Source organism: Accipiter gentilis, chromosome 21 (assembly GCF_929443795.1).
Source record: "Accipiter gentilis chromosome 21, bAccGen1.1, whole genome shotgun sequence".
Classification (NCBI taxonomy): domain Eukaryota; kingdom Metazoa; phylum Chordata; class Aves; order Accipitriformes; family Accipitridae; genus Astur; species Astur gentilis.
This window is the reverse complement of record NC_064900.1, coordinates 12351449-12423537: the sequence shown is the minus strand read 5'-3', so window position 1 is coordinate 12423537 and position 72089 is coordinate 12351449. Positions and strand designations below refer to the sequence as shown.

The 72089-nt window shown below is 43.1% G+C and overlaps 1 protein-coding gene across 1 annotated transcript; it reads right to left on the bottom strand.

Annotated features, from left to right (window-relative positions):
* Nucleotides 1-46464: 46464 nt before the first annotated feature.
* Nucleotides 46465-70173, bottom strand: PLCXD2 (phosphatidylinositol specific phospholipase C X domain containing 2). Its single transcript, XM_049824288.1, has 4 exons — nt 70009-70173; nt 56311-56771; nt 54867-55108; nt 46465-52150 (listed from the first exon to the last, which is right to left on the bottom strand). The coding sequence occupies exons 1-4, from the start codon at nt 70145-70147 to the stop codon at nt 51988-51990; spliced, it is 1005 nt and encodes a 334-aa protein (XP_049680245.1). The 5' UTR covers nt 70148-70173; the 3' UTR covers nt 46465-51987.
* Between the last annotated feature and the right edge of the window lie 1916 nt (nt 70174-72089).

Sequence of the window (72089 nt, the reverse complement as noted above, 5' to 3'; positions counted from 1 at the left end):
TATTTCCATATATTAAATTAAGATGGATGCAACTGTTTTGGGTAAATGAAGACTTAAACTGGACTAAATCTCAAAATTAAAACCAAACATCAAACATTTTGAAAACATACCTAGTTCCTATAGGGACCTGCATAGCACATATCGTTTTGGTTACTGTATTTGACATTTTGGTCTGAGAGGGGGAGAAAAGCAAGTGAGAATACTCCATATCTCTTCTGCATGTGTACAAGAGAGCAGGGCACAGTGACTCTGCCAGAAGCATCCAGATATGGTGATATTAAACACACACAGCTGTTTCTGAAATTACAGAAGGTGTTTTTGCACGAGGGGGAAAAATCTTCCTGGCAATTCACCCCTAATTATTCATGGAAATGAAAACCACCAGCAGGACATGGGAGGAAAAAAAGCTCTGCATCTGAGCAGCGTAAGTCCCAGGAGCTGTATCTGTTCAGATGGTTGGGACCCAAAACTTGCTTCACCTCAATCACAGATTAGAGCTTTTGTCTTTCCCCAGCCACCAAAGAGACCAGTAAACCTTTAGCCTCTAGGCCGCATCATGGCCGAGGCTGCCGAGCCCCAAGGCAGCTTGCTGACAGGCTTTGGAAGTGCTTGGGAAGGACAGGACAGAGGTCCCACCTCTCTTCTCTGGCTCTGCAGAGGCCGGAAGACACAACACAATTGTGCTGTGAAGACAGAAAAATCATTTCTGGAAGATCACCCAGGAAACGCGTTTATGCGCACGCACGCTCAAGTACAAGGTGTGCACGCTATATTGAGCATATGTAACACCAGCAAAGTGCAAAAGTCTGGCTAAAGAATGTGGTAGGATAGAATGCTCAGTGCATTTTCATTTAGAGGTCTTCAGGGTGTTTGGTGCTTAGGATGTTGAAAATGCCTTAGATGTCTTTGCTATCCTCTCGTGGTACGTTATAAGAGATGCTAGATCGCCATGATTGCAACAGCCCGGCTGCGGCAAACAACAGTCTGTGGCTTGAATGGGTTGTACTATTTATCTTCAAGCTGTTATAGAGCATTGGGGAGTGTTTTGTGGCTTGTGGTACATGCAGAATGGGTGATTTGTAGACCTTTTGGGTCTAACCAGCTATTACCCCTGTGCTTGTGAGGCACTGGATTGGATGACTCTGGTGACTTATTCCACGTGTGGTATCTCACACTGCTCACTATTTTGTAAGAAGTAAATAATTGCCTTCATTGAATTCTCACTTTGAAAGTTGACTAAAAACTTCTCTATTACGCGTGAAAAGATTTTTGTGTACAAAAGTCCAGAGGTTGAACTCTGGGTAATGCATTCTGGAAAGCTCGGAAAAGCCAGTACTCTGGCCAATGCATGGCCAGAGAGCTAGCTGGGGTTCAGAAGAATGCAGCAGAATTATGTACAGCCTCGCTTTAGTTTTGCCTTAAGCCCATTCGCTTTGCATTTTCTGCAATGTAAGCATAAGAAGAATCTAAATCTACACTTGGTGATCATTCATGGGACTAATGAAAGTCAGATTCAGACAGTGCTTTAATAAAAGTCAGACTCAGTTGTACAGGAAATTACGTGGAGCCTGCAGACACTTTAAAAGCAGAGGAAGTATCCGTGGAAGACACTGTTTAGATGGTCTTGAACTTTGTCTCAGTTGCCGCCCAAACTCATAATGTTAGAAATCTCTTAAGGTCATGCATATAAATAGACTGTCAAAAGTCTTTTTCAAATAAAGACATAAGGGACAACCTTTCTGTCACAGCCAGACAACCCATTCAGATGCTAAATCTAGTCAACAAAGCAAATATTATGCAAAAAATCTGGTTTCCTCTAAGCAATGAGATAGGTGAATAATGAAGTAAAGGTCATTCAAGAGAGAGAATATGTGGGACACTAATAATCAAAAAGATGAGTAAAGGTTAACTGTGATCAAGCTGACCATGCAATAAAGAGAAAAGGCAAACCTCCAAAACCAAGCGCGAGTCTCACTTTGCCAAATTCAACTGTGTAGCAAGTAAATATTCCTCCATGTCAAGCTCCAGTAGAATCTACTTTAGGCCAGGTGGGACTGGTTTGTGTTCTAGCCTGACCTGGCCTTTTCCTTCTAATTGATGTTCATTTATATTTTCAACACTGAAATATGAAGCTACATTCTCTTATAAAAGATTCACTTGCTTAACTACAGCTAGAAGCAGAAATACCTGCTGCTTTGCCACTGCAATAATGAGATTCATCAGAGCATTACCACATTCTGAGCTGGTCAATACTTTTGCATGGACAGATGTTGGAACCTGGTACTGCATTTTTCTGACATAAAGCCTTCTGGTTTCAGAGCAACTCCTTAAACACAAGTTCTCACATATGAGTGAGAACTTCAGAGCATATAACACCTTGCTTGCTTGGAGGTGCAAGTTCCTGACTTCTGGAAACTCAGCTTTTATTCAGTCAGGCAGCAAGTATTTATTTTGCTGGTACTTTCTTGATGCCTTCTCTGCATGCTTCTCTGATGTCTTTCTGGTTTCTCTTCCACATGAACAATATTCAGCCACCTGCATGTTAACTCAGCCTGTTATCAAACCCTCCACCTACACAACACATTCTTAAACAGCTTTGTACGTACCCTCATTTTTGGGGTGGTGGCTCCTATTGTTTCAGCTATCTATTCCGTAAAGCTTAATTGCACTTTGCAGTTGACTCAAACAAAGGATGGTTGTTACACCCACTACCTTCAGCCAGACTTCACGCAACTGCCAGCGTCACAAGATGTGCATTTTTAGTACCCAGGCAAGCCATTGCATTTATGTCCCTCAGAACTACTCCACAGGACACTAACCACTGACAACAAGTTTTCTCAGACACACAAGTCTCTTCCCATATAACTTCTGGAGCTGCAGACTACCTTCCTCTATCTTCATACAGTAAAGAAGCCCTGTATTTAAATGCAGCAGCTCCCATTTCCTTGACAAAGGTAGAGTCTGAGTATTACAGGAAAAAGGCCTGTTCCACTCTTCCTCCTGCCCTTTAAATCACTCTCCTCTCCCCAGCTAATTCCCTTTTCCAATTAAATCTGCCAACGGACTGTTCTCTTTGCTGCTGCAAGAGCTGGATTTTCCCTTACTGTAGATTCATAGCTTTGTGAAAAACAACTCTACACGTTTCAAAACTAACCTGTATTGTCAGCTAGCCTCAATGTGGTAAGACACAGCGTAGCCAGAATATTTTTTGGGGAGGGGGACGGGGAGGGGGACGAGGGAAGGAATTTTTACCTTTCAGTCAAAGCTGGCATTTTTGACATTGAGTAGAAGCTGTTTTCATACTCTGGAGATCTCTTGACAGCGGGACACCCACGTTGAAGTTCCTGCTGTGCTCATCTGAGAAGGTCTGGAGTTAAAAACCTCTGCTCCAAGTCAGGCAGAACTACCACTTTAATGCATCCTGTGTCAGCTCACTGTCTGATACCACAAAACAAACCTTCACAAATTAAAACATCCCATTAGCATCCAAAAGCAGACATTAACACAACTGAATTAACAAGAAAAATATATACGTAAAAAAGAGTAACATTTCAAACGGTTCTCCTTTCACTCCAGCATGGAGCAAACAAATTTCAAACCTCCAATGCTGCTAAGGAGCAAGCATCGTACTCCAGCAGTAACAGAACTGCAGCACTGATAGCAACAGGGTCCAGGCAGAAACCTTTTAGGCTTCCACTGTTCGCACAGACTTTTGGATGTCGCTTCAGATATGAGCCTCCAGGGAACTGATTTATGCCAACTTGACACTCCCCAGGTTGTTCAGGCTTTTTTACCGCCTTTGCTTCCTGGGCAGAGGCCGACGGCTGATGGAACGAGGACCGCTGCCCCTTGCAGAGCTTCGCAAAGCGCAGGATGGTGCTGTGAGCACGGCAGCAAGCTCTCCTACCTGGGCCACGCGCCCTTGTAGTGCGGCTGATCCCCCACCGCGATCCTGCCCTTTGCAATCACCTGCTTGAGCACAGCTTCCGAATGCTCTCGCCTAGACCGGGCCAGGAACAATCCCCGTTTATCTAACGACACCATCCTGGCCTAGAACTGGGATGTCCTTTCTCTGACCCATTTGACACAGGAAATTTATCAGCTTTGGAGCTTTTCCACTTAAAACAGAGAGGCTCGCGTGAACACCGCTTGCCAAGACCTGCTCCACGGAGCACACAAAGGAGCACAGTGTCACGGAAATAAACAAGCCGCTTCCTTGCACAAGCTCGGTGGTATTCTTCAGCCTGGTGCTCATGCCCTGGCAGGAACCTCACCTGGCACCTATTTTTGTCAACCAACAGGTCATAACCCGGAGGCAACACACTGTTGAGAACAGACACAAACTTTTCACAGGAACAAAGAAAACTGAGTGCAAGGGAAGCTTTGGAAATCCCACGGAACTTTGATCTGATGAGTGATGAGCAGATTGCAAAAATGTTAAATACTTCTGGGAAGTACCAGGTCCCATAACTGCTCCATCCCAGGAAATTGCCTCATCACTAGGCAAAACAGTCGCGCTACCTCTTGCTTTTTTCTCTGTGGCTTGATGAGTCTTCCTTCCTTTCCTGGCCAGATCATGACTCCACATCCCTAGGTGAGGTGGAGAGCGTCTCTGTGCCAATTCCTTCACTGGATAAGCCAATTATCCTGCACGCGAGGTGTAAATTTGAGCTGCCTCAGGCAGGGGAGGAAGCTCATGCTGAATGGATAGCCCTGGCTTCTCGGATGAGAGGTGGGCACTGCCAGGACTCAGAAGACAACAGCAAATCCCCCGTGTAAAGAGACGACACAGGTGCCTAAGCCCAAGCCATGAATCCTGATTTCAAATAACCCCTTATTTCAAAGCTGTGAGCATGTACTCAGCCCGGGAGAGCAGAAGCATTTTTGACACCTTTTTATTCTTGTCAACAGCCTTTCCCTGTCCGTTTGCTCTCTCCAGTAGGCTATGAAGCCCCTTTTTGGGCACCTGGACCAGGACTGGGAATTGCAGTACAAGCCCTGGATTTGTAGAAGTTAGGCATGTTGGAATTCAGTGTTCCCATGCCTGAGCTGCTGTTGTCTGTAACAGCTTGCCTCCAGTGCATACCCACAAAGCATTCATACAGGTGACTGCCAGCTGGGAATTTTCTAACTTTCAAGTGCTCACTTCTCTTTTAACAAGATTTTAAAAACACACCTTGATATGTTTCTAAAGAAAGTTTAAAAAGGTATGGAAATGGTATCACACAGGAACTTCAGAACTTAGTATGGCCCTCTAATCCCTGGGGTTAATGGTAAAATATGCTTGTGAGCCAACCTCATAACCTTCCTTTAAGCATGAGGTACTAATACTTTCCTCTGAAAAAGTTCAAAAATTTGTATCACAAGCATATGCATTTCCCAACCCAAGTTAGGTAGCCTTGGGTGAAACAACCCATAAAATTCAGCGTGAGGCACGTGTCCATTTACCGAATAGTTCATCCGTGGCTTTTGAAATTCATAACATCCCAAACAATCAAAAGGAGCCCTTAACTTACATATTTTAAAGTAGCCCTGAATGCATATATATTTGTACCTCCTCTTTCTATAACAATATGGTGCTCCTCAAGGAACGGCTGCCAAAGCATGGGGCCCTGCTACACTTTAAAAATGGGCAGTCTAGAGGAGAGCAAGCTTTTGCCATTCAGTCACGCACAGGCTGGCAGAGGAGAGGAGGTCACAAAACCTGCTGCTCTACCTAGCTGGCTCGTCAACACATTGTCCCCATAATTAGCCGTGCCTTTTGCAACCTCTTATTAGGCCAGCTGGCCTAAGGAATATCAGCATCTCCTCAGAGCTGAAATGTGGAGAGTCCCAGTCAAGAAATGGTGCGAGCTCACCTTCACAGCGACCCGGTAATCCTTAGTGCAAGCGACCCAGGCTCCTTGAGTTTAATCGTCGCTTTCTGAAAGCTGGGGTCAGGACGCAGGACTTCATTGATGAAGACGTACTAAACCCTGTCCGGCTCAGAGCACACACACTGAGGCTGCTGGAAGGCAGAATAACCATACAGACGGAGCCAAGTCACACTGATATTGTATGGAGTCTATTTGGAGGCTTGGCCTCAATTAGCATATAAATGAAGTGATACCCGCAGTCGCAGCTTGCCAGAAAATGAGACTGAATAATCTCCCCAATTTGGCAGCTCTCTAGAGCATTTAGTTTGTGAATGAAGAGCCAGGAGCACTTTGAAGCCAAGCTGGGTCCACAGCTTACAGCCAATTGACTTTACATGGCAAAAACAGGTCTTGAGAAGTCATGAAGCAGACCAGCGCTTTTTCTGCTCTTAAACTAAGTTTCTATTATAGGAAAGTGACTTTAAGGATACTCATCACCCTTCCAGTACACCGATAGCATTTCACCTATTGCATCCACAGGCCCAGATGAGCTGTGGTACAGCCCGCCTGCTGCAGGCTTCTGGCCATTAACAGAGTGCTTGATTTTATTCCAAGCAGAGAAGGAACTGAAAGTTCACAGGAAAAATGATACAGAGGAGATGTGACCACGTAGCTGCTGAACTTAGACACAGACAGAAATTTTACTTTCAAATCTTTATTAGGGTAAAGAGTAAGGAGACAAAAATAGAAACAAAGACCTTCAAAACTGGCACACAAGAGCACAGAGGGAAGGGGTAGCTGTATTTATTTGTATAGCCTATGCAAGCCTTTTAAGGTATTTCAATTAAGACAGAGGGAAGAAGGCTTGTGTTTTTGTGCAAATGCCTTTCACATTCATTAGGGTTTAGTTTTCCTTCTTTAAATATTTTCAATTGTCAGGGGCTCAGCTCAGACGCAAAAGCGAGGAAATCTAAGCACAAAGGCATGCAGATTTTTCCAAGAGCAGTGCAGTCTTGCTCCTATAGCTGCATAGTCTGCTTTGGGGAGGATCGAATTTCTAGGGGAAAAAGCAAAACGAATTTAAACGTAGGTAAAATGCAGAAGGAAAATCAGTGCTGGGCAAGAATGGTCTTTTTTCTTCAGACATTTTAACCCTGGTTTAAACACATTGCTTTGAAAATAAATCCGTTCTCCATTTACATTAGCAACCACAGTCAAGCCTAGCCTGACCATACATGTAACTGTATCTGGTTTTCCATCCTGGGACAAATGCTTCTCTTCATTAAAAGGCTGGAGTTACAGGAAAAATTTACAGGTCTCTTACAATCCTCTCTGCATCCTTCAGCTAGCTTGCAGTTTCTTTCTGCACTGAATTTGTCCGTTCCCCTCGTTCTTAAGCTCCAGTTTAGTGCTTTCCTATGATGCTGTAACAGCTGCAATCTGGAACTGCACCGATGACTCATTTTTCGCAAATGCCCTGGGCCGCCTCCTCAGCCGGGGTGAGGTAGCTGCTGCGCTTCTGCACTCCTGCCCGTTTCACCTTGTAGGCATCTGAACACATGGGTTCCTGGAAAAATCCACAAAGTCACTACCTGGTCCTGGACTTGCTTTAGCAGTCAGGCAGATACGATCCCATCTACTGTTCGTAACTAGAAAGCTATGATCCGAATAACCATTTTTTTCTATGACATGAAATAGTCAAACAACGTTAATGAAAAGCAGGGATGACAGTCTGCTTGAGCAAGAGATGGGAATTTTAACAACTTGGATCAAAGAAATGTGTGACATCCAACCTGATTTGGTGCAAAAAATTGGATTAATGTCACAAGACAAGAAACACTGAAATATAAATACTCCTTGAAAAGTTCCCCCTTGCCCATTTCATTAATGTTACCCACCCTTTGGCAATGTGCTTTCCTGGTAAGCCATTTCTGGCACAGCTATTGTGTAAAGGGTGGTTTCTGATCTTGCACTCTGGAAAATACCCCATTCAAGTTTCAACAAGGGAGAAGTATTTCATTGAGGAATTAGCATTGTTTAACCCACCCTCACATGAAAAAGGAGCAAAGTGGTTCATCAAAAACAAATATAGCAAAATGAAATAATCCCATGACTCAGGGTTGAACCAGAGTTATGATGCAAATCTACTAGTGACTCCAACTCGCATCTGTTCAAATTAAAGGGCAAAACTGCTCTAATCTTGTTAGGTCTTGCATATTCTGACAACACCACCTGAACTGGAACAGCAACATAATTTTCCAGTCGTCTCCACACTTTGCTTTCTTGTGGTCAGAACCTATGAGTAGCTTGACAAAAAGAGAGGGCTGCTTCCCAAAATTTTTGCTGTGTAAATACATTACTTACTTGTGCTTCTAGGCACATAACATCACCTCCAGGATCACGAACCTTTTATGACCATGACCTATAGCTTGGAAATTACCGTTTATTATGAAATGAAGATGCTAGCTGTGTCCTGAACTCACCCACAAATGGTCCTGCACAGATTACGTCCCTAAATCTTGTCTCTGTCTCTCTTCCCCCGCCTCAAAACCCACAAAAAGCGAAGCACCATAGCTTAGTAGAGCAGGAATGACGATAATTACCCGGAGCTTTTGCTCGGCTTGTATCATCTCAGCCCTGCAAGGCCCCAGCTCTGCTGGCAGGTGAGGACCATTCAGGGGACCAGCTCTGTTTGGCTAAACCCTTCTGCACGCTCCTTAGCAAACTGGGACCACGCAACACAAGCATCATTGTATGGGCTTAAGCCGCTTGTCTCAAACGAGTTAAGTAATAAGCTACAAAGGAAATCTGGTACTGAGCTACCGATACTCTTTACGGGCTCCACTCCACTTCGCCACACGGGACGCAGCCTGGGGACACACGCTCCTCCTCGGCGTTACGCCACGGGCAGGTGCCACGCGCGCGTGTCTCGCCCGACGTGATTTCCGACCGCTGGCTCGCCCCAATTTTAATCGCTTCCTTTGCTGTCGGAGGGCAGGGAAGCAGCAGAGGCAAGCTGGCGGGACTCGCACCGCCTGCCCAGGGACCACCGTGCTCGTCGTCACCTTCCTCTGCTCCCCTCAACGGCTGCCAGAGCTGCGGCCAGCCCTGACGCCGGCCCCCGACTCCGGTGCGGCTTCCAGTTAAGAAATACGTGGTGAACGGTTTGCAAGCCTTCATGAAGCCCCGGCTATTTTTATGGAGGCTTCCTGTACCTATTGCTTGTAGAAGTGAGCATTAGGAAGGGTCAGGAACAAGGCTGATTTCTCACTCAAAAGGAACTCATGTGCAAAACAAAGATCTGGGAGACGCTAACAACCTTCTGTGAAGTTCAGGATAAACCACGGAGACCAGCTGCAAAATAACAGTTGGATTTCAGCTATAAACAGACTGAGTTTTACAGGGGGTTTACATATCTATTTCGGTGAAGTTATTTATTCTACAGGAAAAATGCTGTTTGTAAGGCCCCGGGAAGGCAGGGGGATGAGAAGAGAAAAGGAAGTCCTGCTTGTGTTGTTACAAGAAGCTTCACTTCTAGACTCGAAAAGGGACTCAAAAATAAACATTTCACAAAGCCACAAATTTGGAGAGTCTTCAAGAGAATCATGCCTTTTTTTTTTTTTTTTTTTTAAAAAAAAAGATCTCCCAGATCTTCCATCAGAATATTTAGAGCTACTTTCCTGCTTTTAAAAGCACACCCTGTTTTTTTTTTTTTTTTGTTGTTGTTGTTTCCTGGCTGGGGGTGGGCAAAAGAACCCCCACAGAGATACAGAAATTACAGCCCAAGGTAAATAAGTATAGTATGTGTTTTAGCATCTGCATGAGGCAGTGAGGTAAATGGAATGAAAGCTGGATTGAATATAAAGGAGGAGAAAGAGATAAACTGCCCAGGTCAAAGACTGTTTGAAGATTCAGAAAAAGACCCAAACCATGAAGACAGGAAAATCTACTGAAGCTGTAAATTCTGTGCAGCCTTAATACAAACTTTATATTTTAAATTAATTAATTTATTAGAGTAAGTTGCTCTGTAAGGGTAAAGTCCACACTGAAACAAGGGTGGCTCTAACCAAAGGAGGCTTCTAAGTGAAAACAAGTGATATCTGTCATCTTTCTCTAGTGTAAAACAAACACTAAACCATGCAATTTCTCATGCTATCCTATTTTGTGCCTCAGAGAAGTCCAGCATATTCCATAGCTAAAAATGAAAAGCAGGCTCTTTTGGTTTCTATAAAAACATTTCAAGTGAAAAACAAAAGATGAGGTATTTGGTTTTTATTCTCAGATTTCTCCAGAACACAAATGATGACAAAGTGGTCTGGAAACCTAATCATGAGTAACGGGCACCCAAACAGCACCAAGACAGGAAACATTTCCAGAAGCTCTCAAGCCTGCAGGACCCAGGGAAACCAGCACAGCTTCACTGAAAGGCCTTAGTCATTCCTTCTAAAGAGGAGTTCTGGGTCTCCAGGAGCCATAGATTGCAAGTCACTATGCCAGCCACTGATTTGTCAGTCACTTGGTTTCCTCTCCCACCATGACCCATTGCACAGACATTTGCCTTTTTTTTTTTTTTTAAACTTTTAATCAGATTCAACACTGACACAATAGCAGTGAGGTAATAGTAATGAAAAAAATAGGGCATCCTTTGCTCAACACATCCTAGGAAGGTGCTGTCACCTCAATCATTCAAAAAAGCCAGCCATCTATTCACAATGCGAGATGAACATGCCAAAAAATGTGCATTACCCCCTCTGAAAGTTCTTGTGAATCACCACCTTGTTAGGTGTTATAATATGTTGCCCCCAGGTGAAATTATACCAAAATTAAAACTATCAGCATGTCTTAAAGTTCACCCTACAAGATACCAGGCACTCTGCGCATCTTGCTGCAGATGGTTACTTGGGCCTTAATGGGAAAGACTAAGATGTATTTCTTCCACAGATCAGAGTTTTACAGCATAATTGTAGAATTTAATTTACAGTGTGCATATTTACAATTTTAGGTAGCATATTTCATCTTAAGATCCGACGACAGCCAGTGACCAGTACAAAGTCCTACCAGCTTTTTGCTTTCAGATTCCAATTTTAACAAATGCCCCATTATTTTTGCTGCAGAAAGCAGCAAGCAGAAGAGCCTCTGCCAAAGGCAGGAATGCTTATAGCAAACCAGGCTTACAGAAGTTCTCCACTTTGCACATTCCCAGATTCCACACCACAAGAAGAGGTCAAAACACAAAATCACAGCACTCTGATTTTGAAAGGAAGGTGTAATGAGCTTCACTGGCCAATAAAAACCCTTCTCTATCTTTTTCTTTCCTCAGTACTGTCATTTCTTCTGCACAATTAGATTATTTTTTCAGATGCTGAAGTAGGCTGTGATGCATTTTCTGCCTTCAAAGCGCCCATGCAGAGGAACACAACTGGGGGCCTGGTGAGCAGAGTCCTAAACCCTCTGCCTTGCAAGATAAGGTTTTATTGTTGAATTTGTCCCTTTGATTTGGGAGGTGGGCACGATTTTAGAGATAGGATTTGCAGTTAAAGAATTTGATATTGCTTCAACATGAACTAAACTAATGTTTAAAAATCTAATCTTGTGTCCTTTTTTCCTCTAATTGTTGATTTTATTCTCCCTTCTTATTAATCATGACTGAAGTTTTTTTCTTGTTCAATGTACAATAAATGCCATATATAAATTGCTTTACCCTGCTATTTCTGTCATTTCTATTGCACGCTATATTTAATAATTTAACCTTGGAGCATGCTCTGCACTCCTTCATGAAATTTGATGTACAAAGAAAGTTATTTTCTTACCCAGTATTACCAATAGAAATGAGTATTAATGTAATCTAGTGACGAATTTATTCGCGGAAGTATCACATGTTTGTGGGAACTGAAAGCACAAATTCAGATCAAATTTGATAAACCATTTTAGGCCAAATACAAAAGAGCACAAGGACCAACAAGTTAGTTCTGTGTGCTCCTCTCGATGCAGTCTGAATGCATGCTATTAGAAAGAAAAGCAAACCAGGGAAATTTTTTAGATTTACTTTCTAGAAGGCAAATCAATGACATTTTAACACTGCCTAGCTCATTCAGAGTCCATCAGAGTCACATTTCAGAAGGATGCAGTTCCATATTACTATCTCCAGCAGCAAACCTCTCTGACTTTTATTATCTTTAAGCAGGAACCATTTGGACAAACCAGCGTCGACACAAGTCACCCAAACAGCTGTGCTGCTTCTCAGAAAGGGGCAACCGACCAAGCAGGGGTTCTGCCACGAAGGACTGGCCCCAGAGAAACGTCATCATTGACAGGGTACCTTCAGTTTGCACGAGCTGACATCCCATATGGTTTAGGTGAATTTCAAATGTTATTTTTTATCTCAGCACATCAACTCAAGGTGTATCCTGCTGGGTCTGGGAAATTTAGTAAAGTGATATGCAATCAGGGACTTACTTGAAGCAAATAACTCCCATTTTCTAGGAACCATTGTAAGGATTACAATGGGAGAAACCTCCAGGATTTTACCTGTCTTGGTTTTTTGGTGGTTTTGTTGTTTGGGCTTGGTTTTGGTGGGGTTTTTTTGTGTAAAAGAAGAGCAGATTTTCTATTTGGTTTTAACTAGCAGGTTGTCTTTTCAGAGATTAATCCAAAATTAGACTTCACTATTACCATTTCAATTTTAAATCTTATTTCTCATTGGTTACTACTTCTAATACTCCATACCTGCAACTAGGCTGTTAAAACAAGTTTAATGAATCATATATTATACATCCACATATGTCCAAATAAGCAGCTTTTCTTTTCTTTCTTTCTCTTAAATATAGGTTTCCACTTATTGCTAAATTCCAAAAAATATTCTAGCAGGATGTAATCCGTATCAATGAAAACATGGCTTTATTTTCCATTAACAGACTGCTCTGTACCTTCTTTCAATTTGAAATGATGACCCAATAAACATACATTTTAAGGCTAATGTAAACCTTTTAAGAGCTTAATCTGAGGTGATTCATCCGAAAGAACTGGATTCTTTTATCAACGTTGCAGAAAGTACCTGAGCAATATTCAGCTCACTTGCCTGAACAGCAGTGTAAATATGGATTAGGTATTGATTTCAGAAGAATTATTATGGATGTGCACCAGTCTAAATAGGAAACTTAGACCTTATCATCAGCGTAATGGAAAATAGAATAATTCTCTATTGCTGCACAAAACGTTTTCTTTTTCCCGTTTAGTCTTTGGTAATTAACAAAATTTATTTTAGTTCATCCTGAATGTCTCGGTAGAAAGCCAAAAGCCTTTTCTCTGAACATCTTGTGCCCAAGTGTCACATCTGGAAAAGCTAATGTCTTAAAGTCTTGCTACACTTCACTTAGTTTCTGATTTGTGATATACGAGAAACAATCTATATTTGCAGGAGAACATTGCCAAAAGTCACCATTTAACCAAACTTCTAATTATGATACCCAAACCAAACAAGCAAAGGCCAGGATTTTCTCTGAATTCAGTCAGAGCAAACAAGCCTTTTAAGAAAGGCTGGGACTTTCTTTGCATTGTAAGAGTTAGAAGTATTATAATGCTCCCATTATGACGGTACACACAGCAGGAATAATGAAATTGAAAGACTGACAATTTCAATGTCAGTGGTGATGTCAACAGAATTATTCCCAGAAATTAAAAGATTAAGAATTCATTTTTAAATATTCCAGTCCATATTTTCTAAAGTAACTGTGAGCTTGGATCTCTCTGATTCTGCATATACAACACACAAAACAACTCAGAAGGCTTTGGTTTTCAGACAGCATTGAGGACTTTCCCTCTGAAAACCCAGATCCTACATGGTGTCTTTTAAGACGACACCACTGGGAAGATGACGCCAATAGTCACTTCAGAAAATCATGCCACGCAACTTCAGCCTGTGCCTTCAGCAGGGACTTTGTTGTGGATCACCCATGATCCACGTGGAGGTTTTGGTCACAATACTCAAAGCAAATTTTACACAACTGTCTCCGTTGCCAAGGGAAGGACAGGGTAGTTGCACCATCTCACTGAGGGACCTACCACAGGAGGTTACATTACAGGACCGGTCTCCTCATGTGCCTTCTTTCTTTCATCTTTCACATCAGGGATATATAAGCAAGTAGTGATACCAATAAGCCTTTGGAAAAAGGACAACAGAGTATCTGGGAGCCGTGTCACGAGAATCCTTTTCTCCTTCCGTCATGAGCTGCCAGCTAGCCGTCCAACCGCCCCATGCCAGTGGACAGGGGCAGCTCTGGTCCAAGGGAATTTTAATTCCCTGGGGTAGCAGCAGCATGAGGTGGCTGCCTCTGCACATCATTCATGGCACAGGTTGCCTGGGGCAGCAACGGCCTGAACCCTACGTGAGAGTGCTCACCCCGAGCCAGTACAAACCCCCTGACCGCCCATCACTTCTAGGATGTAGGGAATGGCCAAGTCCTTCACTGAAGCAATGCTCCTGCTCCAAGCTGTCTGCCCGAGGAAAGGCTTTCCCGGACTTGCCCCACTATTTAGGTGGGCTGAGTGCCCTTGGCACTCGCCTAGGTGATATAAGACCCCTGCAGACATCCAGCCCGAGTCCTGGATTTTTTGGCCAGCTGACACTCGCCTTCAGAGGCGTAGCCATTGACCTTCAGAGCATCCAACATGCACAGGGATTTGCTGGGTGTCTTGGCCTCTACCACCACCCCTCATGGCTGTTCTGCCTGCCCCTCCTTGCAGACAACTCTCGCACGCCCACGTCCTTCAAAGTGGCAGAGGGGCTGTAGAGAAACCGGGCACAGACACGGGTGTGCACATGCCTGTGATGTCTTCTCCCAGCCCCAGGCCATCCCTGCCCTGTAGGCCAGGGTGAGAAGGGGCCTTCAGCCACCTCCCTTTCTATTTCCCCTACGTACCAGGGCTGCCCGTGTTCACTGACACCAACCAGGAGTCCAAGTAATATGGTCAGATGTGTTGAAAAGATCAGCAATATCTTCTGGAGGTACAGAGAAGGAAAGGAAGTGGAATCAGAAGTTTCAAATTAAGAAGATAAATATATTAGAAGCATCAGTGTTTAAAGCTGGCCAAAATAATGAGATTCAAAACTGAAAACCAATCTTGTATAAGCTAAGAACTGTTCCTACACAAAAGTCATCTGTCAGCAGATATAGCCTAAGGAATGTTCCTCGCAGTTCAAACCTTAAAGTCGGCTGCAGGCTTTATGCAGGTGTATCTTAAGTTCTTATAAAATTGAAAAGACTGCTTTTCTGACTGACTGACTCTTTAATCATGACTTATACATATATTTTTTTAATGGATCAGAAGCAGCCATCCCTAGAGGCTGGGAGGCACTGGGCAGAGGTTCTGCTCACTTATGCTAGGGATCTCAACTTTTGATTTGTACCAGAGAAGCCCAAGCTAGACAGTGTGAGCAAGAAATAGTTCACAGTACCAGACCAAATTCAGCCATACTAAAGTCCGTCTTCACTCTTTTCTTTAGATTTTGCTTTATTAATGAAGAATGATGACAGATTAAACATCCTTCTCCAGTCTATTCACTCCCTGTGCCAGCTGCAGGGCTGTTTAAGCTCACAAACCAAATAGTCTTGGAAAACCATCTTCAAATACCATCTAACAACATAAAATAATCACGTACCTATGCCAAATGAGTCCGCAAATACACATAATCCTTTCCAAGCAGAAGTAATGGCTTGCCAGAGAAACAAACTCCGTTTTAGGTAAGTTTTACTGCTTCTTACAGACAGGCACGTATTATCAAAACTGACAACACTGGAAAGATTGAGACTGGTGTAATTACTTCTGGATACCAGTGACTCTGTGAGGGATGGAGGATTACTTTTTTCCCCAATGCTAATATTTTCTCCCTCACCCACATCATATACCCTCATGGAAATAATGCTATCGCCTATATATATATATATCCCTTTGCCTTATTTACCACCTGTGACTGCAGCAGTATTCAGCATGAGACTGCGGCACTTTAACCTGTGCGCTCAATGGATCATCAGAATATGTTTGCAAAACGATCCATTAAAACAAAGCATCACTTCACAAGATGAAGAATCACATGCTTAATTGCCCTCTCTGAACAAGCAGAGGTAATTGCAAAGTATCTTGTATTGATGACTCCTCTACACGTAGGCCCAAAAGGAAAAATGAGTCTGAGATGTATTCAGTAGGGGACTACAGAAAGCGGTGACTCTGCAATCAGAGCTGTTTTTCTTATATGAATAAAGATTACTCAACCAGCACTGACTGTTTAAGAAGTGAAAAAGAACTTGAAGGAGCAAATGAGCAATAAATTCAGCTGAATACTGTTGCACTCCAGTGGGGAAGAGCGGAGTTTTTGCTATTAATTGCCTAATCATACAATTTGCCCCTCAAGTATAGCAAATCATTTGCAAGGACCATTCAGAGACAGAGCCATTTGCCTACAGCTGAGTCGCAGCAGGAGATTTATTATGCTCGTGTACATCAGGCATTTCTAAAACATCATGCAAAGTTGTACAAATATCCAAAGAGGTCTTAGCTAGGGTAAAGTTTCATTTTATTGCCCGATTATTATAAAGCTGTATTTTCCTCCCCAGTTTAGCAGGACCTAACAGCAAAATGATTTTGATTTCCAAAGGCTACTAAGGGACTTGTATAATTATATATCCTGCTTAGCTTGTATTTAATTTTTCCTAAATTTTAAAAGCCACACGAACGAAACAAACATCCCAAGAAGCTACACGGTTAAAATTTCTGCAAGGTTTTGAGCCTGTGCCTCACTGTTGCCTGTTCCACTCTTAAAGTCTCCTTCGGTTGTCATTAGATCCATTACTTGCATGCCAAGAAGGGATGTGCAAGACAGATGTCATTTGTTTCTTTGATTTTTTTCAAGGATTCAAGAAAAGCAGAACATACTTTGAGTTCTGGCACCAAGAGTGGGAGCTCACAGCTCAGGCTTTAGGGGTAGGTCCATGACATCTCAACTCTACAGCCAGCCACAGATGACCAATGCTGCAAGACCTGAATGGTCTTAATTAGGGTTTCCCAGACAAGTTGCATGCCAGATAACTTCACATCACCAAAACTCTGCCTGAACTGACAACCACTTCTTTCTGCTCACGCACAAAGTGCAGAGCCCAGAGCTGCTGCCAGCTGCTGCTGTTACCGGTGGCAATACTGGTGTAAACTAATTTTGGGAACCATGCTTCTAAGTGAAGATCTAGCATCAGCGATGAACAAGTAAGAGACAGTGGAGGCCAGAAGGAGTTCCAGCAGGAAGACAGAGGATTTATGTGGGAAAGCAGAGCTTGCTGACACCAGGCGAGAGAGCTGCCTGGATGCACAGGTCAGGAGCCGCCTGTGCTTTCTGCACCAGCTACTGGGCACGAGGACCATAAGAACAACTGCCAGTGCCAAAACCTGAATTTCTTGCACTAAGTTGAGCTTGTGTAATAGCAACAAAAAAAGAAGAGAAGCCAGCAAAACAATTGTGAGCATGTGAAGTGCTGTACAGCAATGCAGTAAGAGAGCTCCCTGCCTCCTGAACCCAAAGGCTTTTAACTTCCTGTAGAAAATGATACCCTGCGACAAACACAAACCCCTGTGGCTAGCAGCAATTTCATCAAATACAGTAGCATGGGAGGAGAAAAGAAAGCTAAAAATAAAGTGCAACTTTAAAAAAAAAGTTAAACCCATAGCTTAGTTTATGTTCATTTACCAGACCAGAATATTAATTGCCTGCAAATATTTGGAGATTGTCAAGTACTTGTAAAAGTGTTTGTGGCCCCTAGAACACCAATCAATATTAAGATTATGACATTTAGAATGTCCAAGTGCATTTCCTGTCCTCTCCTAATGCTCTCTCCAGTGTGTTTCAGTCATGTAGCGGGGGAATAGAAATAGCATCATCAGGATTACTAAACCAAGCCAGGAGTAAGAATAGCGAATAATCCAAAAAATATTAAGCAAACTATATATACACCATACAAAAATGATTAATGCCACATACATCTGGAGGAAATTAGAGTTAATTTGAAATAATGAACTAACCAAGCAGGGCCAACTTCAGTTGCTATTATTTGTGGTGGCCAGCACTAGCAACAGTCAAAAGATACGTCCATATTTGTATGCTCCATTTTTTAGCTGTCATTGCAGCTCTACATAATTAATTCTATCACATCCCCCATCATCCAGACATATTGCCTAATATGTAAATATAAATTGCTACATTTCTTCTCGTCTCTCTCCCATCCAAACCACAGATATCTCCTGTATGCAGCATATTATTAAAACTTCGACGACGGCAAAAGTTAATAACTGGTTTCTCCATAGGAAAACATTTTATGCTTTGAAGGATTTGTTATCTGAAGTCAGACAGGCTGCAAAGTTTGCTGATGAGAAACAACCCCTCTGCCGTATTCAACTGTTTTGACAACTGTTAAATACAAGTGATGACACACTTGAAATACCTAGTCTGAAACACGATAAGATGAATACTTCATATTAAAAGCTTTCTTGTACTAACGCCTGTTTTTGCATGTATTAGCACCAATAGCAGAACAGCACTTGATACAGATGAAAGCAGAATCGGACTTGTAACCTTTAATGTGAGTCAGGAGTGATTCACAGCTCAAGCTATGTCATTCCTATCTGTACTTGCTTATTTTATAATAAATAATGGACCTTTTAAATACTGCTTAACTGGCATGGGATCCACAGCCTTGCAGTGACATGCTGGCGGTTCAAGCCTAGGACAGGGCATGAATGAAAAAAGCTGTTGCTGCTGAAGAGGGGGGCTCACTAAAGGCACCCCAGAACCACAGCTGAACCCACCCTGGGCCAAAGACAGGGATCTTTCCACCTCTCCTGGCTTCCAGCCTGAAGCCACCCCATATCCTCCACTGCCTTTTCTTTTTTGAGCAGCAAAGCCACTGAATTGGGTCAAGGAGGCAGGTCGGAGGCTTCCGCTCACGAGTGAAAATCTCTGCACTCAGTGACGAGGCTCACCCAGCGTGATGACAGCTCTTCAGCATCCCTCCAGAATTTCCTCAAGGACACAGCAGACTGGGAAAAAAAGCCCTGAAACATCTCAGTGCACAGATTTATACTTTAGAAGATATTAGTAAGTCAATAGCATGATAGAAAAGGGCAACATGCAACCAGAATGGAATCTCTTTGTAGGTAGCTTGTCAATAGTTTACACAATAGCTTGTATGAAGTGAATATTGAAAAGATAAAAATAAGTTTGTTTTTAAAGGCCAGTGGAAAGTCTCTGAGAAAGAATAAGAGTAAAGAGTATTAGTCTTTACTACTCTAATGTATTTATTGTGTAGCATTTTATAGGCAGGTGGAGAACACCATTCTGTTCCCAGATAGACCAGCCATGCATTAGCAGCCCACCAAACTAAAGTTGAGAATGTTTGGGTTTTTTTGTTTGTTTGTTTGTTTTTTTGTTTTTTTGTACCGTATGGATTGCTTTAAGCCTAGCTTCCAGGCTTGGCTAGCAAAATGCATTTTTTTCCTTTGATATGAACCATTGATATGTCATGAATATTATAACATGTCCAAGCCCAAGCAACTGCAAGCAGAGTCAAGTGCTTGCAAGCAGTCAGTTACAGCAGGGTTATGAATGTTGGTATTTATGGGATTTGTCTCTCCGAGGGCAATCACAGGAGGCCAGTGAACTCAGATGAAACCTCACTGTTAAAATCAAAACATTTCACACAGTTGCTTCCAGAGCTGGGTAGTGACTCTTCTGAGTCCAGAAAGCTACCATAACTGGTTAAATAATCATAGAAATTCAGTCTAGAAAATCAAAACAAGCGAAGAAGCAAAAGGAAATTTCACTTGGTATTTCAATGACAACCATCACTAGTTTTCAGCTGTTCTCATTTACACATTCTAGCCTGGCATACACAGTTTAGTGAATACCATGGCTTCTCTATGAAGCTAATAGCTCAAATGGCAGCACAGACTAAAAAAAAGGAAGATTATCCAACCCCAAAGCGAATTTCCAAGCCTCACGGTGTGAAAAAAACCAGGTGTTAGATCAACAGAAAAGCATACCAGGTTTTCTATTAATTAGCACTAGAAACCTTTCAGGGCAGGGTAGGGGAAGAGGCTCCAAGTCAGTGCATTGCAAACTGAAGCCCACTGTCAGTACTATTATCTGTACTGTAGACACACCTGTATCTGTTACATTTAGAGATGGTGTAAAACGCTTTTTTGGGCAAAACTGACACCTATTTGCAAGTTCAAAGCATTACCATGGGCATCCCCAATCCTGTCGTACAGCAGACAGGAGTGGTAGTCCTTTCCACATCACTGCTCCTACTCAGATACAGCAGCATCACAACTGTGCCAAAGCAGACGCAGTATCTCGTCAACTGTTGAAAAAGGAAACAAAGGTTCCTGTCAACTTCTCTCCTAATATAACCAGCAGGCCCACTCAAAATGGATGAGGTTACCGGGGGAAAAAAAAATAATCTGCAAATGCAGGTTAATTCACAGGCGGCTGCACTCTGACTTTTGTGCCAACTAACAGATGCTCAGGTAAAGCTAAGATAAGACTGTGACCGTATCTATGGCATAAGTGATTATGATCTGCACAAAGCCTGGCACTAGCTAAATGTTCATTTCCAAGCGTCTTGTTTTTCCCAAGAATTGATTTCCAATTTGTGGGGAAAGACTACCATGTCATTCATTTGTCCTCCACAGCAGCTGTTGTCCATACCGTAGATCCGTATTAAACCCCTCCCGAGAGAATTTTAACGCTTCTATTTCATTGTAATTAATTCTCACTTGAGTAAATGGAAGAGGACTCTATTTCTGCCCTGCCTCACAGAGATATGCAGAAGCAGCTCTTGGTCTCTGTGCCTGTCTTCCCCTCCCTCATGCAAGGCGGAGCAACGAACCTTTCCTTACAGCCCCCTAATTCAAACACTGGACAAGGGTAATCACATTTCACACTTCATGGTTTAAACTGATCACCATATGGATTAGGAAAGAAACTGTGTCTCACTGCATATGAAATTATCACACAAGTTCATAGCTCTGTTAGTGGTTTCTTTGCTGTAGTCTCCAGAATTGGGTATTTGCCACAGCTGGAGACGCAGATGCTGGACACGCACATGTTCTCCTTGCTGCTTTATTTCGCTAGCTCCGTATTTTTGGAACTTGTCCAGAGCAGAAATCAAGACAACAGTTTCGCTGCTCTGAGCTAAGCATACTTTGTAGATATTTAACGCGTTGCACTTTCACATACTAATAATGGCTTGCTAGGAAATTCCCTTGCTGTGCTAGTTAAAATGCATTGGAAGAGTGGCTTTGATCATCTTCAGAGCTATTCTCCTGCGTTTAGTCTTTGGGGCAGATTCATCATTTCAGATGAAGACTTAACACATTAGGTCCCCATTAAGACCTTTACCCATTTTGGGGGTTTTGGTGGTTGGCTTTTTTTAAAAAAAAAAAAAAAAAAAATTATTTTTTTGAAGCACAGATTTTGCATTTTGAAACTATTTTTAGAGAAATCCAAAATTCTGTTTTAAGAAATTTTTTGCATAGTGCCCTCACAGCGTGCCTGCCCAGGTGGCTGTCCTTAACGGCTCTGAGAGACCCACTAGGTAAACCAGCTAGGGACCTTCTCAACAATTCCCGGTTTTGGGAGGGAACATAACCATGGTTTCCAGGGCCTGAACCCCCATTCAAGAGATGCTGTACCTTCAGCTGCTGCCAGGCTGCAGCAGTAACAGCAGCAAAGCTGTCTGAAACAGGGCAGATGATATGAATAATTATGCCTGGTTTCTCCCTGCCAACCAAAAAAAGAAAGCAGGATTTGGCAGGAACCTTCAGAGGCACACAGCAGCAGAACAGAGAAATGGAAAAGGGCTTTTGGCCCATTTCAAACAGCTCTGTATTCTTCAGTGCTTTGTCTAAACGGTGCTCAAGCAACAGAGCTGCCATCCCTCCAGAGAACGTGTCCAAAGGGAGTCACTCAGCTTCACACCCTGCGTCTTTGGCCCCTGTATCTCGCTCCCTCCCCGGCAATTATTGTTCATGTCATCTCACTTCAGAAACTCCCAAGACTCTCTCTGCGGCTTCATCGCCCCTTTTCCCGACCAACGGGCTCCTTCAGCCCTCTTTCCCATGGCCAGGGTTTGCGCTCCCTTTAGGAAGGCTGCACGTACATTTGACACAATAGGCGCCATCTCCATGACACCGTGCGCTGTCTGCACAAGGACGAACTGCAAGTATGCCACATAAATCCTACCATGTAATCGATTTTCATGCCAACATTTCTGGGTCACGGCAAGCACTCATGCTCTGGGGAGCCTTTCATAACCAAATGACTTCAGATTGCTCTGCTCTGAATAATCTACTCTGACAATGGTTATTGTTTATGCTTGAAGCTCCAGTCAAAACTGGAGCTCCGCTGATGCCAGATAAATAGGCAGGTAAACACAGCCCTTGCTTGAAAGGACTTGCTGCATCATTTATGTCAATAAGCAGGCAGAGCAAAGAGGAAGAGGCCGAGTTCAGGAACTGGAAGCATGGGGTTGAAGAAAGGCAGAATAAAGCCCTGGCCAAAATGTTGCGTCGCCACAGGTTAAGGGTTCCCCCCCGCCCCAGCCCCTCCATTTGATGGCAGAAGCGCAAGAGCAAGTGGGCCCTCATGAATTCACGCACCATAGCCACTGCCTCAGGCAAAATCAGCTGCACACACGCCGTCCCTGGCAGGCGTGATCTACGTGGTTTGAACAGAGATGCTGCAAGTTGCCTATCGCAACTACTGTTACTTTCAGCAAAATTACCTTAATGCCTGTCCTGGCCACCGTGGACCAGAGAACAGATTATTGCTTTTGTCTTTGAAAAATTTTGATTTCTTTCAGTCTTACCTTCCCTAAATTACACAACCTCATGTCTCTCTCTTCACTGTGTAGGGCCCTGGTCTTTCTTCTTATTCCTTTCAAGCCCCTTCACTTGGTCTTGCCAGGGAATTACCACTATTATCTCCACATGGAGTAGGATCCCTTTGCATGTCCTGCCACCTCTGTCTGTCTAACCTTGTGAAATAACTGACTTTTTTGCTATAGTATATTGTCTCAGACACTGTCATTTTTGGATCTTTCGGATCTATTTGTTTCCCACCTTGTAACAAACTGACCAATTATTCCTTGTTACAATGCAGAAATTCAGGAAAAAATGCCTTCCCAGGACTACAACCGGTTTTCAAATAATTTTTCCGGTTTCTCTCAGTTATTTTGAATCAGAAGCTTGTCGCCTAAAACTCCTGAGCCCCAATCCCTAGCCTGAATTTTCCATTGTCACATATATTTAATCATGAATCACTGTTCCATCATCCAAGTCACAGGGAAAATATCGACTGACTTCAGGCCTCTCTGATGCATTCCTTCATTTGGATGATGATTCCCTGACTATTGCCTGAAGAGCGCTTTTCTGATCCACTGTTTTATTATACCGTATTTCCCTAGAATTACCAAGCAAGACAATACCAACATTTAGATAGAAGGTTTGATTAACAAACGACACATTCACACTGGCTTTATCTTTTAACGACTGATGTAAACTGCTCTGGTGTTGAAAAGGGACAGTCAAAACACTTCCCTCAACAGAGGACTGGCAGAAAACAGCCAGATTAAAACATCTTCAGCAAGCATGGATTTACCAGCTGGGCAAGGGAGAGCGACAAGCATCCCATGTTCCCTCTCTGAAGATGCAGCCACCTTTTGCTCTCTTCCAAAAACTGCTCTCCCAATATCAGTACCCAAGTCCTCTGTGAAGCAAATCAGGTTAGCCATTGCTCAGCTATTTCCACCACCCCCTTGAAGAACAGGTCCTAAGATGTTCTTATAGAATCACATAATGGTTTGAGTTGGAAAGGACCTTTGAAGATTATCTAGTCAATCCCCCTGCCGTGGGCAGGGACACCTTCCACTAGACCAGGTTGCTCAAAGCCCCATCCAACCTGGCCTCGAACACTTCCAACAATGAGGCATCCACAACTTCTATGGGCAACCTGTTCCTGTGGTCTCAGCACCCTCATCATACTCGTCATTCTTCAGGAGGACCAGAGGGGTTTGATTTGCTGCTGCTGCAAACAAAACCTCCTTTTTTCCCCAGTTCAAGGGGTTTTGGCTGACAGCAAAGCCCACGCTAACTGCAGACCAAGGACGTGCCTACAGTGCTCACAAGGAGCAAGCCAGCCTCGCAGGAAGCCACCGCTCCTTTGCATGCCAGATCCCGCTCCCCTTCGCACATGCACAGCCAGGCTACGTCTGGTGTTTGTGCTGGATGGAACAAAACCATATTTTTTGCTTTCTGTGCCCTGCAGAAGGCAGAGTGAAAGAAGAATTGCACCCCTAAGTGTAAAGGCTTAGGGTCCAACCAGTTTCAAAGCCAGGATCCAAAAAGAACATAAGACGACTAGGAGAGGAACAGTGCCAAAAATACAGTGCAGCTTAATTTGAAAAACATCAGCTGATAGTGTCAATGGTCAATGCAGTCTGCACATGCTCGGTTTTATTTCCCATTAATTTCCAAGGGGAGTACAATAGCACGATGAAACCAGAGACTTAAGAGGCCTGGGTCTAAAATTATTATTTGTCCCACACAAAAAGATTTCATCACCTGAGTCTCAGAGAAACTCAAAATCTGGATTTCCAAAACTACCAAATTAAAGCTTTTCTTGCAGCAAAATTCTGTTTTACTACTCACAGTTGTGCTATTCTCTTCTACAGTCAAGCATGGCATTACAGAAACTATTCCATGTTGACTCTTCTAATAGCAACATTTCTCATTAACGCTGGTCAGTGAATTTTTCACTTTGGAGACAAAAGTGAGTATGGTCATTTGATTTGCATGAAAAACAATTATCTTCGCCTTCAAAAGGCATTTAAAGCTAGAAATCAAGAGATACACCTTGTCATAATGAAAACCTTTAGAACATTACAGCTTCAAAGATATTTAAAAACTGCCCACTGCAATTCCCTGTGATTTTTTCCTTCACTTATAAACTTCAGTGTTCCATAAATCTTGCTATTTGTTAAAGCCAAAAAGTTAACACCATTACGTATTACTCCATAAAACAATATGGCTAGAACATCACTTCCGCAGTATAGGAAACGAACCATAAAGCAGTAACTTGGTCTTTATGAGAATCTTTTAAGAGAGCACAGCTTTTCCACAGCTAAAACCATCAGCAGCAAAACTGCCATTTACCCTGACCTGCTGCTTTTGCAGGATTTCCTGCCGCAGCAAAATATTCCTATTTTGGCCATCATCAGGACTAAGCAAGCTCTGCTTGCTAAAGAACAGGCTTTACTCTGTTTCATAACTCAGCCACCATAGTGTGGGATACTTTAAGTCCACTCCTGTTGAGCTTTGCCCCAGCACTGTCATGTCACATCCCACCCTCATACAGGACACTTCGGAGCAGGTTTCTTCCCTGTAAGCACAAAGATGAGACTTTGATCAGCCATAAGGAAGACTAAGTACCAACACCAGGCTCATCATCCAACACTAAGCCTGCTCCGCACAAACCACCACAAGCTTGCACGAGTTATTTTTCGCCCCTCTCAAAGAGTTGCCCTCTCCCACTGAAAATCTGCTATCACACGTGCCACCTGAAAGCAACCATGGCCAATCCCCATGGCAAGAAGAAATGCATGCTCCGAAACCAAGCACTGCAATGAGATGCTTGAGAGTGAAGTTATGCAGGACCTCTAAACTGCACCGATCCTTAGAGGGTCCAGTGAACAACTCCACCATCTAGTACAAGGAGAGCAGTACTAGGAAGAGCATGCAGAAACGTGTTACTATTTGTGTCTGTGAAATGCAACCTTGTAGAAGGCACGTTCTCTTTTCCCCTCTCCTTACCTTTTTTACACATTTACATAATTTTTAAAGACAGACACAGCCTTAAATCTATCCTCTTCCCCAGAATGTGGGCCATAGAATTGCTATTAGTAATATTCATTAACTTAATAATGTGCGTCTGAAATTGCGGACAGCAAGCGGTAGAGAGTCCGGCAGTTTCTTCGCAATTTAATGACTGCTTCATACCCTAATGCAACAATCCCCAGGGTGGGAATTTGCACATCTTGACTTCACATTTGTTGCTAGAGGCACAATTTTTCCCCCTGGTCACATTGCTGATAGGAGCTCAGACGACTGAGCAATCTTGGCTCTGTGCTCACAGTAGTTCAGGTGTGTGTTACCTTTGGGCTTGCATGGTGGGAACAGCGCCCATCACCGTAGCCACACTCTACCATCTCCGTTCTCCAACAAACAGGGCTCTGCTCAGCGCATCGCTGTGTGACCATCCCACTACTAGTATTTTCCATAAATATGCTAAGAGTAGAGCCTACCCCCAGAGCAAAGGTGGAAGTAACTGGCTGCTTCTCTCTCCCCTGACCGGTGGAGTGACAAAGCGGTGGTGGCAAGTGCACGGAGCCACCAGCCATAGATGCAAGGAAGGCGGGCAGCGATAGCGACAGACTCTGACTACACACATAGCTGCTTGCTTTGTAGTCGCTTGTTTTTATTTGCTCTTTATTGCTTCTATTTAATTTGTTAACTGCTTTTTTACGAAGCCTTATGGCATCTCCACATCTCTTCAAACACTGCCTGTGCTCCCCTGTTACCACCCAGGGATCTCTCAGCTGTACTAGAAGCGGTTCCTGAGGCAGCGGGAGACGATGGAGCCCGAGGCGGGGACGGCAACTTCCCAAGGTGGCTTTCCCTGCAGCAGAGGCGTTCACAAAGGATTCCCCTGCGTGGATTCCCTGGCGCCTATGAAAGGTTGCAATCACCTCTAAGCTCTCTCTGGGGGACAGCAACAGCTTCTCCACCCTTTCATTGGCTTTCATAAACCTTGGCAAAATTTAATTACATTGGGTACCTTCCTCCTTCTATCACGCTTAACCGAAGTTGGACAACAGATGCAAAGAGTTTTCAGGCAGGAAAGGACACACAGACACAGTAGCAGGTCTGATCAAACAGCTCTGTGTCCTTAGAAATCACGTTATTTTTTACTTGTGTTAACCTTCTTTTTGCTGCTCATTTAACCTTTTAAGTTTCAGTGTTATTTGACTCTTCTGCACAGCCTTTCCTATTTCTAGGTACAATGTGAGAATCAGTGCTTGATCTGCATCACTTTGCAATGCCAAAACATGTTTAAAAATAACCATGTACTAAAACATTTCCTTTTGCATGAAGGCTTATAAGCCATTCCTCCCATTTTAAAATTAAACCTAAATTTCAGATCTAAACAGTTCTAAGTCACATTTACCAAAAGCTGGTACGTGTAAAATATGCAACATTGGCAGCAACTGGGTACAGACTGGTGCCAGTTCAGAATATTTATGCAAGACAAGAATAGACAGAGGGAAATAACTCTCAAACCCCACCGAAGAACATGCCCTTTCCCAGGCCCTGTGTTTTGCTTAATGCTCAGTCCATAATCATTTTCCAATCTGCTGGAGGCCGGTGGCCCCACTGCCACGGAGGGGGCCTCCGCTGACTCCTTCTAAAGCAAGGTATGCCGCTTCGGGATTTCTCATTTCCACTCCTGCTTTGTCTCTCACACTTCATTTCCCCACCAAAACCATACTTTGAATCTTTTTGTTTCATGGGTTTTCCACCCGACCCTGGTATCCTCCCGGACCACTACAGCATAACCAGACACCAGCGTCCTCGCTATCCTACTTAGGTTTCTGAGAACAACGAGCATATCAGGCAGACAAAAAGGTGTCCAGAAAAGCGGTAAGTTCAAAGTATGTTCCCTCATGTTGCAGGAAACCATTAAGGAGAGACCTATTCACACTCCTCCCTCTTCCCCAGCAACACCCCCAGCAGATGCTTGCATTGCTCCCCCGAGGTTCAGCTCTGGAAAAGGCTCTGCTCTCCATTAAAGGCTGCTGCTCCCCCTGCTTTCAGCAGCAAGATGTGCACAAAACCCAAAATAACAGCCCCACCCAGCACGAGCAGCACCCTCAGGTCTGTACGCAGGTGCCCTGCGATAACAGCAATATATCAACCTGGTTTAAGTGTCATTTTTCAGAGAAAAGCAGAGAAGGCAGGTCACGGATCCGCAGGGTCTCCCATGGGTGCTTTCTGCAGTGTTTATAGCCACCCCCTTCCCTCTTCCCCTCTTTTGTGCCTACCGCATCCCCACAAGACACCGCAGGACTGGTGGACCCACCAACTAGCGACGACAGACGAAGGGCCAGGACAGCCAAGCATTAGTACAGTCACACTGACAAAAAGCCACTCCCGCCATCTGCCTTTCTGTGATCGCCAACACGGACGTGGGTTTTGAGCCTGCACAGCTTACCCGTGCTGCACTGTAATTTTTTTTTTTTTTTTTTTTTTTTCTCCTTCTTCCTAGGAGTCTAAACCAAGTCAAGCTCGGACGTGCTGGGTGACATTGGGCTGGTCATGCCTCCTCCTCTGCCTGTTCCTTCTTCCCACATGGTACAATAAGCTTTTGGTGCAACACTCTGACTGGAGAGGGGGATGCTATTTAAAGTTTAGAAGTTAACAGCCTAAATTAAATAATTAAAAGACTAGTGTCCTGAAGGCTCTTTAGCAGTTAGATAGTTTCTGAATTACTTTTTTTGTAGATAAGCCAGTCAAGAATCAGCTTCTGTTCTCAAGAGACATTCTGATGTTTAAGAGTCATTCAGTCTCAACAAGAATGAAAGGCTGAAAAATTCTCAATTTTAAGCTAATACCAATAAAAAAACCCTTTACATGCAAATTTCTGACTTCAGTAAAGGGAATTCTTGTCTTAAACATTCTTTCTTTCAAACGCATCTTAAAATATCAGACACGGTTTGGTCCAAGTAGACTTTCTAACAAGCCAAATGAAGCATAATACCTTCCCAAAACATGATTGCTTAGGTATAGATGTCTCATTTAAAACCGAGATATTCTGATTTTATCCAGCTAAAAATCAAACAGAGGAAACTAATCACTCCAATTTTTGCCAAATATATTTCCCAAGATCCACAATTTCATAGGAATTGTTTTAATTTTGATAAAACTGCATTCTCTGTCCTGCAGAAAACCTTTTCATCAAAACTTTCCCAAGCACATCGAGCTGTAATGCTGGAGAAACCTTCCACTTGGGAAGGGCTTCATCTACAGCCATCAGCGACACCTCCCACAGTGGATACCAGTGTTTGCTGGGAGCACTGCAATTTCATCCTTAAGCTGCCTGCATGTCCTTGGCAGACAGCTATTGTGTCCGCATCAATACAGCTCCTCTCCGATAATCCAAATCCCACATGATTGTTTCCAGAGGAAAAGCATGCTTCCCTTCTTTCTTCTCATTTCCTGAGAAAAATTCCCTATTCCCTGATTCAAGAACCTAACACTCATTTATCCATGGAGCTGTTTCAAATTAACAATTCTGCTTGAAGTTCATATTCTACGTTACTACAGAATAAGGGTTTTTTTGTGTGTTGAACAAGATCTCATTCCCTAAGGCTACTGCTCATCCTGCAAGCCTCCGTTCCACATGACAGGCTGTTCCTCCCATCCTACTCTCATTTAGGACTATCTGAAGATCAAGCCTTGGGTCCCAACACAGATACTCCCCTCTCAAGTGTCATGCTTTGGCTGGCGCGGCCAACCACCATCAGCCATGGCACGTTGCCTCCGGCTGCCTCGGGGAGATGAAGCCGTGCCCGTCCTTCCAAGAGGAAGCCGGAAGGGTAGATGAGGTTATAAACAAGGACTACCTTGTAATTAGCAGCAGTGCAATTACACACACAAAATACCGGTTTTGAGGGGGCTGCATGGCTGTTTCGTAGGAGCCCTTGTGCCTGATGAGCTTACGTGCCCAGCTCCAATGCGCTGTGCTTATTAATATTTTAAAACACAGTAAAGAAGCCTCGGTGTTTTAAAGGAGCGCTGATAATGCATCATCCGAACAACTTTCGACTTTGCACAGACACTTCAAACCGTTCACCCACGAAACAACACATCAAAGGCAGCTTCTTAGCACAGGTCAGATGCTGAATCGGAGGCACATTCCATCGCATAAACATTTAAGCCACCAGTAATTAACTTATCAGAGGCCACGAGGGCCCTTTGGTCTGCCAGCGCCTCCTCCAAACCGACGGGCAGTGGGAGTGGGTTTGTTGGTATGCACCAGGCATTTCAGGCATGAATCCCAGCCTTGTCCCAACCTACCGAGGTACGTGGGCACAGCCAGCCGGCGCGGAGAAAGCCTCGCAAACCATCTCCGTGCTCCGAGAACGTGGGCGGCGCTCAGAGTCAAAACAGAGGCAGCATGAACAGCGATAACATTGGTTATCAGATTTCGGTAATATTATGTTACTGAAACTCACTTAAAAAGCCCGCAGGGGCTGCAGGAGCGGTTTTGTTTGTGGCATGCTTTGCCCAAGCTAGAGGAATTGATTGGCACCTACCCAGGTCTTTCCCCTGTGAAGTGCCACAAGCCTGCTGCATCCCCACCTTTACAAAAGAAATATAGTTTCCTGACAGTCTCTGAGCACGTGAGAAGATACAACCAATCAAAACCCTATAGCTTGACTTTAGATATAGTACAGAAGAACTAGTCAAAATCACTAGCCTTGGGTACCTGGCCATAGGCAGTAAAACAAGCCACCATTTTAAGGGGACTTGGATTGTATTCAGCTCTCAGTCCTTCACTCACCCCTTCTCCAGTAACCTCAGGACTTCAGTCTAGAGCCGGCTCCTGAACAGGTCACACATTTCAAAGTTACAACCACCATACAGACAAGTGAAATCAGTCCTCAGCAGTCACCTTCTCCTCGTATCAGCTCATCATCGTGCAACAGTGGTGTAAGAACAGCACCAGCTGTGATGAAAAGTTGCAGCAAAACTTCCAGGAGAAAGTCCCTAATGCTGGCGTGGAGCTTGAGAGGCCTCGAGCGTAACTTGAGATAGTCCTGAACCACCTGCAACTCCAACCAAAGTCATTCACTCCTACAAATACTCAGGTACAAACCTGGGCACTGAAAAGAAAAAGAAAATAAAGAAAAATCAGTGGCCAGTAAAGGTATGTTGCCCTTGGACATGCAAAGGCATTAGAGTAAGAATGCCAGCACTTGGCTTTTTGGAGCTCTGCTCTCTGGCTTTCAAAACCATTTACAAAAAGACTGAGAATGTCATTCACAAAAAATAACAGAGGTTTTGTAACACTTCACATGTTCAGAGGCCTGCCGAGACTTTAATCCACACAACACTTACGGGAACCAATATTCTCCTCCATCCCACCACAAAGTACAAATATTCACAGGAAGTCTGAAGGCAAGACTCCTTAACTTTAAAATCCTTCTCTTCTTTTCATGGAAAATACTTTGAGCAGAGAAAGCAATAAAACCCCAAAGTAACTGTCCAGGAAGAGGTTTTCTTCATGCGAAACTCTTACTTTTCAGTGACATCCTTTTCTGCAAGACTATTCTCAAGAAAATTTCAACCAGCTCTACTGAGAACATTTGTACAAACCAGGTGGTAATACATAAACACACAAGGAGACTGTGACAACTTTAAAATTACCTTCTCAAGAACAGATATCGAGACAGGGTTGGAGCCATGGTGCAACTGACCCCCCATCTGCTTCTACTCGTGATGCAGCTGCACTGACATGCACCATGTCACTGGCATGCCTGCAAGCTCTTGTGGCTGTCTTGTTTTCAACATCTCCAAAAAACCACTTTAGACAATTCATGTTTTCATCACCTGCATAGCAAGCTCACAAAGCAGCTGAGCTTGAGATGTACTGTGTTCCTCATCAAAGTCTCACTGGGACCTACCCTCCCAGCCTTTCCTCCACGATTCACCTGAAGTCCCACTGCATAGAAAAGTTAAACTTTTGCTGGTTTTTCTAATTTTTTTTTTTTTTTTTTTTTTTTTTTTTTTTTTGAGCAGAGAACCATCTATAAGGATTTTGGCCTGCAATTATTTCCGGGGAGCTAAATCTCTTTGTTAACTAGCACGAGGATCTAGCTTATATCGTCCCATCAGCAGTGCCCAAGCAAGCAGTTGGAGCTGTTTCACGACCTACACCTTTTTCCTAACATCTGCTCTGGACCCGAGAGCTCCCTGACAACCTCTGGCTGTATCCTCCCCTTGCTTCCGCAAGGGGAATTCCCCAGCCTTGTTGCTAGAGCTAAAAAACTGGTTATACAGTTAACGCTTTATGCAACACATGCTTTAATATGTCTATGCTTCCCCATTACTGTCCACTTTATGCTCTTCACCTCGGCCCAAGCACCGACAGGTTTCATACCTAACAAAGCACTGAGGGGCAATATTTTAGACAACACTTGTGAATAGGCAAATAAAGTGTGCAGCCAGCAGAGGTTTTTTAATCTGATACTGCTCTTTTCCCAAGAGCTACATTTTAAGGCACACCTCAATTATATCGCTTGAGCAATATCAGAGCCTAAGTCAATATTTATTCCTTAAAAGTATGCATATTATTTGGCCATCTTATGGTTTGTCTCCTTGTATTTTCCAGATGGAGAATAGCTGTTCACAGCAAAAAGACTACAAAAAAAAAAAAAAAAAAATTTAGCAAAAACAAAAAAAGATTACATACAGTCTCAGCTCACAAAAAATACTCAAGTTTTATTCTCTGGCCTGCTTGGTTTCATTTCAAGTTGTTGTTTTAGACATCTCTAGTTATCTTGTACCCAAATTACTCACTGAAAACAAAACAAGCTTCATCACTGTCAACGTTGGCACATCCCTCCGTTCCCCTCAACCTTCCGATACAGTCGCTGTTGAAGTCAAAAAGCTTGATGCTGAAGGGCTGCTGTGTGTTTGCCTTTTTAACTTGAGGGACATTGGGAAGCTGTAACTCTGCCAGAAAACAGACTCATTTGTTTTTAACACAGCCCATATTTAGCCATGTGTCTCTGAAGTAAAAACCACATACTTTCATCTTAAGGCCCCATCTCCTCACAGCTGAGTCCTGCGGGACCGCTGGATCCCATTTTGCATGGCCAAATAAGGTAAAGCAAGAATTTAAAAAATGCAAACCTGGCCTGAAATCGCCCACAGCTTTGAGGAACTATTTTTGGATTTGTTAACCTTTTGTTAAACAGAGGATGCTGCAAGGACTTCTATTACTTTGCCCTGAATACCCAACTTCCAATAAAAATACTTTAGAACACAAGTGAGCTTTAAGGAGATGAACTGGTGGGAGAGCAAGGCCGAGAGCAGCGATTGGAAGCGATACTGAAAAAAAACAATGTTAAAGCTTCACCTGAAATAAAAATGGTATGGTTTACCAACAGATACTGAAAGGACATTCTCCAGATAAGTGGCAAGGACTCTTCTGAAATCCACACAGAAGGGAACCCAGTAGGCTGTGTAACATAATTAATGGCCCCGAGGAATTTAATTCTAGCTTCTCGTTGAACTTCACAAACTTCCTTCTGAAGGAGTAGCGAGAGATGTCTGTCTCTGTAGCGGGACAAACTATTAGGTATTTATGGGAGAAAAAGATGGCATGAATATTCTGTGACTACATGTGAAGTATCCTCTTTGCAAAGGAGGAACTCTGACTTAGGTTTTCGTCTGTGCCTCTTCCGACCACAAATACATCACCTCTTGTCCTCCAGCACTCTACATTTCACAGCCTGCCACATCTGAGAAACATAGAGCTGTTTCATGGGAACCCAGAGATCAAGATCCTTATTATGAATGTGCATTGAAACTACAAGCATCTGGGACATAGGAAAAGCAAGCAGCTTCCTACCATTCCAGCTGAAGTACGTGTATGCTGGAGTTACTTAGCTTTGCATACAACTAGTGCAAGAAAACCACCATGGAGACAATGAGTACCTGGACTAAATCCTCATTCAAGGGGGTAGAAGCATAAATTTCTCAACAAGCTGGAATTGAAAGCAGAAACTCAGAAAAATTGATTTTTGCTACTTGTTCTTAGTGAGGAGTTATGAGAAGTGAGTAGGCATTGCGGGCATTGGGTGACTGAGAAGCTTCTCTTGGCTTCCCTGAGAAATGAAGACATGGTCATACCATGAAGTGTTTTCTTTTTTTTGATCGTCATCAGTATAGTCTTCTATAAAGCAACTTTAATGCTGACTCAGCACCTCAGCTGACCACTAATTTTTGTGGAAGCACCACACCATTTGAGTTATCTCAGCACACTGCTTGCTGGTTTCATGCAGCTATTGAGGAAACACCCTGTATCCATGCAGAACAAGCAGTTGAAGGTCATTAGGGAAAAGCAGCAGTTATTCACTTCCAAACCCCCATGTTTTACAGGAGATTAGTGACTGAAACTGTTAATGTGCTACCTAATCCCTTTAAGCATTGTCATATTAGCAGCACTCAGCCTACTTGCCCAAATTAAAGGTGAAAGAGCAGCTTTAAAGGTTCTCGTTTCCACAAAATTATTCAAAATAAAATCTAGCAAAGTGAAAAACCAGTACGTTTAAAAGTGAGAAGGATGTACCGTTTGTCACATAGCATACAAGACACCAGGGAACATAGGCCAGGTTTATCCGGGGTCACTGGCTTCAGACTCCCAAAACTGCAGACCTCATCATACTATTCTGTACCTGAAGCCAAGGCCATGGCCTACAGCAAAGAACCAAACAGCTATCTTGATGCAGCAGCACCATCCAGGTTTCAAGTGATTAAAAGACTCGAGAGAAAACTCTAATCCAAACTCATGAATTTTGGATAAGTCAACGTAAGAGGAAGTTCTTCCTTTATGGGCAAATTACCTTGCACAGCATGTGGACCCACTTGGATGGCTTCTGTTGATCATGCCAACAAAAGAGTTTTGGACTAGGTAGGAACTAATAGATTTTTAAGAAGCATGACAGGTAATTTTTTTTTAATTTTTTTTTTTAATAGTCAAAATTGTGAAAACAGAGAAAGGCCCCGATCTGAACAATGCCTGATTTTGGGGTCTTCCTCAGCCAAAACACTTCTCAGTTTGAAGTCCTGTAATGCTCTCTAGGTAAAAATTACTATAATGATTGTAATAAAACTATGAGTCTGACTATCGTTTTGAGAGTTGGAGGGCTCAGAGCTAACTTTGCAGCAGACTTCAGCTCTGTTCCACTCGCTGCGGGATTAGAAAACAGAGACACAGAAATCCCACACCCCCCCTCTAGTCCTGCACGATGCAGACATCTCCTTCCTTCTGAGCTAATGCTGGTGTGAAACACCAGGTCCCAAGGCTCGTACAGACCCTCTCCCTGCTTCTGGGAGCTGAGGGTCTTGGCCTGTGCCATTCTCACCCAGCAGGGACTCTGCATGACAAATTGGCTGGGACTCAACTCTCCTGCCCACGGCCGGGCTGCTGAGAGCGGGGCTCCACGGGGCGGCTGAAAGCTCCACCTGACTGACGGCCAAGGCAGCTCCCTCTCCAAGCCAAAGCGAGGAAATACGACAGAGGCTCCGCCTGCAGCTTGAAACAAAACGTAAAGCTATAGAAGCTTCCTCTTGCTTTTCCACCAGGTTTTAAAACTGAGTGAGGTCCTGTAAAAGCTCTTCAGATCATCTGGATAAAATCTGTACATTTGCCTCTGATGTAGAGGAGCTCAGGGGTGGAAATAACCTTGAGCTCATGATTTTGTTCAGGTTTCAACTTGCAGCAAACAAAAACCAGGACGCTTCTTGTGAACTGAAGGCCCCAGAGGTGATGGAAAGCTTTAGCCACAGTCTCCTGATATTCTGGAAACAGTTGGTGTGGGGGTGTGTGTTTTGGTTAGTTGGTTGTTTTTTTGGTTTTGTGGGGTTTTTTTTACCGAGTCAAGCTGAGGAAGACAACTATGCCATAAATAAGGCTTCATAACATAATCAACAGTTGTTTCCAAATTTAGTCTAACTCAGGATTTAAAAAAAAAAGCCATGGGGAAATACAGATTCTATATACATCCTTGGAAGACAGGGAAAGAAAGTGGATTGGACTTATCCGGAAATTGTCTCAGGCTCCAGGTCCAGGACAGAGCTGGCCAAGTTTTCCAGCAGAACTGGGCTCCACCAAGTGCAACCATGAGCTGCTGTTCTGGAAGCAGGCTTGAAGGGGGAGCATGGGGTGAAAGCTTTTGGGCAAGAGGCAGCAGAAATATCTTCCTATAGCTGGTCGTGTCTGGAACCTTGCCAGGTATGTGCCATCAGCAACCCCACGGGATGTCTGCAGAAAACTGCCAAGCCCAGTTCTTTGACTTACATTTCTCATGCTACCACATCACATACAACCCTCCCCAGGAAAGCCACATCAAAACAGAGCAAGACCAACACACACACACACACAAAAAAAAAACACCTCCAAGCCAGTGCTAGCCCTATGTCTCTTAGCTGGAGTGAATGAAATTCAACAGATCTTTGTATACATTTTCTATCTGCGTGCTTCAGTACAGTGCAGAACAAAAAACCCAAACAATTTCATGCTTAAATCTTCTCTATAAATCCCATTCTCTTCATCAGGATGAAGGACTGGAGTGAAGACACATTTTCAAATGCTGTACTGGGACCAGGGCTACAGAAAGGCTTAAAAGTTCAGGGCATACTTATACGACAGGCTTGGGTTGCAGACTGACGACCCCGACAACTTCTTCCCCATTCTCAGGCTGGCTAATGCTCCGTGTGCTTGGCCAGGGCCTGGACCATGGCATCCAAGCGCAGGTCTTCACGGATTTGGGGTTTGGATTCACAGACTGTCCAGGCTGAACTTCAGCTGGCTGTGCTCCAGGCCCACCTCCGTTCCTATCGCTCTCCAGGCTCGGCCTCACTCGCAGGGCTCATGCTCCTCTCTCTGCGCATCCTTGGCCTCCTCCATCCTTGCGTTGGGGGTCTCCAGGGGGTGACCCCTGTAACTTCCCCACTGCCTGCCTTCTCATGCAACTCACCACAGCAACACACTCCAGGAGCAAAAGCGTTTGGAAGAAAACTATCCCTCCACAGTTTTCTATCCATCCTTCACAAAGAGGCAACGTGGAGAAATAAATCGGTCCGGAGGAAGTAGTAACATGAGCCAAGAGGTATGAAGGATAGGAAAGAAAGAAAACCAGGGAAAGAGGGGAGACAAAAGAAGAAAAAAAAAACAACCCACATCTAAAAGACTGCTTTGTTTAGTTTCTGAAAGCATGTTTCTGGAAAAAAGATCTTTAGTTTTGGGGTTGGAGTACATAATTGCCAACTCCCTACGCTTGTACCCAAAGGGTACGCTGGGTCAGGGGTACTCACAGCTGGGGAGTACGGAGAGCTGGCGGGCTGGTGAGGAGACCACACCATACTTGTGAGGTTGGGAATTCAAAGCTCTATGACAAGGGACAACATGAGGAAAAGCTGAGGACTGAAGGGGTTTGCTGGTCCAAGAAGTTTGGGAAGCAGTGCTGCAGCTTGCAGCAGTGCTCCTTCTCAGCAGCAAACAGGCATGCTGTCGAGTTTGCTGAGCTTCCCAGATGAGTCGCAGTTACGTACAAGCCGGTTTGTAGGCAGAGGAAATCCTCCTTTTATGGTTTCCATCCCCCCCACTTGTTCCTCCTCCCTAGAAGTTTTCATCCTCTCAGTTGAGCCAAGCATCAAATGAGTTGCATGTGTAGTTATGCTCGGAGGGCAGGGACCCTGGGGAAGCAGACAGGGGTGGGGAGTCTGTGATCGTCACCTTTTCTTTTCCCTGTGACTCGGTTGCAGGCTATTCTAACAAAACAAATTAACTACTTCCAATTCACAGCAATTTTAAAATTAAGTTGTTCAAATCAAAATAAGTATTTTCACATTTGATTGCAAAGATTAAAGAAAGTAATTCTTTGCTGGTCACCTGAATCTGTTTTATGAAGGCCTCTGAAAGGCATTTTATCAGCTGCTGAGCAGTATTTACTCATGAAACTGTTCTAATTGCTTTGGAATGTGCACCCTGGCTGCTGGAACGGCTCGGCCCTGCTGATACACTGAGCAAAGTAATACTGGCTCATAGGACATGCCACTTTCATACATCATTCAATCTTCATTCTCAAGGTAAACAGCAGGAAATTAAAAAAAAATATAAAGCAAAGACCTCAAATGATGACTTGCACACAGCTGTCCTACACGTTTACAAGAACATCACCTCATCAGCAAAATAAATCACCACCATGACTGAAATACAGATCAGTAATTTAGTACTAAACTTATCTTGCAGGTGGAAATTGCATGGGTGAAAATTTATTCCTGGTGCCCACTAAATCAGTGCTGAAGTCCATATCTAGGATGGAAGGAGTAGTGTGTCCAGGCCACAAGGAAGATTGCAGCCTTGCTCTTAGCAGAAGTCTTGTTAGATCAAAGATTATCTACTCAGCCTTGCCTTAATCTTTTAAAACTGAAGCAGAACTCCGGTCTGTATTACACATGCCCAGGCTCAGTAACAGCCTACAAAAAAAAAAAATCTAACGGCTCTGCCTTTAAGACAAAGCCATCCCAAATACTGAGTCACAATCTGGAAGGGGCAGTAGTTTGAACAGCACTTGCTCTTTGTCTGCATCACAAAATGCTAGTGTACTTTACCTGGCAGAATTAGAAAAGTATACAGAATAATTACTATTATACATATTTATGTATAAAACATGGAAAATAAAGGACACATCACACTTATCCTCCCCACAACTGTGCAGAAGTGAACCCCTGGAGATCCTCTTGGCCCACATGCCAAAACAGCCAAGCCAGTCCCATTGACCTGGGCCAAACTTCATCAACAGACTCGTAAACTCCAAATGCTTTGAGCTGGTTTCATAGGAGGTGGGAGCGTCACACCCCCACACGAAGCCCAGCTAACAGAGTCCTTGGCAAAAGCAGCTTCAGACAAAAACAGCCCTGGCGACTGCTCAGAGCCCGCGGGCCGGCCGTGACAGTCCTTCTTCAGCACGGAGTCATCCGACAAGACAAGCACCCTACCACGTGCGGTGCTAACGTTACCTTCTGCAGGAAGCGTTGCACATGCATTGAAGCCTGTGCTTCGTGCAGACGCCAGGGCTGGGGCTTTTCAAGAGCATGATATTGGCTAAAAGGGCAGGTAGGATATCCATTTGGGAGCAGGCAGATCTTGGAGAAGGGTGAGGCAGGGTTAGAGGCTCTCAGCTGAGAGGAAAGGGCTCTTCTCATTTCTGACTCATCCAGCAGCAAAGCTTCTCAAGTCTTCTACCTGACGTCCCACCCACGTCTTCTCCACTCCGTGAGGGCACTGTTCGCAGTTCTCTCTGCATCCCCCCTCCAGATGCGAGCCGTACAGGCAGTCCTCAGCCTCCTCCGCAGCTCCTGCCGCTTTAGCTGCGGCACCTTTCCCTCCCGCTGCCGGTCACAGCCTGCCTCTCCTGCCCACCAAAGCAGCAGCTACATGCTCCTCTCCTGTCACCAGGGCAAGGGTAGATGTCTCCTGATTTCCTGCTTTCCCCTGCCTTCCCTCTATCATCCCACACTTAACATTTCCTTTTGGTTTCTCCCTACAGCCAATTTTTTTTTTTTTTTTTTTAAAAAAACCACAAGGGCTGGTTTGTTTTCTTATTGGAAAGCCTTTTTTGGCCTTAAGACAGCATGAGTCTCCCCGCTTTCTCCTGCTGTGAAGGGACCTGACCTAGAGCAGAGCGCTTTGAGGCTGCAGAAGAGATCTCCCCGCATGACCTTTTTAATCCTTGGCCTCCACTGCTTCAGTCAACACAAGTACCTTCTAGCATGACAATCACCATTTGTTGCTTAGGAATTAAACATTGACTAAACACATCATTCTGCATAGGCCATTGAACTGGAAGAATGTTTGGTGAACTCAGCAGCTAAAGCTTTATTAACCATCTCTGGTGACCTTGAGCAAGGCAAAGGCAGCACCGGGGCTTAATCTCAAACTCTTTCCACTTGCTCCTGCTGTAACCCACAATACTTTTAGAGAGTTAATACCCACCCCCCCACCCCCAAAAAAAAAGTCTGCCAGCAGGTAGATGCTAACTTATCCATCCCACCATGGTGCAAAGTTCATAGTTCCACACTTCATGCCATTCCCAGTTCTCTCCACCACCCACAGCACATCTTAACAGCGAGTTTAAGTGCTGCACTCCAAGTTAAAAGGCAGATTGTTTTCCTTCCTTCAGCATGCCTGCAATGTTTAACAGTGCTCTAGAGCACAGGCCAGCTAAAGGTGTGTTGAAACAGAACAGCTAACAGACAGGACAGCAAAGGGACTTTTACAAACACCAGCAAATCCACTCATCCAGCAGGATGGTATCAGGAGTCCAAAATACCCCTGGGGGAGCATGCCTCCTCCCCAGGTATCAAAACCAGCATAAAACGTGTCATGGAGTACCTGTATTCTGAACAGAAGTTTGGAAAGCCTGCTAAGGTACTGGCTTCTGGCTCTCAGGCACTTAAAGACAAGCAGGGAGAAAAGGGATAGGAGAATTCCTTGCATTTTCTGAATTCTCCTTTTCCTTTACTTGACACACACAAAAGAGAAAAGCACAGGAAGCAGGAGCCCACATCTCCCTCAGACTCGATGCTAATATATCCTGCTCCCATCAGATCAGGAGGGAAAATTTTGATGAGCGTTAGGTGGTCCTTTGTGGTTGTTACTCGAGAACAACAACAAAGTAAGAGAACAGCTCTACCACCTCGCTGGAGCTGGACCCCGTCCCATTGGGCGGTATCTTGCCAATACTAATAATTTAGGAGGACTGTTAAGTGCTTTTGAAACTAAAAGGCAGCTTTCAACACTAGTCCTAGACCAATCAGCTCTGGAAAAAAAATAGTCAGTCTGAACACTGTCTCAACCTGGAGCCAGAAAGCCATACCTAATCTAATTAAACTCTCGGGGAACACGACTACACACGCCAGCTACCTCTGAGTTAGGAAAACAGCCCCAGCATTAATGATGAGACTCACCAGGCAGAGCGGACATGTCCTGACCGACAGGAATCCAGCAACACAGAGACGAGAGAGAGAGAGCTTGGGCTCGAGATGCCCAACATGAGGAGCTACCAACTTGCCTCTCTTCTGTCCCACTGCACACAGGAGTCTTCAAGAAGAGAAGAAGAAGGTGTGGTGACCTGAAATGTTAGAGATGGTATCTCGGAGTGTATGCTTGAGCCTAACTTTGACCCTGGGGGGTCCACATTCCCCAGGGAGGTGTGTCACACTCCTGCTGGCAGGAAGAGCTGGGTGGGACACGCACCCCTGCACTTCGCAGAAGGCATTCTGGAGTCCGTACGTGGGAGTTCGGTTTCGGTCTGCTTAGCCTAGAGCCTGTGTCGGTCTACATATTTGCAGTCCTCAGTATGACAGCCGGAGCATCTCTCAAGCTTTAATGAATGTAGTGCAACACCTCTATGATCTGGGCAGGTATTTTCTGGGCTGTAATTTTCAGCATATTAGAAGGTAGTCATATTCTTCTTCTAAACAAACAGAACACAAGTTATTACAGTTTGTCACTTCCAGAGCTTTTCTTAATTTTCGCAAGGCTTGAGACTCGCAAATGAAATCCTACCTAGCAGTTTCACAGGCACAAAAGGCGCACGAAGACCATTAAAACCATACAGACCCAAGCAAAGCAAGACCCTGGGCCCAGGAGAGGGCAACCGCACTATCTGTAACCATGAGAAAGTATGTGGTAGAGACCTGGGACACCACACTGGTGAGCCTCTGGATCTACTGACCAGTGCCCCTTGGGAGGCAGGGGGTACAGCAGGACGTACCTGTCTATTAAACGTTACATTTCAGTGGGCTTAAGGACAGTAAAAAGGATTTTCCTTCTCACCTTTTCTAGAGCGCCCTAACCAGCCACTCGCAGCCAGCAGGGCAGGAAAACAAGGATTTCAAGTTGACTGCTTGATAGCCATCTACAGAAGCACACGCATTTAGTGGGAGCTCCAGTGTCCTCTGGGGGCTTGATTTTCAGCTTGTTTGCCCTCATTCTCTGCTAAAAGCATTGCTGTAACAGCTTCTACAACCTCTTCTGCTCCACAAGTTGCAGTACAGTAACACAGCACATACCAAATGCACTGGCCAGTTCTCTTTCATTTCATTTTTGGGTAAACAGAATTTTACTATAATCATGACCTTGAGAAACCGGTTCCCTCGTGCATGTTATTAACACTGCCTGCATTATCCTTCAGCCTTGGAACGGGAACAAACCTAGCCCCAAGACAGGAGGAAGGAACTAAACGAAGAAGGGAAATTAAGGTACTCAAGAGTCCTTGTTCTTGGCAATAAATGCAAGAAGAAAAGATTATAATTATCTAGTTTATTGCCATAAACAATTTTTTTAGTATAGTTTTTAGCATTTCTTTCCAGGAGATGGCAGTCAAATAACCATCTGAGAACACAATCCCCCTTGTGCACAAAATCCAGGTGGCACGAAGATGGCACTGCCAAATGTCTTTTCAGATGTAGTACTATGAGAACAACTGACTACCTGATAGGAGTTACTAGGATCCTCCAAATTGCATTAGCTGTTGCTAGCGTAAGCTATCCTTGCAGCAGCCCTGCTCTTCCCTTGTAGGCATACCATTTCATCAAACCTACGCTGAATTTTGGATTCATTTTGAATCTTAAAGCCTGTAAAGATTTGTCTGATTTCAAGTGTTATTGGCAACATTGTGCATGGCTGCACAGTGAACATATCCAGCATACAGGGTGGGAGGGAGGGGAATCAGTCTTGAGAAATACCAGTTCATCACCCTATAAACATGTTTGCAGTATGCAACAAAGGCGGCAATGTGGTGAGACAGCTTGTCTCATTCATCTTCAGACAATCCTGTTACTAAGGGCAGTTTTCAAGACAGATTTATGGAGGGCCAGATGAGGATTATCTTTGTGATACACACTTTTTTGTTTTGGCAATGACCAAAGCACATTTTCCAGCAATAACCACTATCACACAGGATGAGTTGGCTGCTTCTAATGCTATACAGAGTTCAAACAATGATTCCTCTAAGAAATGCAGAATTAGAGAAATAAAACTGTTGGCATTTGAGATATTTAGGCTGAAATACTAGCGATTGTTATTTTTCTCAAGAGAAATGCCCGGCACATTGTATTTTACTTGCTGCCAGTGTAGTCTTTCAAAGGATGCAATCAAGTCAAATTCAGCGCTTTTGTAAACGTGGAACTGCATTTAGCGTATCAGCTGAACTTTGTACTGGATGTGATTCAAAGAGCGAACTTCATGTAATAATTTGTTCTGTCTCAAAAAAAAAAAAGCCCCAAACTAGAAAAGCTTTATTTTCCATTCCAAAGGGCAAGTTGCAGCACCATCTCTACTGCATACCTGTCTTCCTCCCTTTCCACTGCTCCAGCCTCTCTCTTCTGAGGATGCTTTTTGTTTCTTTCTCATACTCATGATTTTAGGTTTTACAATTTCAAGCTGGAAAAAAAAACCCCAACAACCAGGAATACTGAAAGCCAACCCTTTGCTCAGTTGCTACAAGCAAAAAGAAAAGCGAATGCTCAGTGGCAGAAAGTTCAAGAAAAATATTTTTACCATCTTTAATTCTCGTTTACACAGAGCTCACCAAACAATGTATGTTTTTCTCCACCCAGCCTGCCAGATGATGACTTTGATGCAGGGAGAACATCCCCTCAGGCAGTCTTTTATTTCCCTTTTCTTCAAGTGTATTTGCAAGAAGCAACATGATAGAAAACAACTCGGCTCTCAATTTCTTCTGCACTTCACATTCTGAAATTTTCAACCCAAGAGGAATTGGTCTTAGAATTACAAAAACATCTGAAGTGCCAAGGTGCTGTTTGCAGTATGAAGTGAAGGGCTGGGAGGGATGTTTGTCTGCCTCTCTGCTGAGCAACCCCAACAGTATCTGCCACTAACAGCATCAAAACTTCCTTGTGATTATAACAGAGATGAAACACCAAAGCCATCTACAACTCTGATCAAACACAGAAATTACCCTTTCAAACCCAAGCATGAGATACCATCTGGGCTTTGCACACACACCAGTCAAGCTTTTAAGCCATTTCTTCTTTGTATGAAGACCAACTCGTTCGTTGCTCACCATCTCCTGAGTCACCAGAACTATTTCAAAGGTCCGTCCAGCAGCTAAGGTGTGTGCCTCAATTATAAAGGGACACTCTGTGCCAACACTGTGTCATACAGTTTCCAATTTAAGCAACTACTGGCTAGCGACCTTGAAGCACCAGTGCCTAAGGTACTGCTGGTCACTTCCTTTCTGCCGCCAAGAAACTACTCACTACAGATAGGGCAGCACAAAATCACCCCTGTACCAATTCCGCTTCTAAATTAGGTGCCAAGGCTAAGTAATGGCATCTTGCAAAAAACAAGTTTGGCTTACTTTTAAACTACTGAAAACAAAACAAAAAAATTAGAGTAGACAAGAGAAGCATCACCTCTCTGAAGTACTACCTAATTCACAACTGTACACAATTTCAGCCCACAGGTGGTTATGCTGAAACCTTTTCATTTCACAAATTTGGCCACAGGCACAGGTTCTCACTGGTCGCTGAAAGGAACAGTACATACTCACTGAGGCCAAACTCTTGTTGAGCCTGCAGATATAAGTCTACACAGCTATGTATCTGCTGGTAGCTTCAACCTCAAACAGACCCTGGATCATCCTGCAGTTCTTCCCCTAAGGTATATTTATTTCTACTGCAGATAAGAGATATGAGGAAGGACTTAAAAACAACCAGCCGTTTTTCACTCCAAGCACCCTTTGCTTTTCATTTAAAGCAAATCTCTAAACTGAGGGAAGGCTGACTTTAAGCATGCTTATCTTGACAGTTTATCCATACAGCAAGTTACCTGTTAATGATCCTGGTCACTCTCGCCGTCTTCTCCAGAAGATTCCACTTTGTCTGGACTCAGGTAGTAAGCACTACTATCAGCTGTTCAGAGCAGAAACAAGCATCAAAGTCTGGATCCCCGAGAAGAGCAGCCGGACTTGCTAACCAGCAGTAGTTAAAAAAAATCACCTGGTCTTTTTCCAGCATTTGCTCACCTGAGAACTTGACAAACTGAGCCCACTTACTACATTTAAATTGGAGAGAAGTTTTTTGGTCAAATGCTCTTCTAGTCTATGCAAATGACTGGTGTGTCACCTAACTGATCAGAAGCATTGGTGACACTACCATTACTCACCTCCAGAGCCTGCCAGCATTTTGCTCGCCTTCCAGCTACAGGTGCAATGAAAGCAGTTGGCAACATACGCAGGGTTTCAAGATGGCTTTCCTTCAGAGAGCATGTAAGAGTTTATCCTGCACTGCTAAAAATCAGCATGCAGGTTCAGCAGTTACCTCTTAAGAGGCAAATACTAAGCCACGTGCAATTCAGGAATGATTCTGTTTGAACAGCTAATCACAGGTTTCTGGCAACAAAGCAACTAGGTATAAAGGGCATGCACAAATTTGTCACAGAACACGTCTAGTTTTTGCAGTCTCATTATATGCTTCATAAAAGGTATCTAAATTGGTGCATATATGTGCACGTATATGCATGTGTGCCCTTGTGCAGCATTGCTGAAAGGCACGCAAACTGAAAAAAAAGGATATATCTTTTAAATGCCCTAGGGAAGCAATATGATGAAATCATGCTCTTGTGCCCAAAGTCCCCTCTAAGGTATATGATTCCTGGCCTAGGGAAACAGCATCTGGAGGGAAAAACCCCAAAAACTAACACTGCTACTGCAAGCTATTTAACCATCAACATTTTTACACGCTGGCGGCTTATGCTGTTCACATTGGACTTAGGCTGCATAGGTATATATTCTGTAAAAAACAGAGGCACACTCCCTGCCTACAGCACATTTCAGACAGACTACTGAAATCAGTGGCTAGCTATGTATGTGAGTCAACTGTTAATCTAGTCTGGCTTGTAAACACTTACATCAAGGTCTCAGACTACAGGTAGCAACAGCAGTGATGAGGCTCTGAACTCCCAGCTCTACCTTCAGAATTAAAAAAAAAAAAATTCTACAAACACAGCACCCAGTAGTTACCAGTGTCAGAAAACATAAGGAAATCAGGGTCATCCATTCTCCCCTTCTCCCCACCCCCAGTACTCCCACATTCTCAAGACAGGCAAGCTGAAAGTAACCCAAAAGAAGGGTCTCGCTGATCTCACTGGGTTACAAGCATCTGACATTAGCCCATGCTCCGAAAATTATTATCAGTATTCCATTTCCTGATCAAGTGTTACCATGGAGCTTCATCACTTGTATTACAGCAGCAGAGGCTGCACAGAAATTGTACTTGCCTTTCAAGATACAACTGGATCCATCCATTAGCATGCTTTTATCCCAGTGTGTTCAGGCAGAGATGCAACTGTACATGTGTGCAAGCGCAAGCATACACAGTTTTCTGATCGCTTTGCACTACTGCTTCCACAGAGAAGATTTCAGCGCATCCTAGAAATAAGCATGTTGTCCAAGTCTGACCACCCGGGGGACAAGTGCAGCAAGATGTGGCACCTCAGAAACCAACCTTCAATTACACCCTTCTGCACCAGAAAAGTAACTGAGCTCAATTGATGTTAATGACTCACAACGTAATCGTCATGTGTCAGAATGATCAACTGTACAGAACACACAGAAAAGATTATGAACGCCAAGTTGTACTTTTATTTTCAGGATTAAAAACCCCAATGGTACAGGTGCAGAGTAAAGCTGAAAGATACAAGATGTCAGCCCAAGTTTATCTGCAGTTCAAATGAAGCATACTGGTTTCACAAAACTGAGCTAGACAGATGGGTAAAGCACAAACTGCCAAGAGAGAGAAGAGAAACTACACAAAATATAAACTGAGAATAGGTAACTCCTCTTCACCTGGCTCCCTCTGCCCCCTTCCACAGTATAAATAGCACTACTAAAAAAATCCAACTGCAAAATACATTTGTCATTGAGCAAAATCAAAGAACCATCAAAATTATTTTTATATAGGAGGTACTAATCAATACTTTTTTGAGAATTAAAAATACATTGCAGTTCAATTTAAGTAAGATACAGAAGTTATCATAGTTGTAACAAAGGGTAAGAGAAGTACCATTTCAATGAACAACATACAATACATAAATATTCGGGAAAATACAATTAGATTCAGCAAACAGGTCTAAAGCTGACATTCCTATGCCAGTCCCTACAATTAAAAGTTAAAGCTTGTTTACCTGGTAAGACTTGTAGAGAAATAAATACGCTTACAGAACTACATACATTTATTCAATAAGTGGGACTGATTTTTTAAAATACAAATTAGAGACTGATTTAACAACCTAAATCAAACAACTAATAAGATTATCCCTGGAAGGTGTGACTAAGTAAATCACTTACCACAGTTAGCCCCACATACATGTCCTTAGCATAAAATCTATTTGCTCTTCAGCATGTGCTCTGGCTCTTCTACCAGTCTGTTGAGTCAAAAACCAAAGCTGGAATAAGAATTTGTCAGACACAAAAAAATAAAACCACTTCATCCACTGCTGAAAGGACTACATCTTGACCTGATTTGAATTTTGAATAAAGTTTTGGATAAGTGCTGTTCTTCGCATTAGACAGTTTCTCTGTGTTTAAACAACCACTGAAAGTTTGCCTGAAATTGTCCCAAACGGTGGTCCTATGACCAAAGAATTTGCATATTAGAGGTTGCTAACAATATGCTTAAATTTAGATGAAAGTCTTATAAAACCGTATATGGACTCCGTGTTAAAATACTGTATATTCAAGTAAACCTCAAGTCACACAGACTTCCATGGGTAACCCAATTTTAAATCAAAACAGCCATGTCTTCTATTTATAGAAGTCCTAAACCCTGGTCTACTAGGTGATACAATGAACTGACACCTGAGACAGGTACACAAAGAAAATATTTCCAAAGGCTTAGCCAGATGAGAACAATAGATAAGCATCTTGGCAGTTGCCCTAGTTCCGTTTGAGCCAAAATCCCTGCTCAAAAATGCTTCTTCAGCTTTACAGCACAGGTGCTTTCTAAACTCCAACATGTTAACTCAGTACCAACACAGCAGAAAACTGCATGTGTCAGGAGCAAAGATACCATTTTCCTGTTATTCCTTTCTTCTCCAAAGAGTCTGTTTAGCAGAACAGGGGTCTTTTTGCAGTCAGCATTTCTGGTTTGAAGACTCCCAGTCTGACATCTCTTACTGACCACAGCACCCGTGAAACTTGCCTTGCCAGCACTGTCAACAGTGGTATCCTCTCCATCACAGACAAAGCAGCACACGCAAGTTGGTACCCCTTCAGATCTTGAGATAAAACTGGGACAGAAAGAATCTGTCTTTTAATTGTTAAAAAAAGATAAAAAAGAAAACATTACAACTCCCAGCTCCACAGTTAAATTTATTAGGACAGTAGTTCTCAAATAAGGAGCCCAGTGAATAATAGTCTGTAAAAATCTAGTCACTTCTCTTTGTTTTCACTACAAACATACAGTAAGATACCAAAAACTCATATATGCTTCCTAACAACTTTCTCCCTGCTGCTTCCCATCACGGATACATAACAGAGGTCTCCTGTGCCTCAGGTATGCCCTTGAATTGCACATGGCAGCAATCAGTGCCAGGAGAAGGAGCATACCACCAGCGTGCTCGGCATCCAGTGATTGTACATTACAAAGAGATACAACAGTCATAAAACAACAGGTAAGGAACCTGAATCTGCAATAACAAACCATACAAGTAATTACTCAAGAATATGCAATTCAAGTACTTTGCCTCAAGCAGCTACTGGTTTCCCGGCTTTTCTTCTCCCAGCACCTACAGAATGGTCCTCAGAACAATTCTTCTGAGGGAGTTTTCTACCTGAACTGTTTAAAAGTGAATCATACTGCTTAGGGAAGACAGAAGCAAGACAATCACTGCATTCAACAGGTGCAGGTCTGTATCAACAGCAAGGAACCACCAGCCTTCTCCTGCATTCATGCCAATCTTTATTTTCCTCGAGCTCATATGTACATGACCTTGCAGGCTGCTAGTTGCTCCATACTCCACCCAGCTGCAGCCCACTCACAGGCCAGACTCTTGGCTGAGTTTCTCAGTATGAGCTGTGGCCATTGTCACTCACCTGCCAGACCTGCTCCGCTCCACTGCTGCCTGAAACCTGGCTAAACGCTACCACACCTTCATTGCGGGCACTGGATGCAAACTATCGCCCTACTTCCTTGATTCTCCCTTCCTGCCCAGCTCACCTTTTTATTTTTATAAATCTGGAAAATAGAGTCTGCAGCCCAAAGTCCAAGTCTAGATGAGTTCTGTCTTGCAAAGTGTGAGGGAATCTGGATATGTTGTGGTGCTGTGCCAGAGATAAGCCTATTATACAGGTAGCTTTGTTATGGGCTATAATGTGTAACAGAAGGAAGGTAACTCATGTTACTTAGGTCTACCCTAAAACCAATTCTAAACATCAGCATTAACATTTCCCAGAGTATCCACCAGAGATATCCTCTCGCAGGCAATTGTACCTGCCAATTGCCCAGCTCACTATTGAGACAGTCAGGATCCTCAGAGAGGCATAACACCACGGACTGCTCCAAAATGACACACGAGACAGGCCAAACTTACAGAAACCGTTTCCTCCCTACACACACTTCATCATGAATCCTAAAGCTATTTTCCATTTCTTCTCCCTCTACTAACACTCTTAACACCTAGCACGCCTTTGTCCTATTTCAAGAGGCAAGAGCTGACAGCTAATATGTTAAGAGAAACTTCTGAGTTTGTACTTAAAAATATATCTAAACAAAGCCCTGAGTTACAACCATCACATCTCTATCCAAATAAATACAACAGGACTAACAGTCATTACTCTGCATGTACAATATAAATATTGGTTAAGCCCGATAAAACTCTTTTGAGGTAGATATATACAGTACAAAATATATTAAAGGTTGAATGCAAACATCATACTCACTTCACCTTCTCACTTTGTCCTCCAGTTCTGCAGGAAACCTTGCAAACATTATTTCTGCCTCATCAGCATTCAAACCAAGTTTTTCTGAGTTCTGAACTCTAAGACAATCTGCAGCTAAAAGAACACTAAAACCAAACATATACATTTAACACTATCATGGAGCTTCAGCTGGGGCCATAAGAAAAGTAGGTTAACACAAAATTCAGCTAAGGGAAATCCAGGTATTTTAAATAACTTTGCAAACAAAATAGCACTGTTCAGAACAGGTTTCAACAGTTTCATTGACAAGAAAAAAAAATACCAAAAATAATAAAAACCTTCTGCTAGTGTATTCAAAGGAAGCTTTAAACTAGAAACTTGAGCTTTAGTTCCCAAAAACTGATTTTCATGACTTACACCCTGTCACTGAAACTCAAGAGGAAAGGAGAAAGACAGTTTGAGAGATAGACACACCCCTGCCCCAACTCCCTTAGAAGGAAGATTCAGTTAAAAAAAATTCAAGGAACTCTAATGAAAACCATGCAACAAACAGATAAATCAGATTACAGTTCGCTCAGAACTCGACCAAGGTTCACATGGAAGGTTTGCAAACCTTTAGATAAACTTGTCCTGAGTTCAGAGTTTGTGACAAGCAAGCAAAGAGGTTTTGGGTTTTTCTGGGCTGTCAGACCATGATGGCAGACACGGGGTACAATAACAAAATAAATAATAAATCTGGAGATTTACTTTTCTTTTGAATAAAATATATGTAAAGATGATGCTTTCCATTATAAATAGTCTAGAGATTGATACAAATTCATAGCCACTGAATAATTAGTGCACCAATAGTTGCTTTAGGAAGATGATTGAACAGAGAAGTATCTGCTAATCAGTTACTTCTGTGTTGTTTTTTGTTTTTTGTTTTTTGTTTGTTTTTTTTTTTTTTTTAAACCAAAGATAAATCGGAGTGTAGGACTGCTATCAGGTAGCCAGTTAAATGCTGATAAGTACCAACAAGTGACTGCACTGACTCAAGCACAAGCGGTCACATTTTGTTGTGAACCAACACAAAAATGAGTATGACTACAGAAAGAAGCAGCACTGACGCCTCCCCATGCTCGTGTGACTATTGCTTACTTTGTCACAAGCAGGTGTGGGCTGGGGAATTTTCTCCCCCATAGCTGTGGCTCTGACAGCAACCACAACTTTTGGGTCTGATTTCAAAATTCATTGTCACATCGCAAATCGGAAATGCAGTATTTGTGTTTTGAGCAGTCCCTGTCAGCTCCAGTTCTTGGAATACCAAGCAAACTCCCACTTAGCCCACCTCCTTCCAGAGAAAGGCCATCTGGGTGAGAGACTTTTCCCAAAGAAAACTTGATAGATGGAAAAAAACAAGTGCCAAGCAAGAAAAACGTTTCTCATATGTCTCACAACAGGAATTCAGACTTGTGAGTTATGACTCTCATGACTCAAAGAATGAAATATTCTCCAAAAGAAACACACTTAAACATGGTTACAATATGTGTATTAAAGTATTAACGTAAAATAAAAAGGTCCAGAAGAAGAGTCTGGAGTCCAAAGAGGCAGAGCATGCCAAGCCTTTGCCTCTCAGGCCCAAAGGATGGTTCAGATATTCAACACAGCGTAACAGCTTCCCCCTGAACAACGGTAATATTGTTTCTTCAAGTAAGTCAGAGGTAGTGTCTAAAACAGTGTAATGAATACAGCAGCAGCTTCCAGCTGAGCCCAGCTACGCCTGAGGTGGCCCAAGAACAATACCATCTCGGCTAGCCTGGTCGCACTGCTGCTAAGGGATCAGCAGCGATCCTTGGTTTGAGCCCTGGTGTTGATAAATCAGCAGGATGTGCACACAAGGGCACGGTGAGTCCAGTCGCCAGGGAGACGCGCACCATAATCGGGTACATCTGCTTCGGAGGCCAGCCTCTTGTTGGCAGGCAGACAATGCGCCGGACTGCAGCAGATGTGTGCATAACTTAGTCAAACACGCAGCCACAGACAAACACGCAGCAGCACTCAGAAAGCACTTTCTGTTCCACTCGGATCCACACATCCCTGAGAGAAGGGACCTGCCTGTATGTGATGTTTAACCACATTTCCTCTAGAAAACTGTTTTTTTTTTCAAACAAACAGATTACAATAGGTTTCACTTAATAAATAAAACAGTTAGCATAGTTCGAAGATGTCCACTGAGGAGCACAAGTGGCACACAGCAATCACGATGTACTTGCAGATTCATCATCTTCTAAAAGAAGGTCGTTTAATGCAATAACTGTAGCAGCAAAGTCAACCAGCTCCACAAAGTCTGACGTAATTATGTTAACACCCATAACACCTGGTTTCTGTGCTTTCACCCAATTTAAAATCATGGGCAGATTCCTAAAGAAAGTGAAATAAAGAAAATTAACATTCTAAAAGAAAGCCTTCCCTATACATGCTCTGCTCTACTTTAAATACAACACACTGTTTGCAAATTATGTTATTATCTCACATTTGTGATCAGGTGCTGGCTGATTCCCCAAGTGCAACTAGCCTGATGAGAAAAGTGCTTAGTATAGCATGCAGTCATTAGCTATCAAATGGCAGTATCAGCCAATCATCAATCCAAACTACCATGCATACGACATAACGTTTGTGAACTCCAGATTCATTGAGTAGACTGTGCTTCAGCATTTAATGCTGCACTACAATTTCTTCCATCCTGGTTTGGTTTTGCCCAAGAACACACTGAACTAAAAGCTTAATTTCACAGCAGACTTCAGTGTAGCACAAGGCAAGGCTATACCTGGCCTAAGACATTCCCCTGCCCACCTCTGCCTTAGAGTGTGCAGGAAAAGTCATCAGGGCAGCACACTGCATTTCTACCGAACTCATTTCGGCCTCCAGAGCCACCTAGAGCAAAGGGATCAGAGAAACCAAACCCAGAATCAAGCCCTCAGCTCCATAAGGGTTCAGCATCCCACCATACATCACTAACCAAAGAAAGGCGAGGCGTGTGTTAGGAATTGAGTTAAATGGAGTTAGAAATTCTACAGCAGGGAGAAGTTTCACTCATTTCTCAGACAGTGCAAATCAGGAGCCTGCACAAGCTTTTTTGCACTCTAACATGCAAACCCCAGGGTTTTCAGCACCAATAGAGACAAATGACTAAATATATTAGAATTATTTAAACTAGTGCCATGGTATGCATACAAAATTATACAAGATTATAGACAAGCAAATTAGCTAACAGGATGGGGAAGAAAAAAACCCACCAGAAAACCTAAAGGTACCCCACAGCTCTTATTCCAGAAAAAAAAATTCTTGTCAGGAACCAAGAGAAGAGAGAACTTCAGTAAAGACATAATTACTATCACTATAAAGGGACAAACCAGACTTCATCCAGCTAAGTGTGAAAGATGCACATTTCTCCTTTAGCAAGAGCTTGAGAACAGTTAAATATTCACATTCAGGGAAAAATTTCCCTATGAGAAGGCAAAAGTCTACACAGAACTGCAAAGACAGATTTACACGTACAAATCTCCTAGCATGTGTAAATGTATACAAGCAATCATGCTTCAGCAAACAGTGGCATCTATTTTAAATTTTCACAGTTTACTTTCAAACAAGTAAGTGGCAATGATGGGGCCAAGGGAAAGGGATGAAGCAAAGGCAGGCTTCCAGCCTCCCAGCACCTTACAACCCAGACCTGTACCAGGAGTCACTTGAAACAAAACTGCTTGCCCATTCCATGAAATTAGATGATTCTTTACTAGTTTAAAAATAGAAATTCAGTACAACATTTCCTTTAATCACGAGACAACAGCACATTTAATGTGCAGTACACAGACATAAGTTACATCCATGCTTTCTGTTAGGTATCCCCACCAACCATACATATTCACATTTGCGCAACTTGTGACAGCAAACGCCAGTCTTAAAGGACCTGAGCACCATCTAGTGCCTAATGCTGACCACACAGACATGGGTAAAGAGCAAGCCAGAGTGGAGATCTGAATGTGTTGTGGCAAACATCATTTGGATTTCATTATTTTTTGCTAGATTAATGTCTGAACAGGAAGGAGACTGAAAATTCCATGACCTATACTTCACCTGGAATTTCCTTACTTCTAACAAAAACTTTTGTGACTGAAAAAGCACAACGCTCACTCTTTTTAGAAGAAAATTTTTTTAAAAGTTATATTGACTTTGGCTTCAAAATAACAACACTGTAATTACTTCTAAAGTGACCAGTGACTCTCCCAAAGGGAACGTGAACTGGCTGCTGAAGATGTGTGTTTATCTCACTGCTTCATGTTAAGCTCAGTTGCTGATCAAATTAGACCAGTTGTGACCACCTATACAAGTGTAATTTAGAACTTAATATCATTATGGCAAGATAAACTGTTAGTGACATCAAAACAGGCAATATTAAGTGAGCCAGGAGACCAGATCCCACCAAGACTGTTACAGTTCTAGCAATTTTTAGCAAACGGGTTAAATTGATAATGCCATAAAACAAAGCCACATGGATCTTATTGTGGTCACGCTGTTAACACTATCAAAAAAATCACTGGCACTCTGTGCTACTCAAAGCAAAACCCTCTTCTAATGATCTTACAGGCAAATTAATTGCACAACAGCCAGTGATATAAAAAGAAGTGTAATTGGTAATCTAATTTTTGTTAAAAAAAAAAATCAAGATAAAATACTACCCCATGTCATATATCTTTGCCATTACTGAAATGACTGAGACAGATTTGTACAGACAAATGCAAAACTGAGACCGTGAATATGCTATTTTCCTCTGCAGCACAAGCTTTTTTCCCCCCCAAATTCAAGTTCAGCCCATTTGGAATGAATTACTGGTTTGAAACAAAAGGTCCAGCCCAAGTTTTATGAAAACACATCGCATTCAGAAAGAGCTCCAATTACCAGGAAGCACACTTACATGTACATATATACTCTGTTACTTTAGTATTTTCAATAATTATTTTTAATGACTGCAAATATCTCTCATGAGCAATAGTAATGAAGCAAAACTGTTTCTTGCTGACTCAGTGCCTTTTTCAACATGTGGTAAGTACAGAACTGAGAAATCAAGACAAGTCCTTACCTATGAACAAGTGTGTTCTTCAGACCACGAATTAGATGCCGTGCAATAGTTTTCACTCGAGGCGTGAGAATTGCTTGAGAAACATGAAAAGTCCCATAACGACTGCGTTCCTCAAGAGTGGTCTCCAGGAACTGTAACAGTTTGTGCACGTTGGTTGTATTGGCCCATGGTGCTGGCATTTTATTCCCTGGCCACAGGAAGGGGTATTCCTGATACAAAGGGTAGTGGTAGAATATGAGAACCTAACAGAACAAAGAAAGAAGGAGAAAAAATAAACAAAAATTCTCAACTGTGTTCCTTATCTTTAAACAGGGTGTTGCATTTGTTTATGCCTATGCAGTACTGCTGCAGCTAGCACAGCAGTTAAAAGAGGACCAAGCAAAAAGAAGTTGCTCCCAAGTCATGAGGTCAGTAAATTTGTTCACTATTGCCAACAAAGATGACTGAGATCATTTTGGTTAGCTATGAGGACGGAATTGCTTCAGGCTTTAAGGGTCATCAGTTTAAAATGAAGAAGTTGCCAGGAATATACTGAAATGTCATTCAAAGAATTCAGTTTAAGAGTATTCCAAAACACTGTCAGAGAACATTACCATCTGTACTTGAAGTTAGGGATTTTAGCTGTCTTGCCATCTTCTGCATAACTCCTATTAAGTGGCTAAAGCCTACCAGGCTGACTGGCATAACAGCATTCCACTCACACTTACTGCATGAGATGCCAAAGCCAGTCTTGTTGTCAGCAAAATCTTCTCTAAATCAGAGGTCTGTATGTTATACCTTGTAAGGTGGTTCACTATCAGAGGGCAGCATGCAAAGATGCAACACTTGTTATTAACACCCAAACTTACAAATGATTCACTTTGGACCCTAGCACTGACAGCATCAGTCCAGAGGAATTCCTCAAAGCCTCACTTTTTTTACAGTTTAAAAATTACATGCAGTCACTGAAAGCCTGTTCTCCATTTGTGTGTACACATGTGAGTGGTTACCACAGAGAAGAGGCATTTAATCCTGACACTATAGATATGGATGGCTGCAAAGGAGCCAAGAAATTCTGTAGATACTTTAGTCATGTTAAAGTTTATATGCTTCACACTGGCCAAAAAGACAACAGTTTATCAAATCCTCACCACCACAAGTCAGCACAACATGCTTTTCCAGAAAAGAAAACCATTTGTAAGGAGCACAAGGCCCTGAGGATACCATCATTTATGGTTTAAGGAACATGCCTGGTAGCAGGACACAGTCTAGCCACACCATGGATGGAGGGGCTATAGAGCTGCAAATAAATGGAAATATGCATGCTACGTAAAGGAGGCCTTAGTGGGCTTTAAATGGGCTGTCAGCAGTGTCCTTGGGCCAATACCTCTGAGTGGGAACCACACCCAGCCTCTCCAAGTCTTAACCTTTCAGGTTTGAAAAACATTACACATCCTTTCCCTACCTGGTGTTTCTTCTCCCACATGTACTCTAACGTCACATATTCTACACATTCAACAGAACAAAGTTTGGATCCAAAGACTGAGTGGATCCTGTTGATCAAGAAGAAGTGATGGCTGTCATCCATGGCATAGAAGTGATTGAAATCCAAGAAGATTACTTCCTTGGGGTGCTGCTCAAGAAAGGTGTTAATCTCCTTCAGCCCATCCCATACTTTGATGCCAAACAAGCCGTGTATGAAGTAAATCTCTTGTCCTATTTCCCCAGGTTTGGAAGATACACGAAGATCAAAGTAGCGGATCCCACCTTCCAACTGCTCTTTGAAAGTCAGATTTTGAGTCACTGACCATTTCTTCATGATCTTTTTAACCAAGGAAATTCTGGCCAAACGTTTGATGGCTGTGGCTTGGTCTGGTCCCACAGGAGATTTCTCATCAACCCAGTAGCTGAAAGAATCATGTGACCCTAGGAAAAAAGCCAGGAATATTTAATTTTAGAAAACTGATTCCCCCAAAACATATACATCTATGTGCCCTGTAAGCTGAAAAAGTGCTACATGCATGGCAGGGTTGCAGAAGAGTTATGCTTAAGTGTGGGTCTTCCAGACTATCCTTTACACCTTTATTCTCCCTAACTGCACAACAAGAGCTATGCTTAAGGTTCTCAGTTTGATCTGTTTTCTTGTGTGAGCTCCCAAGTTCAATGCACTCTGAAAATCATGACCACGAGATAAACATCAGTGGTAAAGCAAACTGCCTTCTAACCTTCCTTCATTTACAAACTATCAATCTACCTCCAGAGCCTGGTACATCACTGATTTGAGATGAGACTCCAGCTTCACTGAAAGAAGCTGAGGCTTTATTTTCATTCTACCTGGTAAATCCAATTGTGCCCTAATGCACCAAGTTCTTGGAACAGATATCATTATTCATGTGACAGACAGAGGGATCTGTACATGCAAACGCCTTACCAGCATATCTCACTTTACCCCCAAGACAGTAAACTAATGATTAATGGTTTGAACAGTGGGCAACAACTGGCTGAACTTTGAGGTGGAACAATTGAGTACACCACCACCAGTTACTGTGTGGTTTGATACCAAGTTCAACAAGTTCATGAACCTGTCTTTTACCTGGCAGTGCGTTTGAGTGACACAGAAAGGGTGAATAAGATCCACCAAGACAGACAACCAACAATCAAAATTGCCAGCCCCTGCCAAAATTACACATGTCCAACAAAGCTCCTGTAACAGCCTGTACCCTAGCAGAGAAATTGCATCTCCAGTATAAAATTTGTGCTTACTAGAAAAAAAAGCCCTCCAGCTGAAAACTCAGTAGTAATTGGAAACAACACTGAGAAATAAAAAAACATCTTCAAAATAACAGCTTCAGAGTCAATGAGAGATCCCTAGCTAAGCCAAGTCAATAACCGAACAAAGAGTAATAGGGCAGCGTATCTCAGTTTGCACTGTATCAGGGCAGCATGAAGCAAAGATAGGCAGAAGCTGATGTACCACAGACTGAGGTTGACCAGGGATTTCTCCATTTACTCCAGGCACCGGCATTCCGGCCAAGAAGCCGCAACCATTCCAGGCATGACTTCCCTGTGAAGATCCAGCCAGGAAAAACACTACAGAAGCTCTAACAGCCCTGCTTCACATTTTTCTTCAGGACATCAGATGAGAGGTTCCCCACTGAGCCAAACCCCACCTGCTTCCTGCACACCCACTTGCTGAAGTACAGGGAAAGCATCTTCACCCACAGTCACCACAAGCAGCTCCTTTTCCAGCTGCCTTGGGAGTACAGTGATCCCCGCATCTGCATTTTCCCTTCCTGCATGCCCCAGGGTTCTTGTCCCTGCTTCTGGGACTATACTTTTCTAGAATTTTGTCTTCTACCTCAGTCTGCAACTCTGTTAAAAGAAAAGCCCTAATTTGTCATTTCCAATTTTAAGACATTTGAGGCATCCACAGCCTCCTTTACCCAGACCTTTTATTTGTGTACCAGTGCTCACCTGAAGACTGACGCATTTCCTGTGATACAAGATCAGAGCTATAAACAAGATTATGATCTCAATTGGATTATCTTGTCAGGATTTTTTAATCCAGATGAAAGAACAGTCTGTGCACAAACCAAACATCAGCTTAAAAGCACTCTTCCTCCATGAATCTCAACTAGTTCAAGAGTACTGAAAAGGAACCGTGAAGGTTAGTTTTCAGGCCTTACAAATGAACACTGAAACTAGTTTTGATCAACTCTTTGTGAATTCTTCAGTCTTTGTAAAAGTGTCTCTCTTATGTGGCTTTCTATTCGGTCTTCTAGAAACAAGTGACAAGTAACAAAAAAAGCTGCTTTTAAAATAAGTCAGCCTAAGAAGCTATTTAGTACCTGCCACAGTAAACTACATCAAGAAGTAGCTGACAGTTTTGGAGTGACACCTAGCTTTTTTCCCCACCTCCAAACGCATAACCCCTAACAAAATACAGACTCAAACATCTAGTGAAGACATTTCAGAAGAAGTCATGTAAGGCCTGGCTCATATCACAAGCTGCAATTCATAGACATTTGAGTTTCATACACCTCCCCATTCAGCAGAATGAGCCTCTCCAGCTTCTACAATATTTGGAAAGTAGACTTCAAATGCAAGGGCCTTGTCTTCTGCCTCTGAATGAGTCACTTCACACAAAGAAGTCATGGGGGGGTTTGTTTTTCTTTGTGTGGCTGTTTGGGTTTTTTAAGTTCTCAGTTCTCTCTCTTTTAATTTCTTCCTTTATTTAGGTCACTGTAGAAAATTGTTTAACATGCTACAATAAGGCCATAAGAAGCATTTTCTTTTCATTTTAACTAAGACTGTGCAGCAGCCTCTAGAGAGCTGTCTACACAAGTCACTTGCACCATTATGCTCCCTCAGACAGTGTCACTGATAATCTGCCTTACGAAGGAATGACAACTTTATCTGGCATGAAATATATTGTTGTCAACTCAGAGTTTCCTAAGCAAATCCAAGCCAAGAAACAGCTTGTTTTCCTAAGTCTGATCACATACTTCACAGCTACAAAAGCCTTTCCTCTGCAGACTGCCACACACAAAGCACATTTAAGGATACAGAGAGCAAATTCCTCCTTGCACTATCACAACCCAAAATCTATTTATAGCTGTAGAAAGCAAGAAGAAAGAAAACAAGCCACATGCACATTGCAACTTTTTCAACACATACAGAACTGCGCTCCTTAACAGGGCAGCTATTTGGGAAATGGAATATATATGTGACATGCTTCTATAGTTAGAGAAGATCCTTAAAACCCCTGCCCCGTGGCTCTGCTTAAAAGCCTAGGAAATTGGACTTCGCATTTATAACAAAGTCAACATGTGTACCTAGATATAACCAAGTAGAACATGAGCTGGAGCATCTAAAAAACAAGCTCTCCTTTTCACAGTTGGTAGAAGACCACCTAAGGAAGACAGGTAATCATCATCAATACTGAGGCTGGAAAGGCACAGCAGAAGTTCAATTAGATTTTCAGTGGTCATTTACAGAAGGCTAGCCACCAACAGTGAGAAATATCTAGGTCAAACCTGGACCCAGAACATTTTTACTCCAGTAAGAGAAAAAAACAAACTGTAAACCTGAAGCAACAGCACTGGGTACTTGTTGGGCTGAGAAGTAAGAGCTAGGTGAGGATCCATGTCAACCACCCAGCCCTTCCTTAATTTAAGATCACTATGTTATGCTACCAGCTCAGCCACTGGCTTTTAATATAGCTTAGCTGTGATGTTAAGCTACATGCTAAGCTGATTGCATCATGATGTCAAAATAATCCCTGCTCTCCTTCGCTCTACCCCTAAACACCATGAAAGTCCTAGCATAGCCATGACATGAGCCAGACTGGTTGCTGATCCAGCACGATTTCTTTTTGAAAAAAGTATAACCTAAACCAACCCAGTCCTGTACAATTTCAAAGGTAAAGGCCAGAACCTACAACAGAAGCATGGAGCAGACCAGCCCCATCTAATTAGCAGCTCAGTGTTAGAGCTGCTAACCACATTCTCAATTAATGTCTAACACAAGGATGTGTGGAGATACTCAGATGTTGTAACATTGTACAGTAACGTCAAAGGGGCTGGCAGCTGCTGAACAGAGCAAGCATCACATATCTCTCATGACATACACTGAAAGGTCTTTTCTGCATATAAGAAATGATTTACAGTCTGTGTTCACCCCTGCCCAAACGGTGTGGGTCTCTCCAAATTATACTGACCACTTTCTCAGAAAAGTTAAAAAGGCTCAAGAAGTCTCGTCAGCAAAACATTTCACATGATACTTGACATCTTAAAAATAAGTAACACCCTGCACCGACTCAATAAATCCATTCCTTAAACTTGTTGACTGTGAACAAAGTAACTAATAAACCCAGGTATCTATAACTTCCATCTTACAGACTGAGGAATCAAAATGCACAGAAAAGTCAAGAAAACTTAGTCTTCATTGTCCTTCACGCAAACAGAGGCCAGAATCCCAGTCTGAACTGCCTTAAGGGCATGTTCTTGCACGTGCAGCACACTTCTTGAGTCACTGTACATGAGAACAGATTAGCATTCAGACTGCAATCCTTACTGAGCTACTGGAGTGACATGGCATCAGTCTGGTACTAAGCCCTTCCCAAAACCAAACTAGGCACAGGAATCAAAACAAGGAGACGATGATTTGCCAGTCGCTTCCAACAGGCCAAAGATGCACAGCATGAAGCAGCAAGCATTAAATTTAAACATGAAAGAGTCTGCACATTCAAAGAAAAAAAAATTAGAGGACTGCTAATCAGCTGGCAGCTCTTACAGAGTAACAGACAATGGCTGCTCTATTACGGTTTCCTTTCTTTCATCTGACAAAGATTGGGAGCTTCAAGGAAAGCAGTCACATCCCATCAGATGCCCAGATATTTAACCATCAAAGGCCATGATATGATTATCATAGTATTAAAGAGGTATCTTTCAGACACCAGATTGTTACAATGATGAATAGTCCTCTTAATTTTATCCCAGCAAGTGCAACTGTGGATTAATTTTTGTTAGTATGTTTAAACTCCTTTTTATTCTCCTTACACTAATTTCTCAAGTTAATTGTATGTTAAACAGATTGTATTTCACTGTTCAGGATGACTTTTTTGTTGAAGCCTTTGTGTTAATTGTTAGAAAGCAGCCTTTTATCATCACATCTGCAGCAAAGTCTAACTTTCTAGTGTGCCTATTTGTCATGCTACTTAGTCACAGATAGTCAAATTAACCCACGTTATAGCTCAAACAAGTAACACTAATCAACTAATGTTATTAAGCCTTGAATTTCAACAATTACTAGCTATATCACTTCGTATTATCTTTCATTTCCACATCAGTACTTTCCACATATACAGTTGCAGCACAGGGATAGGAATCGGCATCATCTCACCAACCCCGGTTTCCTTTTACAAGCTTGTAAATTTACCTTCAAGGGATGTTAAAAATATGTCTGCATGGCATGCAAAGTGCAGAGATCTTCCAACAAAGAACATACTTGTGCACTGCCAACTAGTTGAAAACAAGACAAGAACTCCTGGGTTTTCAGATACAAGCATGTCTACAGTTGTATCACTAGTTTCCCAGGTTGCAAGGCTGTGGACTAGTCAGAAGCAGCAGTTAAAGACACTTTCTGCTAAAGTCTAACCAAGAAACAAGAATGAAACCAGAAAGGCAGGAGAGTGCACTGTCAGTAAGTTTAACTACATAAGACTAATTTGTTTTGATCATCACATTAATGGAATATTAACCAGATGAAAAAAAAATGCAAGAAAACCTTTTTTGTTATGTTAAACGTTTGTAAGAAGCAAGGTCAACATACCGTACTAACCCACTAAAAAGCATTAAAGGGTCATTTGTGGACAAAGAATCACCCTAGCTGTAGTGACGCCAAAGTTCTTAGAGCTAGCTTTGCCCACTACACAAAGTACATTCCCCATATATTACAAAACACCACATATGACATAGAATAGCAAGCATCACATAGCCAAGACATCTAGAAGCACAGCAAGCAACTTCCAAAAACACAGGATGCAAGTGCTAGCAAGTTAAGACTGTCCCACAAATATTCTTCTAAACCAAATGTCCTGTGTGTGCCAGAACTGAGGGAAAAATGGGATAAACAAAAGTGCCTCTCAAAGCCCAGAAGTCCTCAGTATTCAGGTCATTAACAATCCAGATTTTCTAATCAAAAGATTAACATCTTAAAAGCTCTTCACTAATGAAAAGTGAATTGAATAGTTTATATTAACTTGCCCAGCAAAAGGAGGAGAAGCAGGAATAACAAACAACCTATTGATAATTAATTAACTAAAACCATTGAGATAAATATTTATATTTTAACAGAATCCTAAAAGAATCCTTTAGTTATTCTTAACGCAGTCTCATTAGGGAGGACAAAGCCTAGTACAGACCAAATCCTCTTAGGAAAACTTCCTCTCCCTATCAAAGAATTACCCTGATTTCCCCTCACTGCCCCTTTCAGGGTGGGAGTTGGAGTGGGGGAGAATGAAAGGGGTACAAAGAGAAAGGGACTGCTTAAAACCATCTCGGACACAATATCACATGGTAGTTTGCTTTTCTTTCCAGCCAAGCGAAATATCTCTTTGGCACTGGCTGTAGCTATCGCTATTAAGTTTTTGTGATTTAGTGATGAATTCCCATTTTTATCAGCAACCTCAGCTGTCTGCACTGGGAAAGCAGAAAGTGGCAGTACTTCTCTACCATTTCAAAGCCCGAATAGATCCACCTGCTCTGAAGTGACCTTCAGTTTAGAGTCCTATATTCCTCTTTTGTGACCACTCAGAAGTGTGTGAACCAAGGGCTCATTCTCTACTGAGAAGGCTCTAGGGAAATTTTTTCTTGTTTTCATTACTTCTCCCTCTTTTTACATCTTTTCTGGAAGAGCAGGCAAACTGGAACTTCCACACAACATGGACAGAGAGCAACAACCATTTATATCAACATTATGATTGGTTTTCTGTTTGAAGTATAACTTTAGCCTGTTCTGCACTCATTTACCAGTCAGTGAAGTCACTCTCTAGGGCACACAGATTTAAAAAAAAAAAAAAGGAAGAAAGTTTTTCCTCATGAAAAAAAATGAAGATATTCATATGCTGTCATAAGAAAACTTTGTGGCATTTCCAGAACAAGTCAGTTTTGGCTAAACAGATGACAGTGGTCGTTTAAAAAGGAGAAACCCTAAGATCCGAGGCTGGCTTTTCAGTGGAACTCCTGCATAGACCCAGTACAGTTACTTCACTATCTGCCACACCAGTTCCTCACATAGGGAGGTATAAAGGGAATACTTTGTACTTGGGAATAGCAGAACAACTTCCATTAGATACTCTCATCAGTATAGCGATGCAGATAGTTTAATAGCCCTTCTCTAAGATTTGAGATTTGCCACTACAATGAAGTAGACAACCAAGGTAATAAAATAACTTGTCCTTTCAGGAAAATTTCATCCTGAAAAACCTGCATTTACAAATCACATCCACATCATCATACTTATGCAGATGTTTTCTTCTAATAGTTATTACCTCATTGATCAGTAGATGCCAATTAAATTGTGATGGAAAATAAAGCTTGGTGAATGAGAACATTAACTTTATGTATTTCCTCCCTTTGAGCTTTAACCCAACAGATGGCCAGTTTAGCTGATTCAGTGATCCTTTTAATTAGGACTCCAAAGGAGTACTCTTTGGAAGGAGGATGCTGTCTCAAGCTCACCACCGCTTCTCCCCTCAAGAGCCACGTCCATAGCGCACACCAGTCCATGAACAAAGAAACAAGAAAACCACAGCATTAGTAAGTTCAGCAGCTCACCTTAGGGTCATGCAGGCAAAGAGGAAAAAAAATAATCAAATCTACTAAGTTGCTAGTGGCCAGTTCTTAGACAGGACGGCTGCTTCTTAAGAACCATTTTAATTCTGCTTGGCCAACTAAAAGGCAAGCCACCCACAGGGCTTTTGGTGAGCAGTTGCGCTGTCAGGACAGCAGAGCTGGCGGGTGGGGAGATGTGCAGGAGATGCCCAGGGCCCCACCAGCTCTAGCTGTTCCCCACATGCAAGCGCCATGCAGTCACCCACAGCAGCTTGTCATCACAGCAAACACACCCCTCCACGCTCTGGATCTCCCCTGCAGGCTCAACTACAGGCTTGGCTGGCAGGGCTGCTCCTCATGGAGACCACCTACTAGTTGTATTTGTAAAGCTTTGTTTTCCAGGGCTGATTATTTCATAGGACTTTGATCATTTAGATCAAAACGATCAGGCTTCTGCCTCAGGGTTTTGGGGTGATCTTCTCAGTGAAGGGCACAAACAGTAGCATGTTACAGTACTGAAAGTTTCAGCCACAGTCATACCGACACTACTGTGAAGAAACTATGGAAAGTTATTCAATTAAAAGTTGGTTAGAAAGTCAATTAAAAGAGTGCACGTGTCATAGCAGGGAATTGAGCAGCTTGATTAGTGCTGTAGTTTGGAGCAGAAGACAAAGACTTACTATTTTAGAAGGCCGGGGACCCACCTCTCCTCAGAGATCAGTGACAGTCAAAGACATTTTAACAACTATTTCAACTCTCCAACATGATCTTATTTTAGCCATATTCGAGCCAGTACGATTTTCTCTGTTACACAAATGCTTCTGAAACTGTAAACCTCATTTCTTCCATCAGCTGTAGCTACCTGTAACACAGCATCCCACCGGCAACACTCCACCAATTGTCCAACCTGATGGAGGCAGGAATGGCTCCACATTCCAATTGCTGTGCATTACTTCGAAATGAGATTCTGGCCATTGTTCACATACTTTTGGAGGAAGAGCTAACACACCAGCTGGGATGACTAGAAGATGACAGAAAAGGCTGTGTGCACCATTAGAAGCCATGACTGAAGAGCTGCCCTACCTCTCCCCAGAGGGGCAGGCTGCCCACACACTCCACACCAGCAGAACACCCTGCCCAGTGTGACATTCAGCCCTAGCCCTACTGGTATCCAAAAATTGACTTTTGGTGGCAAAGACTTCTTTAGCATTTCAAATCAGCCTTAGACATACAAAATCTGACCTACAACAGAAACATTTATATTTCAAAATTAAAAAAAGAAATCTTGCGCTCTAGGACAAAAACTTTGGTGTAAGGTTATTTTTAATATCACATATCAAAGTGCTGAAGTAAAACATTTTAGTTTTTCTAGATTTTCTATTTTTCAGCTCTCTTCTCCAGTGACTCCAATCAAACTGAACTTAGTTCAGATTCAAATTAATTGTTCCCCAATTAAGCTTAGTTTTTAGTAACAGCAGGTGTTTCACCAAAGCTACATGAAAGAAAATATAATCACCCTTTTTTTTCTCAATACAGCCATTCAACCTGTTGTTCTTTCCTGCCTACATCTGCAGCGGCATGACACATCAGGCTAATCTTCATGTTACCTTGTGACACCCAGATGCTCCAGCACCCACCCTGGGGTTTGCCCAATTCCATGAACAGTTGTTTCAAGAAGCTTTTCTGGCAGGAACCACTTCTCAAAAAAAAATAATATCCCTCTAAACAATCATCATCATCAACACAGAAAAGCTTTCCAGCAGCCTAGCTTGCTGAATGTGCTCATTCGTACTTGTAGGACTAGAGGAGGGAAGGCAGGGGACAGAAGAGGCATTTGATTAGCTTACTTATTTTACGAAAGGGCACCCATAACTATTCTGGGTGTTCCTGCAAGAAGCAGTGGATCCCTAAGTTACGATAAATTTCCTCTAGAAGACAAGGAAAGAAAATCAGCACTGGGGAAAAACTCACAGCTAACCATCCTGACCAGAACAGGGAACCAATCTAGGGATACAGTTTGATCCAAAACTGCAAGTATACCTATCTGTTATGTCATGGTTCTTAATTATTTTAAGGTGGAATAACCCAGACAGGATTAAGTAAGTGCATTATTACCGAGACCCAAAGAAAAACAGAACTGCCTGCTCTTCTGCTCATCCCATTCATTCAGCACCTTGGAGGCTGGACTAACAAAACACTCAATAAGCAAACACTGATAGTTGGCAGTGAACGTGTTAAGATTGCTTTGCTGTCTCAAAACAGGCACAAGCTTATCAGGATCTCAGAAAGCAGATCTTCTGGCAGAAGAGCTGTTTCACCTGTCCTAATACAAGTATTCATGTAAAAGCTTGATGAAGCTGGAAAGCAGTGCTGTATGTTCAGAAGCAGAGAGATTTCTCAGACTCTAGCACCTAGTTTATTATGATACTGCAAAAATTACTTAGAAAGGCAAGTAGTTGACATGAAACAGTACAAATTGGACATGCCATGGTGCTATGAATTATCAGCGTGCAACTACAAGCAAGAAACAGCCTGGGCTTCTCCAGCAAATTCTCTACATAGCTGATTTACTTTAAAAGCAGATCAGTGAGAGTATTACAGCTTCTTCTTGTGTTCCATTTCTCATGGAGGAAGAAAGAAAACTAACAGATGCAGATTAAGAGACGACCAAGGAAAGTAGTAAGCATCACAGTTGTACATGATTTCATAAAATTGTTCAAAGTAAACCAGCTTGAGATTAAACAAATACTACACAATACCCTGCTACGGGTCACATTCACAATCAAAATGTTTAAGTTCTTTTAAAACCCACATTCAAAGAGGATTAGTCTAGAAGTATAATTAAGAGAAAGTCCTCTAGAGTTTCACACAAGGTCACCACTTGTTGAAGGGGGTTAATTTTGTTGACTATATTGTATGCATGTAAGTTGATGACATTTTAGTAATTTCGTATTTGGCACTTTCTCATTGCAAAAAATTCCTTCTGTCATGACATCGCACAGGAAACCTCATCTCTTTTCCTTGGACAAGACCATATTGCTTTAGCATTTTGTCTAGTTTTTTTCAATAGAAACAACAGAAAAGCCCAAACTCTGGAACTGATTGCACCGAAGCTTTGGAGGATGACACGAAATTGTTCAAAGTCTCTCTCCATTTCGAGCAGAGTTAAATCACCATGTAAACACCAAACCAGTGCGCTTCATTAAATACCCATCTTAAACATAATTTCTTATCAGTTGGTTTTAAGGATTGAGCAAAGAATTACTTCTTCTGCCCTTAGGTAGCATGTTTCACACACACACATTTAATAGCTCAGGGAATCATAGAATAATGGAGGTTAAAAAGGAACCCCAAAGGTCACAGCTACCTTTTTTAAAGCCAGTGAAAACAAGCAGCTCCAAAGCTGAACTGTTTGCAACAAATAAAGAAGCAGAACTCTATGCAGACATCCTTACTTCATACAGCAGTTAAGACTTTCCCCGCTTACAATGTCATATAATAGATTAAATCTAAGCAGTTTGTTTTCTGTGTATACTACCAATTCTTTCACTTTATATAGCCCCATTCTATCAACATTTTGCCCTTTATAAAAAAAGTAGATTCTTTTATTCTTCAAATGCTGCATTTCTCCAAAGTGCAACAAGCTAAAAAAACCAAACAAACAACCCAAACCCACAAAACTAAACAACAGTTTCATGGTTTTGAATGCTGACTTTAAATAAAAATAAAACAAGTTTTAAGGTTTCAACTCCTAGAGTTACATCTCTGCTCCTACATACAAAAAGTGACTGGGAGGAGAAAGGGGGGGATTCCAAAAAACAAACCCAGTTGACTCAATTACTCCACCAGAGAAAACAAATGCATCCGGAGTTGGACAAAAGCAGGCCACATCTGTCATATGTGCAGACAGGTATTAAGCACAGACAACAACGCTTCCCATTTGAGCCAAAGCCTACATTTCATTTCTTTTGAGCCGAAGCCTACTTTTCATCTCTTTTGAAGATAGCATTGGCCTTCATTGCTATTCAGCATCTGCAAACAGATGCCGCAACTGCAACTTGTTTTATACAATCCTTTCCTTACACACTGCTAGTAACACCACCTTGGCTCTCACAAAAGTTTCTTTGTCAAGGACACCACCAAAAATCCACTTCAGCAAAACAATCATTGGACTAAAATATAAAAAAATATTCCCAAAATGTCCACCCAAAATGTCTTTTCCCTGCTCGCAGGTTGCATGAGGTACATGCAGGAAAGGGGTGGGAAAATACATTAACTTTGACTGCAAATAAACATACACTGCAAGCATTTAAAAAAAAACACTACTCATTTTAAAAGCAGCATGGCATTAGTGAAACAGTCATTTCCTTGGCTTCTCTGCTACAATACTGGTTGCATGATGTTTGTAAGTGATGGACAGTGGCAACGCAATCTATACCATAACATTCTGCAAAGTCTCACAGCCCTGAAGTTGCTACAGCAATAGAAAGTTGATTTACTACTCTTTGCTAAGAGAGAAGGATTTCTTTGCCAAAAGTTTCAAAATCTGCAGCTGCTTGAATTTTATATGAATGTTGAACTTCCTTTCTGTCCCCCTTCCCTGTTCAAATGAACAGCATTACATAAAATACTTTTACTACTCGCAGGGTAGGAAAGGGTGCTACTTTTGATTAAAACTTGGCATTTCAACTGTTCTACTTCAGGTAAACCAGCAGTGAGTGCTGTGGTACTCGACAGGAGGTGCACAGCCCCTTCTCTACATGCCTCAAGTGTCCTTCTGTTATCTCTGCTGGCACAAAAAAGGAAGTTACTCTATTTCTAGGGAAGTGTCTCTGCATGTCCTCTATATAACACATACACAATGGATTTTGATAAGTTACAGCGCTACCCTGAAAATCAATCCTGTACCACTAGCGATCAGAGCCTAACATTCAGTATCAGAAGGAGCTGCTACAGTAGCCGCCCCTAAAATCTTCCCTATTGACATCTACAAGCAATACTAGATTATTTTTCACCATTTACAGATGGAAAGTCAGCCTATTCCTAAGTATGTTTAGGGTCATTTGTCAGTTTATCTATGAGTAAATTAGAAGTGATGACGCTTACCCTTGCCAATTTCTTGAAATAGAAGCTCTGTGCAGGAGCTAGGAGTTAGTTATTCTAAGTTTAGCTGGAAACGGGGAAGTTCTATAAGTAATGACAGTATTTTAGTGTCTTCAGTGTAACATCATACGTTGGGATATTTCATAACCGTGCTGTACTCTTCTTCTTTCTGACAAGCCACATACAGGTTCTGCTATAAAAGCCATTTCCATCTAACGAACCTCCACTTAGGGTCAACATAAACAAACCTCTCTCCCTGCCTGCTGTTAGACAACCTGAGAAACCTTAAAGAGGACCTCCAGAAGTCTCAGCTACCTCTTTTAAAAGCCAACGAAATCAAGCAGGTCCACGGGTTAGCGGTTCACAGCCGCCTTTACAGCGGATTAGGCCCTCCTGCCTCTCCCGCGACAGACGGGATCCAGGTCAGCCCTGATACCCGAGCAGGCGCCCAGGCTCCCAACCAGGCTCGGGTCCCTGAAGACAAACTCCCCACACGCTTGCTACGGTTCAGGCGAGCTCCCGATCCCCGCTTCCCGGGCAACCCCCCCCCGCCACGGCCGAGCCTGCGGCCAGAGCACGGACACCGCAGCCCCGGCCCCGCTCACCACCTCGCCGAGGAGGGACGCTCGGCCGCCGCCTCCCCTCAGCGCCAGGGCCCCCCCGGCGGCGGGGACAGGCCCCGGCGGCTGCGGCACCCGCACTACCCCTCCCGCTCCCCGCCCTACCCGGGATAGCCAGGTTGGAGAGCGGGTAGGAGCGCAGCGCCGCCGGCAGCGAGCCCATCCAGTCCGCGTTGCTCTCCGCCATCGCCCCCGCCGCCCGCCGCCGCCGCCGGCCGCCCTCCCTCCCGGCCGGCGGCTTCATCCCCGGCCTGGGGAGCCGGGCCGGGCCGGGCCACAGCGGCGGGAACGGGGCCGAAGCCGAGGCCGGCAACGGCCGCCCGCCCCCCTTATGTAACAGGTGCGGCCCTGCCGGGCGCGGTGCCGTCACAGCGTGCCGGCGGCCAGCCATTGGCTGGCCCGCTCTTCGCCCCGCCCCTTTCCCCGCCCCGCCCCGCCGGCAGCGCGTCCCGCGCACCGCGCCGCGGTGTGTCTGTGAGGGAGAGGCGGGAGGGCCCGGCGGTCAGCCCGCGGTGTGTCTGTGAGGGAGAGGCGGGGGGGCCCGGCGGTCAGCCCGCGGTGTGTCTGTGAGGGAGAGGCGGGGGGGCCCGGCGGTCAGCCCGTGGTGTGTCTGTGAGGGAGAGGCGGGGGGGCCCGGCGGTGACCACCCGTGAAACCGGCGTGGCGTCTGTCCGGGTCGGAGGAGGCGGAGGGTAACGGCGCGGGCTGGCCCTGGAGGTCTGTCAGCCGAGGGCCTAACTGTCCTCCACGGTACCCCGCCTGTACCAGGGACGACGGGGAGCTTGGATTCGAGTACTCGCTCTACTGTAGCACCAGGGAAGCCGCCCCCAATGTAGAGGGCCAACGCCATGGTTTTATGACATTGACATGTTAGTAAGTGTATTAGCTGCAGCAGTTTACGCACCGCACCTGACAAGAGTCAACACCACGGCAGAAGATTTAAGGAGCAGCCTCAATCCCTTCCGCCTGCTCTTTCACCAGTTCCCTTTCCCTGACAGTCTCACGCTCTGCCTCGCGCTGCATTTAGCTGTCGGGTAAAGTGTTGTGTCCAAAACAATTTCTGGATTTGCTGTGATATGCAGAATGGATCCTCTAAGATAGATTGTTTCTCCCTTGAGTTACTACATATCTTTGAAAGATAATGCTTGGTGAGCAAGTTCTCTTAACTTGCTTCTTACAAATATGTACAGACATAGTATTTCCCTACTCTTCACGGAGGACATTGTCCTGGTTTCAGCTGGGATAGAGCTAACTGTCTTCCTAGTAGCTGGTACAGTGCTATGTTTTGAGTTCAGCATGAGAAGAATGTTGATAACACACTGATGTTTTCAGCTGTTGCTCAGTAGTGGTTAGACTAAAGTCAAGGATTTTTCAGCTTCTGACGCCCAGCCAGGGCACAAGAAGTTGGCACAGGACACAACCAGGGCAGCTGACCCAAACTGGCCAACGGTGTATTCCATACCATGGGACGTCCCATCTAGTTTAGGAACTGGGAAGTGGGGGCGGGGAATCGCCGCTCGGGGACTAGCTGGGTGTTGGTCAGCAGGTGGTGAGCAATTGCCCTGCGCATCATTTGTACATTCCAATCCTTTTATTACTACTGTTGTCATTTTATTAGTGTTATCATTATCATTATTAGTTTCTTCTTTTCTGTTCTATTAAACCATTCTTATCTCAACCCAGGAGTTTTACTTTTTTTTTCCCCCCCCTATTTCCTCCCCCATCCCACTGGATGGGGGGTAGTGAGTGAGCGGCTGTGTGGTGCTTAGTTGCTGGCTGGGGTTAAACCACGACAGACATAAGAGATGACCAGGCATACAACACTGAGGTCTACTCCACCACATGCTAGTGAAAAAAAACCCAAAGAGTGCTCTGAAAGGTAATTTTTCACTGTCAAATTACTAAAGGCTGGATACTAAATACCAAGGGTATATATTTAAGAAATGCTCTGTTTTGTCTGTATTTTTAAAATAAACCAGATATTTTTCACTTGGCCTGTTAAAGTTTGCACATTATTCACAGAGTGCTTTCGTTAATACACAGTAAAACTGCTAATTGAATTATAAAGTATACATAAACTTAATGTAACTGTAAATACATATACGTTAACTATGTATTTTCACCTCATACAACCAGAATCTATCTCCTTCCATAGATCTGCATTTTCCTTCTCAAGGAAGCAAAGA

Bases quoted from the DNA above. Each gene is read 5' to 3' on its own strand.
- PLCXD2 (XM_049824288.1), bottom strand. From the start codon at position 70,147: ATGAAGCCGCCGGCCGGGAGGGAGGGCGGCCGGCGGCGGCGGCGGGCG. The intron at 56,772-70,008 runs GTAGGGCGGGGA...CTTTTTTCCTAG, and splicing joins CTCCAACCTGGCTATCCCGG to GGTCACATGATTCTTTCAGC. The intron at 55,109-56,310 runs GTAGGGAAAGGA...TTGTTCTGTTAG, and splicing joins TGTGGGAGAAGAAACACCAG to GTTCTCATATTCTACCACTA.